Raw genomic sequence first — 72,089 nt, 5'->3', positions numbered from 1 at the left:
CAGTTCTCCTGTCCATTGCGTTTGGCCTTCCTGACTTTCAGAATCTGTGTGATGTAAACTCAGACACTAGTTCATGGAGGATGCAGGCCTGAGCAAGTGGAATGGAGAATACAACTCATGAGTATGGATTTTACCTAAAAAGTTTGTACCAGTGTTTCTTGAAGCTTTTCAGCCTCTCTACACAAGTACAAACATTTGGCCTGTTTAGCCCGCAGGAAGAAAGCATACCATGAATAATGGAAACATTGCTTTTCCTGCTTTTTTTTTTTTAAGAATTCCAAGGAACTCCATAAAACAGCTTGCTTCCTCCCAAGAAAAGAGGACAGATACATTTATTTTGACAGACTATCTCTTCTCCAAATACTTGCCATAAATTACTCACGGTTTCCCTAATGCAACCCTAAATTCCACAAACCAGGGAAGGGAGTTTTATTTGCTTTCCCTCATGCAATTTCATCCTCAGCACCAGGTCCCCAAAGTGGCAGTGGTAAAGCAGGTCTTCCATGACCACCCTGGATTTCAATGAACCTGTATAAATTATTGCTCAGGCTCCAGAATTCCATGGATCAGAATTCAAAATTTATGTCTGTGAAGTTACTCAATTTTTTTGTTTTGTTTTGTTTTATGGGTAAGGGATGTTTTACTGTGATGGAAGAATTACACAGTAGAGTAAATTCAGTATTAAAAGATACAGCAGTTGTAATTTTGAATGTTTGAATTCTTTTTTGATGAGGATGCCTCTCTTAAACATTTTTAGATGTAAATTATTTAAAAAGCTATGCCTTTCCCTCTTTGTACCAACCACTGTGTTTTGTTTTTGAAACTTTTACTTAGCTTGCTTTATATCTACTTGAAATCCTGCATTATGGAGTTAGGCTGACAAGACCTATTCCAACCATGTTTTGTGGATCCTTGACACTACCTGTCTTCTTGGTCCTCAGAGATGCTTGTACTGGGTAGCTGAGACACTCAGAGCTCCATCAGTAGACTGACTTAGTAGGAGGAAGCCTAACAAACACCATTGATACTAACTCCAGATCTCTACTTCAGTGAATAAATGGAGATTCCTGTAACTATAAATGCAGCAGTGAGCAAGAAGTCACAGTTTCTAACCCAGCTGAAGTCTTTAGTTTGGGTATGAAAGGATGTACATGCATAAATAGTTAATCTGCATTTGGGCAAGTATCCATACAAATGTCAGGACACTTTCAGATGAAGTAATGATCATCAAGGCTATTTCAGGCAGGGTACAGAAATGCCAGGATACCTTCAAAGAAAGTAACATCCAGCAAACTTGCAATGTCAAAGACAGTCTGCTCAATAAACAGCAAATACAGTCAATAGCTTTAAGTTAGGTTTGGCAGAGCCTGCAAAAAGGAGAATTCTCTGCTAGTGAGACTATAGCAGGGCAAGATGACCGGCTGGAAGTGCAAAATTAGAGAAGAAAAGTGCAGTGAACTCTTAGTTTGCTTTCTGTTTCTTCAACAGAGTACCTGAAAATCAATAATTTACAAGGAAACATAGATCATTCAGTTCATCATTATGATGGCTGGGGAGTTCAAGATTAGGCAGTCACAGCTGGTGAGAGTCTTATTGCTGGCGGGGCCTGGGCAGAGACCATAGGTGGCACACAGCATTGCAAGGTCAGAAAAGACATACCAGAGACCAAAGTGGCTCCTACAGTAGTCACTCTTGAGATAATTCATTTACCCACGAATCCATTAACCAATGCATCAAGCCATTGTGGAGGTACAACCCTCATGTTTTAATCACCTCTTAAAAGTTGCACTTCTAAATACCTCACAATGGGATTTTGGTGGGTACACACAAATCATGGCAGGTGAGAAGTGTGGGTGGGGGCATGGACAGAAGCCAGGTCATGCGGACCATGTTAAAGAATTAGCACCTTTTCATAGGAACGAAGGAATATTCTTGAAAGGAATTACAAAGAGGAGCAACTTGGCCAAAAAGAAGTTGAAAAGTGCAGTCCAAAATGAGAAATTCAGGGAAGAGAAATGTTGGATGATCTTGGGAATATGAAGGAGGTAGCCCACAATGTAACAATACCATGTGCTTAAGACTAGGAAACTGGAAATAAAGACTTTAAAAATAGATAACCTAATAAGGCAATATGAATTAGAAGACCAAAGAAATTTATAATCCAGGTAAATTGAATGTAGAGATTGTCCATCAAAAATGGAGTAGACAGACTTAATAACACACCCCAGGAAAAGATTCTCTCTTGAATGTCACCACCAAATACTTGTCTATCAGTAGAGCCTAATTCAAGTGCTAAATTCTATTAATCTAGAGTGTGTGAAATGTATCATTTCACCAGTCCTTCAGGGCATTTGGAGAGGGCAAAGTTAATTTCCTAATGTCCCACTGCCCTGAGTAGTAGAAACAAGAGTAAAATCCAATGCACCTGGTGGCAGAGCCCGTGTTTAAGCATTATGTGATGACAACACGTTGGACCAGATGAAGGGATAGCCCTGAATGTCTAGCAGATGCAGGACACCATCAGGATGTGGTCTGACAAGCCAGGTCATGCCCGTACAAACTGGATTGAGTCCTACAGTTTATTCATCACATTTCTCTTATAATCTAGCATTTGATGTATTTTGATAGTTTTCAAGCAACATTCTCCATTCATCTAATGTTTGTATCCCTGGATTTTCCAACCCGAATTTCTTTCTTCATTCATTTTGTCTTAGCTATGCAAAATCCAAAAAAGCAGCACAGTGTATTTTATTTTATCATGCTGTTAAAGATATGATTTAAATTTATAAACACATACACATACTTCTTGCCGTATACATTCATTCCCAAGGTCTCCATTCTTGGAAATGTTCACAAACAGCTGAATATGTGGTTAAAGACTTGATGATTTCTTAGAATGAACAAGGCTAGAATCTCAAAAATTCTCTTCTTTGAAAGAAGAGTAGCATATAATTCCATGAATGTATTATACATAATTGAGCTGTATTTATCCAAAATGTTACAGATACTGAGTTTTTAAATATTTCATTATAAATTTAAACTTTGCACCTATACATACAGTGAAAATGGAAAGCTAAGTCAGATTAAAGCTAACTCAGTCCTTGCTTCATGTTTTTCACATGAAGAAAGGGAAGCAGCAATTTTAATATAGACAGCATAAGGAAAAATAGGAAAACATGATGGTGGCTTTTCCAGGGTTCTTCTCTCACTAATCTATCCTCTTGATGTTCTTCTAGACAGTTTTAAATACTCTTATGATGACAAAAAAATAGTATGTAGACATCAAACAAAAAATACATCCATAGGGGTTGATGTTGTGGCACATCTGATTAAGCCACAGGCTGTTGCACCTATATTACATGGAGCGCAAATTTCATGTTCTGACTGCTTTACTTCTTATCCAGCTGCCTTTTTAAAGGTTTTTTTTTTAAAGCAGAATTACTGAAAGAGAAAGAGAGAGAGGGAGAAATCTTCCAACTGTTCATTCCCCTAGTGATGCCACAGTCCTCTGCCTAGCCTACTGTTCCTCTAAATCCCTACTAATGCTTGTGAAAAGCAACAGAGGATGATCAAAAGGTGCGAGGCCCCTATACACATATAAAAGACCAGGTTGAGTTTCCTGGATTCCTGGCTTCATCCTGATCCAGCCTGGACCACTGTAGCCCTGTGGGAATTGAACCAACAGATGGAAGATCTCTCTCCGCATATCCTTCCCACTCTCTGTCTGTAACTCTTTCAATAAATAAACAAAACCTTTAAGGAAACTAATACATTATCTTGTGAACATCACCTCTTACACAACATATAACAAAGGAAGTTATTCACAGAGATGTCTTAGAAAAGTTCATAGAAATCAATGGAATCAAAAGTTAAATTTATTTCAGTGCAAAATATTTTTATTAGCAATGGCATAGATTTCCACGTAACACATTTTCTGTGAACTTGCTGGAGACCCTTTATACATACTTGATGGATGAGTAAGTGAATGAACTCAGAAAATAATTTTAAGGACTTGAGATGTATTTTCTGCCAAGAAGTTGGATTGTCATTTGAAAGGGTGGATTTGCACAGACTAGTATTGTTCAAACCATAATAAAATACCTACTTCAGTAAAGATGATAGCTGAATGTAAGTGAGAATGTAGACATATGAACAACAATGGAAACATGGAATGAATTCGATGGCTGTCAACAAAGCTTTTCCTGATTGCTCTGTAACTACCCTGGTGTTTGGCTACATGCAACTGTGGAACATAAAATAATCTCTTTCATCTAAACATCTTGAAGTAAATATTTTTAAAATTCAAATTTGTAAGGTAGCTTTACTTTTGTTTATTTTTTTCAAAATCAATACAGTCATTTGCAAAGAAGTGACCTTTAAATCCCTGGAATGCACACAGGTATAAAATCCACTTTAAATATTATGTTTCTGTTTACTTTCACTATTTCTAAAAGAGACATGTTCCTCTCAAAATATTTTGCTGGAAGTAATAAACTTTGAACGTGTTTCAATATTTTACATATTCCATAGCTGTTTGGAAGTATCTATGATACCAGCTGGTTCCTTTCAACGACACTGGAGTGGACAGAAGTTATATTACATTGTCTCCCAAGTGCTCTGGCTGGCCATGACCTCAGTGAAGACGCAAAACCTCCGTCACACTATGGCGGACCTTTTCCACCAGATGTTTCTCTGGACAATCATTGGAATGCTCCTAAAATCTGCAGTGTTGAAGTTTAGTTTGCATGTGGTGAGATTAAAAGTCAACGTCTTTGGGGGCTGTACTTAACTCATAAGGGCACAGCTATCATGAATGGCTTAATGCCTTATGTCAGCGTGGAAAAAGCTACAGTAGGCACTTTGCTTTCTGCCAGGACACGGTTTTTATCAACCCTGGAATACACAGCAACGAATCATCTTGGAAGGAGAGTCTTAACCTTCCCAGACACCAAACCTGCTTACATCTTAATCTTGGACTTCCCATCAGCTAGATTTGTGAGAAATAAATTTGTGTTCCTTAAAAATTATCTTATTGAAATTTTTTTTTGTTTTAACGGCACCAACTCAATGTAGCACAATTCCTACAGCTATAATATTTAGGCAGAACACACAGACCTTCATTTCCACACTTTCAAACTGAAAAAAAAAATCCTTTCACATTCCATGCCTGTCTGTTCTTAATTTTATTGCTAAAGGTAAGGCTTGTCTCTTTCCTTCTGGAGAAAATTCCAAGGAAGCCACCAAAGTTGTCTTATTTTTCTGTATCTGTAGCATGGAGGCATAAAAATGTTCATTGTTTTTTAACCTTTTAAAATACATTTATACAATAAAGAGTTGCGCAATATCCAGAAAATTGTGAACAAGGAAGCATGTGTTACTGATTTAAAATTGCACATTCCCTTCTTTCTCTTTTACAGTAGCTAATCAGTTCCTGGAAAACTATCAATTAACCATTTGATTTAATAATTTGAAAGCAGATGAAATAAAGCAATGGAATTCAAGGGAACTTGAAAATGCAGGGTGTGGTTCACATGAATTATGTGGATTCCAGTATTTGGTAGAAGAGCATTACTCAAGTGCAGCTAATTAAACATGTCTCTTACCTCTGAATGTCATGCTTTCTTTGGATCCATTTGTGTGTTTAAGTCATGGACTTTTGAGAAACTGCAGAGGAGACATTTTGATGAAAAAATGAGATGTTTAAATTATATATCCATCTTGGTTGTATGATTTGCCTCATTTGACATTTCTAAATGTCTTCTAAATGATATTTTTAAATATATGTTGTTCCAGGATTAGTGATTAGAGAAACTGTTCTGTTACTCTGCTCTACAAACTCCAAAACTTTTCAGGTAAGATCCTAGCTTTCCAATGGGTTTCACATTTTCTTTACAGTCAAACATTCTCTGGAATAGAGTATGTGAAAACAAAAATGGACATAACATGCTTTCTTCAAGCCCACATGTAACAAATAAAGATATCAAATGAACTGACATTTCTGCATTACAGCTTAAAATAACATCCTGTGTGACTTCTATATGCTGTGCTGTTAGCTCAATTTCAGTTTTTCTAAACACTGACTTTGTTTTCAAAGAATAATGTTCAGTTCCTGTACTGAGTGTGCGGAGACTGGTTCGAAAGCTAGGGGGAAAGTTAAGAATGTGTGGCTTTTGGCTTTAGAGTTAGTCATGCTTTAGTGATCTACTGCATTAAACTGTTTCTTATTAATAGATCATGCATACCCACCATTCACCCTCGCCTCCTTCGCACACACAAATCTGACACATTCTCATAATCAATAGCAAATGTTCACTCTGATAGCTTCCTTTTTTTTCACTTTAGCCCACCCTGACTTTCATTGCAGCAGAATGAAACCAGGAGAATTTAATGTTTGGAGTAGTGCTTAAAAAAGAAATGAGTGTATTCTGAAAGCACAGTTGATACTTATGAAATCACATAGCATTTATTGAGTTTACACTTCAAATAAAATTGAAATTTGTGCCAAATAAACAGAAAGGAACTATACAAAACACAGAAGATAATTAGAGAAATTATGACAAAATATGTAATTTTTTCCTCTTGAATTTTTTCTTTAGGAAGAGTTTTGAAAATATATGTTTTATAAACAAATACTTTCAAAAAGAGTTTTCCAAAGTCTGTTTTTCCTTTTCTATCATTGTGATTATAACAGCTCTCTACAAATATTTAATTCATATTTAGTCTATGACATAGAATATAACACAATATAAAACGTAACATTTTATTAGCCTATAACTGAGTAGTTATGTACTCATCATTTTCTCATCTTTTAAGCAAAATTTTTACTATTTTTCAAATTTCTTTGAAAAGAGACAGAAACAGACACAGGAAAAATACTTCTATCCACTCACTTTCCAAATTTCTGCAACAGTCAGGGCTGGGTAGCAGAAGCCAGGAGCCTGCAATTCAATCTAGGCCTCCCTTGTGGGTGGCAAGGACATGAGTACTAAAGTCATTACCTGCTGCCTCCCAGGACACACATTAAACTGCATCAGAAGCATGGGAGACTCAAACCCTCAGCCTCCTACAGGGGATACAAGCGACGTAACTGAGTTTAATAGCTACTCATGGAGTATATAGGATATGTCAGGCTAATGTTAGTTAAAATATGACTTTAGCCCTCAAAATAGTCAGGCCAGTGGAAGAGATAAATGCGTACAAATATTTACAATACAACTCTAAATGTAGAAATATTTTATAGAGGAGGGAATGCAATGAATTTTGAGGAGCCAAAACCACCATCAGACACAAAGGGTGCTTTGATATGAGATGAATAAAAGGTAAGAATTCTCCAGGGAAATAAAGGGGAAAGCATTCAAAACATAGTTAACAATATGCTTAAAATACGTAAGTGATTTAGCTGGAGTGTAACGTAAAATGAGTTACATATGCAAAGTTGGAAAAGAACATGTTCCATCCTGTGTGAAAGTGCTCTTTTGATAACACCTATGAATGTACTCATTTTTGCTTTAAAATTTGCATATAAAATTACTATCTATGTTAATATGGTAAATTGTCAACATTTTGAATAGAAAAGCAAGCACTTAAGACACTGCTTGGGACACCTGCATTCCATATCTGAACACTTGACCTGAGTCCCAGCTACTCTACCTCAAGTACAACTTCAGCTGATGTGCACTAGCGAAGGCATCAGTTAATGGATCAAGTCCTTGGGTCCCTGCTACCCATGTGGGAGACAGGGGTTGAATCCTGGGCTCTTGCCTTTAACTTGGACCAGCCCTGTCTGCATTTAGGGTGGTGAAAATGTTGATGGAACATCTCTCTCTCTCTCTCTCTCTCTCTGATTTTCTTTAGAAATGAAAATAAATAAAATTAAAGAAGAAATCTGAGTGTAGCTTTAGATGTGACATTAAAATTTGTATTCTTATAAACACTACACATTGTTTCTCACCAAGTAACTGAATTTTAACTCACAAAATGTGACGGATAAGGTAATAGGTTGTAACTTTTCTCAATTTTTTCAAGGATGATTTGCTTTTTGCATAGATTGTTTAGAAAAATGTTGCAGTGCACCTAAATATGTAAAGAGATTAATTATGTTTAATTATTAATATCTAACTATACTACAGTGTGGTAAGAAAATACTGCCTTATGATCGTGAGTTTTAATATTTTTGGCACTTGCTAAATCACTCAACGTAAGTTCAACTTTTGTAAACGGTACATTGGTAAACATTGTGTAAACAATACATTAGTAAACATGCATAAAATGTGTGTTTACTAATTGTTGAATACAGGAAGAGAACACGTGCTTATTAGTTCAAGCTGTTTAATACAGTTTTGAAGTAATCTTTACTTTGTTCTCTTTTTTCTCTAATACTGTAGACTTCTTTAAAAATTTACACTATGACAATGCGTGTTTTTGGGCACTTTGTCATTAGGTCTTCATGATTCTTATCATTATGTATTCATAGACTTTGTTATTAGGTAAGCACAAGTTTCGACTACTCATTTAGTTCTGATGAAGGTATCATTTTATTTTCTTGATTTCTAACAATAATTTTGCTGTAATATTTATTCAAACTAAAAACTATGTCCAAATTTGAAATTTGTCCATTAGCATCTTCTGCCACCTCTACAGATGAAATAGATCCGGAGTTTAAGTTCTTTCCATTTCTATTTTTACCAACACGTCCAAGTCATAGATATTTTTTCTTTTATATCTTTATCATTCAGACATTCTCTTTTATGCCATTTATCATTTCATTCTAAGGAATGTGACATTCTGAGTAGTCTATAATTACTCCTTGTGACATCTGCTGTTTTGTAATGTTCATTTCTTGTGTTCATTATAGTTTTAGATGTGACCTCACATTCTGTGGGACTTTGTCACAGCATGTACCATCTGGGTTGAGAGTATATTCCCCAAGGGAAGTTTTGCTTTTCTGTAGCCAGGTGCTCTAAATATACAAGTAATTTGGGGCCACTTACTATTTTAATTTCAACCTTGTTCAGGAAATTAAAATACCTAGCCCACTTGTGGATAACTCATAGATAAGTATCATCAAGAGAGATTTCTTTTTCCCTTCCAGAGTCTAGGTTCTGATGATCAGCTTCTTGTTGCTGTCTACCTTTGTAGATGAGTTTTTTTTTTTCTATACTATAGTTTTTCAAATTGTGTTATGCTCTCAGAATCCCCAGATGTTTCAGCAAATTTTCCCACTCTGTTTTCATGGGAGAGAGGAAAAGAGATCCCACTCTCATGTCATGCAGCCATGAAAGGCTTAAAATAGAAAACCTGGTTTTAGTCCCAAAGCATACAATAGATGGGCAGCTGAGTATAAGTCATGGACTAGAACACTTTATACAGGCAGCCAGGCATTTGGCATTTACTTGAGTAGTCTGTGGCTTGGTGTTTTTTGTGTCCAAAGGCCCAGTTATACATGGGATATTATTTCACAAAGAGTTCAACATAGTCCAGGCACTCATAAACTAACAACAAATGTTAGAGACAATCAATGGAGTACCATGCATTCTTTGAAAATGAAGTTTATGCCCCCCACCAGAGAGGGATAGTCCTAGCCTCATCCCTCCTTGACCCGCTCTAGCCTTACCAGAAGCCCACATGGGTCTGCAATACCCACCACCCTGCCCTCTTATGAACACTATTTTATTTCTCTTCATACAGACATTAACTCACACTGCATCAAATGTGTTTTTATCTGTTTTCTCTCCACTCATTGCTCATTAAAATATAAACATCATTAGTGCAGAATTAACTCTATATCCCCAGCATTTATAACATAGCCTGGACCATAACATAAAATGCATATAAGTTCAAGGAATGGATGCATAAGTAACTGAATAAACAAAACAGATTTCTGACCAATCAGTTCATAGAGAGTAATGTAAAGGAAAAGATGTCTAATAACCACAAAGGTATAAGAAAAGAACAATAAATATAAATGCTATTTATGTATGTAAAAAGAGTTGAACTTGCTCATATCCAAGGAATTAACACTAAAAATAACAACCATTTATTACCTCACAAATAGACACATAGTAAAACATCAAATAAAGCCCAGCTTCGACAATGGGTAGAAAAATACTTAGCCATTATCGCGTAGAGCTGGTGGAAGTGATCATTGTCTCCATTCCTTTGATGGTAAGTCTGGCAAAGTGAGCTGCAGTCAAAAACGTGCCTGCCATTCTACTTTTACCAACAATGGAGTAACTGGCACTGAGGTGTCTGTCCTCAGGAGAGTAAACAGATATTCTACAGGACACATGCAAGCATTTTCTGATACCAGACAGGAGATAGCACGGGAAACTTGAGACAAGACAAATGCAGGGAAGTGTAAAAAGAAAAGTAATGTGAAAAAGCAAGGCTTTCAACCTGACAGTACTTTTCAACTTCTGGTGCAGGGAGCCCATGGTGAAATTTTGGGTAGATCTGCAATATCAGAATTTGTAGGAGGTTCAAATGATGGGAATTTGTAGGGTAGAGCATTGGAAAGGAGAGAGAACACAGAAAAAGCACTTGCGATGTCTAAATCTGTATCTGCTTGGGTCTTTGACTAGGTGTAAAGCTAGCCAAAGGAGAGATTCCGGAGAAACTGCACAAGAGATTCAGGAATTACAGCGCTGAGAGATTTCAGAAATTCACATTTGGATGAGCTACGGGGAAGGCCCTGTGGTATACCCAGGGCATGCAGCAGACAGTGGCAGTGTCATTTTTTTTGATTGTTTGTTTTTGTACAAAGAATGAACTCACCCCTGACTATTTTTCAATAACTTGAGAGAATCGATTTGATCTGCATATTATTTATCTGACCTCCTCCTGAACAAAATAGGTATTCTTTAGAGAAAGGCATGAAATACTAGATAAAGCTGCCATTAAAATAAAGACCATTTCTCAAAGCATGTAATGATTCAGTGCAATGAAGGTTGATTTTTTTTTAACCAACCAAAATAAACAAAACAAAAAGCATCTTTCTTGTCACTGGTCCTACAAATACGCGGTTTGCTTCAGAATACTCTGTTCTCTTCTCCTTGTTGCATCCTGCTTTCTTTTAGGTCTCAGTTTAAACATGATAATATATTTCAGACCTGGGTATGGTTTGAGGATATCCTCCAAAAATTCATATGTTGAAATTTAATCCCCATTGGGAAGTAATAATAAGATGGGAAAACTGAATATAGTATTTACAGGTTGAACTTTGGTGGGGGGATGATAAGGATTAATTAATGTCATCAGAGTACAGCCCCAATGAATGAATGAATCCCAGTGACTTTATTAAAAGATGGAAAGAGACCAGAAGAGAGACACACAAAGTGCTCCATGTTTCTTGCCATGAGTTAATTACAACTGTTTTCTCAACTGTGCATTATCCCTGTTTCCTTATAACTGAATTTTCAAATCAATTGACCCTAGAAAGCCTATTCTCTTTCATGAATGAATTATACTATGAGCATGTTTGGACTCAACATTTTAATACAATAGCTAATATAAAGTCTTTTACTGTCATAAAATTCATGTACTGGAGTTAACTGGGAAGTACATACGTACATATATGTTGTGAGGTTTGAGAACAAAAAGTAATAGCACATCACAATCTATTTCTATTGTATGTGAAATAAGACATATATGAACATTTTTATCAGTTGTATCATCAAGAAAAGTCATTATCCTGATGTTATTAGCAGAAAAGGCGTTGATAGTAGAACTTTGCATGGTGTCAGAGATCTTGCCCTGAGGGTGTGCCCAAAGCAATGATACCAGCCGCATTGGAAATAATGAAGGTTGTAGGGATGTTGGGGAAAGAGAAAAGTGATAATGATAATGATAATGATAATGACACAGACAGTAGTAATAAGGATAAAAAGAAAAATGTAAGCTGTCCTATGAGTCAGATTAGCATTCAATGCTGATTTACCAGAAGCTTTCATCTTGGAGAAGACAAGTTTTCAGTCATTTGTAAAATTGGGATCTTTCTGGGCCCGGTATGGTAGCTCAGTAGCTAAAGTCCTCTACTTACAAATGCCCCGGGATCCCATATGGGCACCAGTTCTAATCCCGGTGGCCCTGCTTCCCATCCAGCTCCCTGCTTGTGACCCGGGAAAGCAGTAGAGGACGGCCCAAAGCCTTGGGACCCTGCACCCGCGTGGGAGACCTGGAAGAGGCTCCAGGTTCCTGGCTTCAGATCGGTACAGCTCTGGCCATTGCAGCTGCTTGGGGAGTGAATCATCGGATGGAAGATCTTCCTCTCTGTCTCTCCTCTCTCTGTACATCTGTCTTTGCAATAAAAATAAATAAATCTTTTTTAAAAAATTGGGATTGTTCTGATTGCTATAAACTTGAAGTATAAATAAGTTATATGGTTTAATAATTACTCAGGTATATGGTAGGTGAGTAACAAGTGCATTCAGAAGAGCTGCTTATTCTTTTTCATTCCTATCCTCTTAATTTGTACAAGTGCTCATTGAAGTTCAAACATTTTTGACAGCTTAATTTTTCTCAGTTTAAGTATTTCTTGAGCCAATTATTTCATACCTCTTTTCAATATCATTCTTCTAAGGATATTCCATATTTATACACAACCTGTGCTACATGAAGCTGCTTTTTAAAAATTACACTTTATAACTAAAAATCAGTCTCCCTCATCCTTTGAAGCATTGTATTTGAGCCCCTTGAATTGCAAGTAGAAACAGCTTGAATCAAAGTCATTTAGCAACACACACATATGCACAAGCAAGCAAGCACAATAAATGTATCATTTAACCAGAAAGTCAAGAAATAATCCAACTATATTCAACATTTTAATGCCTTCAAAAACTTCAATTAACTGTTATCAACAACAGGAATGCTTCGTGTAGAAAAAAATGACTCCCAATTAACTGAGGCTTATCTTTGGAAAAATTAATAATTTCTTAAATTTTCACTTTCAACTTCTTCCATAGCAGCTAAATTTTAAATCTATCCTGTGGTTATCCAAGAACTGACTAATGTCACAAACTTTTCCTGCATCTGGATATAATCATGAAAGCACTAGTTGAAACAATAGTAGCATCTATTGTCTATGTATGCCTTTGAAGTGACAGAATGTGCCCCCTTTGTCCTCCTCTTCCTTTCCACCATTCCATAATGCAGGCATAGGATGGAAATTGCAGTAATCATCTTGGAACATGAAACAAACGCTCACACTTTACTACTGCATGATATCCAGAAATAAGGAACTCGAAGTCGTAATGAATTGATTGAAGTTTAAGATAAGCCTAACTCATCTTTGACATGTTATCCAAATCAGTCTAACAAATGAAATGTCCTGCAAGTATTATCAAATAGAACAGAAGTTTCCTCCTAGCTCCAAACTGAGGAACTCAGTGAATAATATTGATTACTGTGCCTTATATTACTGTCTTACTTGTGAATCATCCAATATTAGCAAGAGAATGAAAAAATACCATTTAGGCCACACACACTGATGTATCTAAATGAATGCAATATTACAATTGGTAGCCCACCACAAACATACAGGACGCAAGAGCAGTCATTATGTAAGGAAGAATGAACAGCAAAATAAGAGCTATTTCTCTGAGATTAGAATATGCAAGTGATAAACTCATCATTATAAAGTAGATTTTGAAAAATTTGAAAACATATGAAAGAAGACACAACAACTGAACTTTTGTAATTGTTAAAATTGCCTACTTCCCAACTAGTAATCAAAATCAAGAATAAAAGAAATCTCAAACTATGCATCACCTCAAAATAAATGATGCCCTCTCTCTTTGAAATTGTCCTTCTTGGTAAGAATGAGGCAAAATTTCTGCTCAGTGGCTTATCAATTTTCTCCACGACTTTGATTCTTTTCCATACAGCTGGTCCTGCTTTAGCAGGAGATTTTAAAGATCACAAACTTTGAATTGGAGATGAAGATTCTAAATCCTTCCTGCTCCACGACTTAGTTTGGTTCCCTTGATGATGATAAGCATAAGTACCTTATGCACAGAAGAAGGGATTTGTGCTCAGCCCACATAAAAGTTATCTAAGGGTCTCCACGCTCTTTCAAACTGCCCCAATTGGTGTCATGCCATGAAAGACCTGCATTCATCCTAATATCACATGCTGGACTTGGCATAAAAGAGATATTTTTCCATAGTCCTTCTTTGTAGATATAAGTTTAGTTCTGCAACTCACTCTCTGTTTCTTCCTATCTTTGACTTATTACTCTCATTCATTTCCTCTTGATATCTAAACTCATAAAACTCTCCTGCCTGGAAATTTTTAAGGGTATCTTTTTTTTTCTTTTCTTCTCTTCTGCTTTTTTTTTTTTCTGTTCACTGATGGATTCATCACAGTACATGGATTACCAACTGAGGATTGCTAGCTTTCAGACCTTGGACAAGTAATTTACCCCTATTTAATTCTCTCCATTTCAGGCAATACAGTGCTGCTTCTTAGGGACTTAGCCCATATTACATCAGAAAGTTAGAAAGTATATGGAGTGGTAAATGTGAAATAGCTGTGTTATTCAAAATTCATTTGGCTTCTGGTTTATTTACCCAATGCTTCCCCTTCTTCAAAAAACATCAGAGACACTTAATGACTAAGAAGCTTTTCAGTTCTTCACTTAAATTTCTCAAAAGTCTTCTTAAGAACAGGAAATAACTGCTTTGCCACAAGTAAATGAGACTAAATAGGAAAGAGTTTGAACTTGATTCCAACCTTTCAACCTACATCTTCTGAGTGGGTTCTATACTTAACAAAATATTAGCTGAGTTCTATTTATCGCATGCTGTTTGGACATAGTGACCTGATACTAGATAACATGTTCATTTTCACTTTCTCCTTCATCTTAAAGACTTTCTCACAGAAAAGCCAACTTTCTGTCCACATTGACAATATTCTTTAGAGATTCCCTGGTCAACTGTCCCTTGGGCTCATGAGTTTGAAAGCACTCCACATTGTAGCGTGTTATAGTATTTTGCCCACACGGGTGGAACGGGCCTCAGTGCTTGGACCACCATCTGCTGTTTCCTAAGGTCCATTAGCAGTGAGTTAAATCAGAAGCAGAGCATCCTAGACAAACTGACCATGCACATGGAATGCAGGCACCACTGGCAGTGGCTTTATTCCTAAGATCATAGTGCTAACTCTCAAAAATGTGTTTTTGAAAGAACAAGAGTGGGCAATTTGTAGTGATCCACCTGCTGTGAGAAATGGGAGTTTGTAGAAAGAACTAAAAGCACCAATTTTTGAAAAGATTAAATTAGGAGAGAAGGTAATAATTTTAACATAGAAGTAAGAGCCTCCTTAAAAGTAGAGTCTGTACACTGTATTTTAAGTTCTGATTTTATAAATTTCTAGGTGCCTGCATTATATAAAACCTTTATTCAATATACAGGAAATACAATGTCTGTTCATTTATTATGATTTAACCAAATGGAATTGAGAAATGCTACTCTTAACATCATCAATGATCAGGAACAACTCCTCACATAATTCAGTATTAATAAGGAATATTTACTGCCATCACTCTCTCTTATCCTGAGGTTTCTGATTTGCATTAAAATTTAAAGCAATGTTTAAAAGACCGTGAGTGCAGATGGAAGATCTGTGTCTTCCTTCTTTGTATAAATCTACCTTTCCGATAAAAACATCTTTTTTAAAAAGACCATGGATATAGGATATATTTTAAACTCAAACGTGTCCAATTTATCCTACACTTATTATTCAGTGCTACCAGAAAAATCTAATCTTCTTTCTTCGCTAAAAGATTAAAAATAGTGAATTAACTTCTGTTGCATAAAATTAAAATTATTAACATCAATTTTTGCTCACTGCTAATGGAAATGAAAAATGGTTCAACACTTTGAAAATAGTTTGGCAATTTCACACAAAAATAGACATAATTTTGGCATATCATTTAATCTCTTAAGTACTTACCCAATTTTTATTCCACACAAAAATGCATGTGAATATTTATAGTGATTTTATAAATGACAAAATAAATAAATAAATAATAAAATTTCTAAGAGTCCATTCTGATAAAATAACCATCCAATAAAGAATAAACTGAAGAGAAGAAAAATAGAATACAAATGAATTCGAAGTAATTCATACAGACTCTGTTCCTCAAATTTAGGTCATTCGTGTGATTTTTTTTTCAAAGAATACAGTATAGAAAACTGATGGATAGGGAGAAGTAGGAAAATGCTGCAAATATCTACCTCATTAAAATGCTAACAAGTAATGTTAATAGTCATAAGCTATATTGATTGAATGTGTCTATCAGGTGAAATCATGGAAGTGGCAATTTACACCTCTAGCCACCTTCTTAGAAAACAACAACAAAAACCCTCTAACACCAGTCTAAGTCATAAAAGAAACATCAGGATAAATTGCAATTCAGTGACATCTTACAAAATATCTTATTAGTGCTCCTCATGCTGCCAAGGTCATGAAAGTCTCAGAAACTCTCTCAGCCAAGAGAGTCTGAGAGGACACCATGAAATGCAATGTGAAATGTTTATCCTAGATGAGACCCTGGAGCAACAACGAAATAAAAAGGAAGACATGAATTAAAAAATAATTAAATGTGTGTGGATTGGGGCTTTAATGACAACATGTCAAAATTATTTTATTTATTATAATTAATCATACTAACATAAGAATTTTCATTGTGAATAATCCTGAGACTCATAGGACCAGTTAGTGTTTCTAGTATGTTTAGCCCTTATGTTGTTAACAAACACTAGGAAACAGAGATCTAGTTTAACAACTACAAGTAACAAACTATATCGAGTATTTATTCAGATGTTACCTGAATTTGCAAAACAAAATTAGAGGAAACGAATAAGGCAAGGAATCATTCAGTTGACAGGCCTGAAAAGTAGTTCGATGTTAACAATTTTAATTTTATGCAACAGATGTTAACTCACTACTTTTAATCTTTTAGCAAAGAAAGACAAAGATTAGATTTTTTTAATAATTTGGATTATATTAAAAATGTGAAGATCATTAATGTAAGAAAAATAGCATCACATATCTTTGAACCAACATGTACTAACTGTACATGCATTCAATAACATTTATAGTTGATTATTGATAAGATTAGGGTATTTTCAATATTCTTAAATTCTTCGCTACAATAACACACATTGATACAAAGTTAATGATGAAAAGGCAGATCATAATTGACTATTCTGTTCATTATTATCATGAATTACAATGAAATCATGTTGGTATCATTTTCAAAAGACAAAGAAATGTACACAAAGGGAAGCTGATCAAGGTAGGGGCAGGTGCTTTTGAAATTCATTAGCTCTATTTGTGACAGGCTTTGAAGACAGATATGACAGGCATGATTATGACTTTCCTTTGAGGTCCGTGTACAATGGCAGATTAGTAACCTGAGAAGTTTTCTATATTTATCTCCAAAACAGAGATCCATTTTCAAATCAGCCAACACAAAGCATCGTTTCTTTTTATGTGATTGCAACACCCAGTGATAGGATAAGACCATCTGGACAGAATGACCTGGGTCTGCGGACTGCTGGAGAGATGCCTGCAAAAAACGCTTGTAACCACTCTGGGACAGCTAAGGGACAAAGGCAAATTTCCTGGAATGGCCAGTTTGTTGTTTACAGTGACTTTTCTCACATTCAACTATTGCCCTGTTAAGGGAAAAGGTGCTTATTTGCTTGCATGAGTCAATGGAGATCAAAGGAAAACAAAGCAGTGATCTTAGTTTCCATTTGGCTATGTTTTATAGGAAAAGGATTTTCATGAGTGGGTTGCCTGAAAGGCATGTGTGGATGCTCTGAGTCCCACTCCATGGAAGTAAACTTCCTGTCCCTTAGAGTGCAGGCCACCCAGCCTGTATCAGTTTGGAAACAGGAACAAACTGGAATATGTAGTCAGGGAAAGCCACTAGTAACTTCTAGAATGCTACTCTAATGCCATTGCCCAGGAAACTTTCTTCTTCTCAAGAAACAGAACAAAATGATATTTTCTCACTTTCTATTCTGTATTTATCAGGAAATGCTTGTTGCATGATCACTATTTGCACTTCTCTGGTGCCAGGGCACATGGAAGTCATTTTTTTTATCTGTTGGGAAAAGAAGGCAGAGCTGGGTAGTACAAACAGGTTTCTCTGTTGTGCCCAGTGAGATTTGCTTCGAATTTTCAGGTATCAGATTTCCTGGGCTATATAAGAAAAGGGCAGCCTATTCTCATTACTGTGGGATAAATGCAGGTCAAATGAAGCTATTGAGAACCACCGAGTAATATTTAACACATGGGCAAGAAAAGTTTACTACAATTTCTTTGTTTTTCTTACATATATTTTTTTTTTCCTTTTCCATTCTTCTGAAGCAATTACTTGTGTTTTGTATAGTTGAGGCCATAAAGCAGAAGCTACTTAAAGTGAATGTTTTCCTCTCTCAGAAAAATTAAATTAATGGAATAGGATGTATCAGTTTGTCTAGAGAGAAGTGAATGGCTGTGTAGATAAGAATCAAGGGATAAAATGCCCAGAAAGTAGCAGGAGATTTGACTCTTAAGTAAAACCCAATGCAGTTCTCACGTGAAATGGCCAAACTGCAATTGGACCAAGAACCAAATTTAGGAATCATGGTTCCAAAGATCCACTTCTATTTCTAACTAAGTTAAAAGGCTGTGAAGCTCTTACAGCTTGAGGGAATTTTCACTAGTGATCAGCAGGTTCTTCATCCTTCCCTTCTGCTCTGGAAGACTTTTGGATCAACCTTGAGGAGGAGGCAACATGCAGCGAAAAAAAGCTAACCCCCGTTGATCGTTCAGATTGAAGCTCTTTCAAATCACGGTCAACTTTTAGTTTGAAAGAAAAGCAAGTGTTCGTTTCACAGTCAAATTTGTAATTACAACTTCATATTTATTACTCACATCCTCTCAGAATTAATTCTCAAAGCAACCCATTCCCTAAGACTGTTACGGCCTTTTACCACCCAAATGATTACGAAATATTTATATGTGTTTTTTATGTTGGTCTCAGAGTTCACCTAATCATAACCTTTGGCCCATATCATACTATTGTCATCAGTACAAACTGGCTTTCTTGGATGTAGTTAGAAATGTTTAAATTATCTTTTCAAAAACCACACATGAACCTGGCATTTAAAATTAAAACTCAGACCATGAAATACACCCAATTACCTCCCCCACATAGGGTTCTCCAATTTCCATTCTAGTTTACCACCGCTTCAAATCCTTCTCACTCATTCCTTCATTCTTTTCATATATGGTATTGTTACTTACAACTATATTCTTATATGTTATTTTTATCACTTTTGACATTATAAAAAGGGATCCATGAAATGTATAAGTTTTAACACTGGGTTTTAAACTTAAAATTATATCTACATGTTTCTTCCATATTACAGGGTGGGACTGTACTGCAATCTATTTATTTGACAGTTATACAATATTCTATTGTGTGAATTTACCATCATTATTCATCCCCTCCCCAAAGGGCATTTGAGTTGCTTCCAGTTTTCATAACGTAAATAGTGTTGTTAGGAATATATTTATAAATGCTGTAAGTCCTCTATTGAACATTGGACTCTGCCATTTTCTTTCTCCAGTGTTTTGGGCTCCAGACCATGCACTGACCTACTTTCAGTGGAGCAATTCTAATACAGGCACCTTGGCTGAAATTCAGGGGAGTTCCATAGAGTCCACAGAGGACCCACTCTATGGAGAGACCATATGGAAAACTAATATTATTGCTGTATGACAGGAAAAGGAAGACATATCCAAATCGACAGAAAACAATAGTGAATATGAGAAAAAATAAACAAAATCAGTTCTCACCAAGACGTCTGTGAGTATTCATTGAAGTGAGGCATAGGTTTGACCCATGGTCAAGTTAAAGGTCTCACAGCCGCTTTGTGACTCATGGGACTCAATAAATGGAAAGTGGAGCAATCATAGAAAATATGCATGAGGGTTATCCCAGATGGAAAAACCTGGAAAGAAACCCTCAGGCAGCCTCTGCATACTTGAGCAAGTATGCCCCTAAACCACACTTTGGTTGGCTATATTCAACATCAGGATTTCAAGTATTCCCAAGAAAGTAAAAGTGGAAGAAGAGAAGTGTAAACCAACTTGGAATTTACAGGATTCTAACTTTTTATTGTTATTCAACATCCCTATTTTCCCAATATCAAGTTCTACCCTTAGGTATAAACCCAAAGATACCCAATGAGATGATATTATCTTTTCAATCTCAATTCACAGTGTCAATTATTCTACTTTTATAGGCTTACTTCTGTTTCCTGAAGTTTTCATGATTAGTCAAGTCTTCTTTGTTTATGAGGTTACTACTGTCCAATATATCCTTTCCATCTCACCAGGTAACTTTTAAATGGTCTCCAAGAGGTACCTCCAGAGTCACTCCAATCCAGTATAACTTGATTTTATGTAGTTCTTCATTTTCCTTCTAGATGCTCTTTCCCTATCTTTTCTCCTTCTTCATCTTCCCATCCATATACATCTAGATGTACAATACAGACAATCCCACCACAGATACACATCTAACTTGAATCTGATCTAACCCACTTCCATCTCATAGGTTTTAAACTCTTACGGTGAATAGTACCATGTCATCCAGTGAACACTGAACCTCATTATAGATGTTGCAAATGGCATACCATACTCAGCATAACCTTTTGGGACACTCCTCTCCAAGATGCTGAGGACAATATGGGTGAATAGCTTACATATGCAACCTTCTTAGGAAAAATCCCCTTGGCTATCAGTAGCCAACTAGCCAATAGTCACCAAGCAAGAATTTATAAATATTGGCTGTGCTTGCCAATAATTGATTAAAAAGGGGATACAAAAGCATGTCCCTTTTTTCCGTAGGGCAAACACTGCCATTAGATGTACACATTAGTATTTAGTGGATCAAGAAAACCCATGACTGAAACTTATAAGCAATAGTTATATGATATATGCCTATATATGTATATGTATCTAAAATATAAAATCAGATATTTGAATATATGTCTTCAGTCTTTTCCTCTAACAACAAAACACAGGGTGGCTAATTTGCACGTTGATTTTCACCTTCCTCCTAGGATTGTTAGGTGTTTTTGGTATGCGCTTAGTCAGGCAGCTAGTTCAGGGTCATGAGTTTGATGGTCACACTTCCCGCACCCATGTAATCTTTCTGGCCTCCTGTCAGTCAAATGATGAATACCTCCAATTGACTACCTCCAGTGAATACTTCCTGTTACTTGGGACATGAGGTGGTTTGGTGTCACATAGCCATTCCTCCTTCAGGCCCCTTAAAAGCCCATGCTAAGGAGGGGCTTCCTCTCTTTCCCTCTATGGACAGATGTGGGGGGTGCAAGGGAGAAACCTTTCTCTTCCTTTTTCTTTCTGGCCCTCTCTCCCTCAACATGACCCATATGTTTCTGTACTATTCACCTTCTGAATAAACCTTATCACTTTCTTAAGCCATTTTGGTGCTTGTGCTTAAAAAGCTTTTTAAGTAAAAGGCAAGAACCTAGGAAATAAATACAAGTCCCTAACCTAGACCATAACATGTTAAAAGGGATATTGGGGATGTTATCCACCTCACAAGAAGGTATCAGTAAATAATTAAATAATTTTTAATCCTCAACAGCATATGAGGTATCTTCGAAGAGTTTATTGAAATGCAGATTATAGAAACCTACACATGGCTTTTAAAAAATTATTTCTGCTGAAACAAACTTACTTTTTTTTCATTTTTTTGTCCATTTTACTTTTATTTATTTTTTAAATAATCTTACTTAGTTACTTAGCTACAAAGGGTCAAGGGCTACAGGAAAGTGGGTAATACCATTGGTTTCACAATAATATCATCATCATTTTTCCCCCCTGTACCTGGGGTCAGGGGAGAAACAAAGGGAGAAGCCCCACTTAGCCTCCCACCCATCCCAGGTCCCTGATGTGAGGCATGCTCCCAGGGTCCTGCTCAAGCAGTTTTGATAGTTCAACATTTCTGAATTGCTGCCAATCTCGCCATTCCAATCGCGATGAAATCTATTCAGAATCCACTGGCTGACATAGTCTCTTCATGGTTGGGGTTCTGAGATCAGCAGTTCAGTTGGAGGGATCTCCAAAGAAGCTCCATCTGAGATGATCCCAGACTTGATTCTTGTGTGTGCTTGCCAGCACACGGTCTGACACAGCACAATCCGTCGCCCCAATCAGCTTATGCACACGCTGGTCGTTGCAATTGCTGGTCAGTTCTGTTTCCAGCCCTGTCTTCCACTTGAACCATGGGTGTTGTAGTCCAGCCCGATCGTGTCCACTTCATACTCAGCCCTCACGCAAAACAGTGGGAGCTGCAGTCTAGTTGGGGTGACTCCCTATAACCCCCACCAGGCCTGCCCCTACCCTGGTTCCCATGCTTGCCAGTATGTACCATAGGCTTGTTCAGTCTGTCCCACATCCCAATTAGCTCTCATATATGTCAAGGGGCACTGAAGCCTAGTTCATCCCATCCAACCCTATTATCCAACCCACACACATACTGGCAGGTGGCTTTCAAATTTACTTTTAATTCCATGATGTTTTTGGAATACCATCAAGTGGTATTAAGGAATACAACAGGTAAAGGTGATTCTATGTCTGTTAGCCTATCCACTCAAGATGTGGAAGCGTTGAATGGAACCAAACTTCTATTAATTAGAGCTACTGCAGGTTGTCTGTTTCACCTTATGCGAAAATGTAAGGTTGAATTTGTAGACTCATAAACTACAAAGAGTATCCTTATTGTGATTAATGATGTATGTACTAATAGATTCATATACTCAACATAACACATTAATTGGACATTTTGTCTGGGGAAAAAAGTCTGCAAAGACAATGTTTGAGTGAAGTTTGGAAGAGGTGTGTTTTCACTCTTAATAAGGGAGCTGCCTACTATTTCCCAATGGCACAGACTGAAGGACATTGGGTTTTCATTTGCAAAGCCATTCCCCTTGATCAAAAGAAGAAGGTACTTGGCAAAGAGAAAAGCCAGAGAGATCTGCTACTGTTTCCTCATCTGCAAAACCTAAAAAAACACAACACAACACAACACAACACAACACAACACAACAAAATCAAACCCTGTAAACCTGAAGTCTACTTCCAAAATTCTGTCATTCAAAAGTAAAATTTTCTCCAACATCTAAAAAGTAAAAATAAATCTCCGTGTTCATTAAATTTACCTAAAATAAACTTTCTCCAGGCTTATGCCTATTTCCCCAGCAACCCCTGAAGAGAATGTGCTGACAGCCAGGCTTGGGAGTGGGGCAGCCAGAGACTAGGGGGAGCAACTCAGGAAAGAAATGGTTCCAAAGGAAAGTTATTCTCACCTTCTGGTGTTTGTGTTACCTTAGATCGACAGCAATAAAGCTCAAGTATCAGGAAGCAGAACCCAATTCTCTGACTTGAGTAGGATGGAGGTTATTTCGAATGACTGGAAATTGATGTCTATTAAGCTACTGTAACTTAAAAACATTGTCATTTCAAAGAACAGAACAAGCACAGGAAGTGGACCACACAAGTATGCCTAAAAAAAGAGAAAAACATCAATTTAGTCCTTGCCAGTACATACAAAAAAATCGCCTAGAAAAGGTCAATTTGATTTAGAAGAGATTTATTCAGATTTTCCCTTTTTTAAATTCTTAAGCTCTGTTTAACTTTGCATGGCTCAGTGGAGAACAAAGAAAAATAGCATATTTCATTTTATTTTCCCAGGATGTGAAATGCTTTAGTAAAAAAACTGTTTCCAATGAATTTAATCAAGTATCTGAATGATTGCCCATACTGAAACCATGAATCTCAATTTAAATTGGTAAAATATTTTGATACACCATGAATAATGATCTTCTAAGCCAAATTATGATTTATCATCACAGACTTTTGGCAACATCCTTTTTAAAACGCAAGGGAAAAAAAGATTTCAATTTGTGAGATATTCACTTTCTTTACTTCATTAGCAACCTGATCACTTCACTAATCAGCATCAATTCAGATAGAAAGTTGATGCCTGTGAGAGTTCACACAGACGAGGCCATTTTAAATAAAATCAACTGTGTAAGGAATAGATTTGACTAGATGGATTAATTACTGTGGGCAAACAGGTAGAGATAACAATGTAAAAACCAAGTATCTGTGGTAAAATAAAAAACAACAGGAGTGCTTAAAAGAAATTTATTTTTATTTGAAGGGCAGAGCTGTAGAGGAACAGAAATTCATACATGCACACACACACACACACAGAGGGGGAGAGAATCTTCCATCCACTGGTTCACTCCCCAAGTGGTCACTAAGGCTCGAGCTTGGAGTCAGGACCACTTGCACCTCTCTCTTATGGGTGCAAGAGCTCAAGGACTTGTGCCACCCTCTGTTGCTTTTCCAGGCCAAGCAGGGCCCAGGACTGGAAGTAGAGCAGCGAACCAGCACCCATATGGGATGTCGCCACCAAAGGTGGAGCCTTAACCTCCTTTGCCAGTGGTCTGGCACCAGCAGAAAGCTTTATTGAATTTTTTTTCCTTTAAAATATCTCTTGATCATGCATTTTTTTTGTTTGTTTGTCTGTTTGCTTATCAAGAAACAGTGATTTTGTGACCATCTAAATTTCTGTTCTTGTTTTCAGAGATCAGTTGCTCAGGGGTCCTAGTCTTCATATAAGAAATAATTCAGATGTGGGACAAACAGAACAGTGGTAAACAAGGAGCAATGTTTATGGAGTACAGTTAAAGAAACTGCTGAATATACACCCAACATGCCAGGTCAGTCTCTCAGGAAAGGGCTCATTCAGACTGGTGTTTCTCTTGATACAAGTGTGGGTACCCCTTTTCTTCTCCCCTCTTACCTCTATGTGAAATTGTGGGTAGGAATTTCCAGATGTACAGTTCGTGAGAATCCTCCCTGGATGTCATCTGAACTCCCCTAACACACCTAATAGTTTGCCTGGCTCAGACAGGGCACCGTCCCATGAGCAGCCGGCAGGGAGAGGGCTGAACTTCATCTTACAGGGCTGGAGAACAAGAGTTGTGACTCAGGTTTAATTGCTGGTTTGCTTCCAGCACTTGTGTCCACATTCCCTTGAGCAAATATTCATTTTCTTGAAAAAATTCTTCATTTTCACTAGCCCTTCTCTCACATGAAAGTCATGTTTACCTAGCTACCTTAACATTCTTCTTATCGCTGCAAAGGTAAGCCCCTGAAATCAACAGTTCCTAGCCATATTGTTTGAATCCAGTTTGGATTCTGTTCAAACCTTACATGCCTGAAAGAAGGTAATTTGAGAGCCTCTATTTCACTCTTCTGCAATGTGTCTGGCCAGAGGCCACCTCAGCCACAGCTTGTTTGTTTCCAGTGATGGAAGAATCACCACCTGAGCAGATAAACCTTACCAGCAATGCTGCTTACTCAAGTTCCTTAATAAATAAAATGCTAGTTTTTGACTTGACTCCTGACCCCACTTACTGTTGACTGTGTCTTGCTCCTCCTTCTCCCACACCTTCCTACAGGATGAAAATCTGTTCTCACTTCTTGCCCTGCTTCAGTGTCTCCTTCCTTTCTTCATTGTTAGTGCCCAGTCTGCGGAAGTTAATGACCATTGCAGGTGTATGTACAGTGGTACTTCAAACAGGACTTGAAAGTGAAATTGAAAGGAAAGCTCACTTAGGTTTGAAAAGCCAAAGATCTATGTATACAGGGACATCTTCAAGAAATTCATCAAGAATGAAAATTAGGAAACAGTTATGCATGATTTTCAAAATTATTTCTGCCACAGATAACTTATCTTTTGATTCTACTTCCCAGGAACTTGCTTAATTAACTTTATATAGATAGATAGATAGATAGATCTATATATATATATATAAAATGAAAAAACGAAATGGAAAAGAAAGAAATGACATTTAAATATAGGTATTTTTAATTTGCAGAAATTTATAAAGAAAAATATATGTAGTATCCACAACTTCCCACTGTGGTAAAACCAAGAATATTTCACAATGGAATATTTTTGGAAGGCAACTGAGCAAAGCAGGATATGTAATGTATCCTTCTTTGACTAAAATATAACACTTCAATAAATTTTTCTCAAATACAAATGTCTGAAAAAATATTGCATTAAAAAATAGTTTGATAGCTTTTGTTGGAATAACAACTCTCCCCTTCCCAGCCCAGCCAGCAGCAACAACAACAAGAACAACAAAAACCCACAATAGCCAGCTTCAGGGGACTGAGTAAATTAGGTTTGGGAAACCCATGTTAATGGAAATGATCAGACTTCAAAAAGTTTGTGCAAAGGAAATTAAAAGATAAGTTTATTTTGGTGCAAGTTGCTTATAGTTTTTTTGTTTGTTTGTTTTAAGATTTATTTTTATTACAAAGTCAGATTTACAGAGAGGAGGAGAGACAGAGAGGAAGATCTTCCATCCGATGATTCACTCCCCAAGTAAGTGCAACGGCCGGTGCTATGCCGATCTGAAGCCAGGAACCAGGAACCTCTTCCAGGTCTCCCACACAGGGGCAGGATCCCAAAGCTTTGGGCTGTCCTTGACTGCTTTCCCAGGCCACAAGCAGGGAGCTGGATGGGAAGTGGAGCAGCCGGGATTAGAACCAGTGCCCATATGGGATCCTGGTGTGTTCAAGGCGAGGACTTTAGCTGCTAGGCCATGCCGCCAGGCCCCAGGTTGGTTATGTTTTTGCCCACACACAGTATGCAGTCTTTTTGCAAATGGCCTCTTCATTTGACACTTAACTTTCTTCACTTGAAAGAATTGGGTATTCTTCAGAAAAATGTGAGACTCTCCAGGCCTGCTGAAGTCTTGGCCACACCTACAGGTGGGCAGCACCAGCATTGCCCACCCATTTCCTAACTGATTAAGAGACCACCATGGGGACCATCTTACCAGTAGGTTCCCGCCCAACAAGGAGGCGTCAAGGAATGCTTAAAATCCCAAGACCCTCCCTGGAATCTTTAGTATCTCTCTCCCCCTCCTCTTTCGAGAGGCACCCCACCTCCTGGCTTCCTTTCTGGAAGTGTTTTCCCCATCCCACGCCCTTCCCTGCTCACCTGGTCCCTTCGCAAATAAACTTTTCTGTCTGCAGCAGATTCCCGGCTTTTTATGGCTATGCTAAGCTGAGGAAAGAACCCACCGGGCATTTGTATTTTTGTGTCCATTTTGCAGATCATTTGTTAAAATGTTGAAACAGATTTATCAGACCTGATCCCTGTGAACCCTACTGATTGCCCTTCCCAACACCAACACAAAAGTGTCCATTTATCACAACACTTTATATCCTATTTCCAAGTAAATTTCCTGTTTGAGAGAAAATACTTGCCCCAGTTCCAAATGGACAAAAGTTTTTCCCAATGAAGCTTGATAAAGAAGGTTGCAAAAGACTTTTGAAAATGTACACATTATATTTCCAATTTCTTGGTCCAGTCTTGGGTGCCCCTCTTTATAAGGCAATATGTGATGTAATGATATTATTTGCCTTTATAGAATTAACATCGCTTTCCAGGGGAGTAGCAGAACATAACTCTTTCAGCCTCTTCTGGATCTCTTTTTTGTAGTGAGATGCTAAACTGAAAATCAGTGAGTCTTTAAAATGTTGATATTTGCGCCGTAGTTTTCCTTAGTTTGTTCTCTCCGATATTTGAACAAAAGTGTCTTCAAAACTATCCATATTTACTATGGGTATCTCAGCCTTTTCATCTGGTTTTTCAACGTGTTATAGAAGTTTAAGTAAGCTTAACAATAAGACTGTTATTCATCAATCTTTTTCAATAGATATTTTATATATCTCTTGTTATTTTTAAACTTTTAATTGACATGCGTTTGTGGGAGACAGTCAAAATTTCAATCCATATACAGAGAATAAACTAATCAAACCAAACAACTAGCTTTTCTACTTACTAATTTTTTACATTATAGTTGGAATCCATCAATTCTAGCTTTTGATACAAAGTATAATATATCATTAAGAGGAATATTCATTCCACTGTGCAATGGAACACTGGAACTTATTACGTCAATCTGACTTTTTCTTGGTACCAATTACCCAACCTCCTTTATTCCCCCATTTACCACCTTCCCCAGCAACTGGTAATCACTGTTCTATTAACTTTTTAAAACTTGCACATATGAAATATTCTGTATTTGTCTTTTTTGTGTCTAGATTATTTACTTAACATGGTATCCAGTTCTATCCAGTTTTACATTTGCAGCAAAATACGTATTTGCTGAAAATAAAACATGTACCAGACACTGTAATTTTTACCGCAAATACTTTTGTGAGCAAAACAGAGGCCATCTTTCCATTATTCTATGATTAAATATATATATAGTCTGATGGACAAATGAGAAATTTACTACTTACTTGTAGAAGTACATAAACTTCTGACTGGTGAATGGTGGAAAGGAAAAACAAATAAAGAAGCTAGGAGGGAATGAAACTCCTCTGAGAGCAGCACTGAGTTTGGAAGGATGTGGATCAGTGTCAATGGCTGAATAGCATAAAGGGTGTTCTTGTCAATTTAATTCAGACTCCAAGTACATTTGTCAGCTTTCTTCTGGAAAAGAATCAGTCTGCTTTGGTGTCAACTTGCTCCTTACCCAAAACCAGGTGTCTCCAGAGCATGGTTAGTCCCCTGAAAAACCTCCTTTCTCCTTAACTCTTTCGATTTATTTTATCGAATACCAGCAGCTCCAAGGTTATCAAATGAGTTTGGTAACACATCCCTCTGTCTCTTACAGAAAACAAGTTTAATTTTTATATTTCCACCCTGAACAATACTAAAGAAAGCCATTCATAATGATAACTCAGCAGAAAGACATGTTTTTCTTTTGTTTTGGTTTGGTTTTTTCTCTGTTGGGAATGTTGGATTCCCAATATTTGGCTTACTGCTACTAATTTTGCCCTTATAAAATCTTGATATGGAAATCTTTCCCTAATATTTTGTGTAGTGAACTCTCAGCAAACAATATATTCATCTATCTTATGACAGCTATATAAAAATAATCTCTAAAGTAATGTTTAATTCTTCAACTTATGTAGAGAGTAACAAAACTGCCTCTATTTTAGAGTAAGAATACTTATTTTTCTGACATATTTTCTACACTTAAAATTTCATGCACCTTTCTAGATGATCAATAATGTTATTGGATATGCCAGACATTTAGGATAGCAATAAACTCAGAAGAGCAAACAAATGAAATTCCCATATCCTGACTGTGCCAACATGTAAATACTCTTAAGAGTATTTACACAAAAATGCCCTCCATAATGTTTTCTTTTTTCATCTATCCTATGTGCCATAATTGCCAAGTCATTTTTGCTCATCTTGACCCATCATCTTGGTTTGTGTGTTCCTTTTTGTCTTTCAGCCATCAGCTTCATAGACTTTGACCTTCATGTTCATACTGTTGCAGCACCCCCCTCCTGCCTTCTTTGTTTTCCCTTTCTAGTCATGTGACAGTACTTATAGATTGATCTTTCCAAAACAGCACTTTCTTCAGTCACTCATTATTGCCTCCAAGACAAATTTATTACAAATTTGTTTTCTGGTTCTGCGAGGCCTGCTATATTTTACCTCTCATTAATCTTTCATGGTTTCTCCTCTATTATTCTTTAAAATTTACTGAGTTCCCATTCTGTTATACCGTTTCTAACCACTTAATATTTATGAATGAGTGAATGAATATTTGATTTTCCTTACATATTTCATCCGTTTTACGAGCCATATGATTCTTTTTTTTTTTCAAGATTTATTCATTTTATTACAGCCAAATATATACAGAGGAGAGACAGAGAGGAAGATCTTCCGTCCGATGATTCACTCCCCAAGTGAGCCGCAACGGGCCGGTGCGCGCCGATCCGAAGCCGGGAACCAGGAACCTCTTCCAGGTCTCCCACGCGGGTGCAGTGTCCCAAAGCATTGGGCCGTCCTCAACTGCTTTCCCAGGCCACAAGCAGGGAGCTGGATGGGAAGTGGAGCTGCCGGGATTAGAACCGGCGCCCACATGGGATCCCGGGGCTTTCAAGGCGAGGACTTCAGCCGCTAGGCCACGCCGCCGGGCCCACGAGCCATATGATTCTATTGCTTCCCTACATCCAAGTCCTAAGATTCTGGTAGTCTTAATTTTGTAAAATTATCAGAATTATTAATTTGCAGGTCATATTTTTAGGAACTCTCAGGCTTCAATCCTTCTTCCAAAAGTAATATTCCAAATAAAAAGTAAAAAATAAAAGACATGAGTGTTAGCTGTTGAATTTCTTTAGCTTAGCATAATGCAAAAAAAAAATATGGATGTTAAAACAGTCAACTAAAAATGTAAGAGAACTCTTACATTTTTTGTAACATCACTGATGACCTATATGTATGTCTCCTTAAAAATCTATGCTTTGCTCCCCTCTGCTCAGAAATTTTGGCCAAAAATATATAGAGAAAAAATTGTCCAAAATTACTTACATGACAATGTAAATGATCTGACAGAACTTGTGGGCACTGTTGCCTCCAAACAAAATTGTGGAGGAATATAAGTAGAATGACTTCAAAGGAATCTTTAGATGTGTGAAGAAATGTATATTCTACTCTTTTCCCCAACCCCCAAGGAAATAGTTCCCAGCCAAATTGTCTTTTGTGGGTAGACTGGGGGGCATGTACTTTAGGGTCATACATTTTAAATTTGCTTGGATTTTAAGTGATCCATTCAAGTGCTGCTGTGCCTCATTTTACAAAGCCAGTTATATCCTGTGTTTCTCATTGGCCCTAGAAGGAAATACTTTACCTTCTGACCTTTTCCTCCCCTAGAGACTTCGATGTTTGAGTGGTCACTCACTCTAGATGCGATGCAAATTGTTCCCCTTTCTGTCACAATTTAGAGAAACTTAACTTTGAAAAATTAATTTACCTATTTCAAAAGCTGAATAACAGAGATTGACAAAGAGACAGAGAAAATGAGTGAATGTCTGTCCTCTGGTTCATTCCCCAAATGGATAGGCCATGCTGAACCCAGGAACAAGAGACTTAATCCTGATTTCCCATGAGGTTACAGATGCCCAAGTGTTTGAACCATCTTCCATTCCTTTCCCAAGCACATTAGCAACAAACTAGTTCACAAGTGGAGCAGCTATAATTTGAACAGGAGCTTGTGTCAACTGACACAAATGGTTGTAAAATCCAAGTTCAAGTCATTGGCACTTTGAAGCAAGCACCTCATTGCCCATACTCTTTTTCACTATTACTTTTATCCTACTGATAGATTTTCATGGTACCATGATATCATTCCAAAATTACTCTAAATGATAGTGAAGTTAGCACTTTATCTTCCCTCCTAAATTGCTGCCAAATTCACATGATCTGATTCTGCTTCCTAAATTCAGTTGTACAATCAACGTTAATTAATACTATCCTGTAAGGAACAACAACATGAAGTTACAAAGATGTATTCACTGTTCAGAAAGTTCAGACCTATTCCAGGGCAGGTACACAAGTACAATACTCTAGGGTGAGCACGATCATGGGTATCTAAGCGGCAGAGTGCACAGAGAAAAAAATGGTTAATTAACCTTAATTTGAAAGATCAGGTAGTTTTTTAAAACAATTTTAAACATTTTAAGCAATGAAAGCCAGTGAACATTTCAGAAAAAGTCATAACAAAATTAAAATTATCAGGTGGGAAGATGGAAAAAAGAGTCTTACGTAGGTGTAGGTATCCAGGCTAATCGTTAAATGCTTATGTCACACATCATCCTCGACTTCAGATTTGCATTAATGTGGGTCAGAGAGCAGATGGTGACAAGTCAAATGGCTGGGTTCCACGTGAGCGATCTGGATTGAATTCCAACTCCTGGTTTGAACCCTTGCCCAGTCTTTATCATTGTGGAATTTGGGGATTTAATGGATTAAGTTTCTATCTATTTTTCTCACTATTTCCATCTATTTGCCTCTGAAGCAATGAATTAAAATAGATCCACTAGAGGGAATATCATGTATGAAATTGCAAAAATTTAGAACAGCATGGACTGATGCTTACTGTGAAACGAACTTGGGTAGCAAGAAAGAATGGTATGGTATATAGTAAAGTCAAAGCCTAGAACCACATCACACAAGACCAGATTCACACTACTACAGAATTCAACGGTTAGTTTTTTTTTTTTAAAGATTTATTTTATTTTTATTACAAAGTCAGATATACTGAGAGGAGGAGAGATAGAGAGGAAGTGGAGCTGCCGGGATTAGAACCAGCGGCCATATGGGATCAAGGCGAGGACCTTAGCCACTAGGCCACACTGCCGAGCCCAATGGTTAGGTTTTGATGTTAAACAGAGAGTTGCGTTTGGAGGATATTGAGTCTAGAGGATGAGACACCAATTAGAGGGCTCTCACAGTAATTTAGGAAATATGTTGTAAGTGTAGCAACACAACTTTTACAGAGCCAAAACAAAGGAAAAAGTGCAATCCATTTAAATGTGGCAATAAAGGTACTTGAAGGCAGAGTGTACAGAAAGTATCGGATAACATAACTGGGATAGATCTCAGCATTTCTGTTGGGTAATTGGCAATGGAAAAGAAGCCTTTTAGGAGTTTGCATTCACCTTTGGTGTGCTCATGTTGCTCCTCTAAATGGCTCACTTTTAAAGCCATGCTGGGTGTGGAGGTAGGAATACTAAGAAGGAATAGAGAAAATGTGTTCACCTAATCCCCCATGCATTTGTTCTGATGCCAGCAGTCATGGTTTGGAATGATACATTTTAAAATTCTAAATATAAACATTTAACTTTAAAAGGAACAACAGTTGTTTTCATAATCTTGGCCACACTTCTTTCTGGTTTCCAAATGGAAGCCATTCCAATCAATTGTCCTTCTGGTAGAGACAGAATGTGGAAACCAACATTGAAAAGTTGTTCACAAACTGCTTTTTAATTCATACAACAAATGTTCATCAACTGATACCATTTTCTCAGTTCCACAGAAGCCCAGACAAGCTCACAGACTTTTTCCTGGGTACCCTGCTGGAATGCAGTAAAGACTACATGTACATCTATATTTCTTTCAATTTCAAATCCATGCTTATTCCATTATATGATGCTGCATGTGAACTAAGAGATACAAATAATTCAGAAAGGTCAGGAAAATAGAATTCAAAGACTATTTTGGCACAATTTTTTTTTTTTAATTTGCGTGTACTTTTTGAGAGTGCGCATTTTCTGCTTTTAGGAAATCTCATAATCTTAGCTCCAAGGTCATGCCTAGAAAAATAGCTAATTATGAGAAAACTAAAGAATCTAGTACCTTAAAATATCATGTCCCCCTTAAACTGCAGAACCACCTGGATAGTGCAAGATCCAGTATTGGGAGGTGGCCCATTAGGGAAAGAGTGAGCACCTCCCTCTTGGGTAGTCACTCCGACTGGTGAGCATGAAAACCAGGACTGGGCAGGCATGGGTTTAGACAGACAGTGGTTTAGACAACCCACCGGCAGTTGTATGTGGGCTGAATAGTGATGCTGGTTGGGTTGAACTAGTCTTCAATGCCCATTGATATGTATGAGAGCTGAACGGGATGTGGGACAGACTGGACCAGTCAGCTGTACATACTGGCAAGCATGGGAACGAGGGCAGGGGGCGGGCCTGGTGGGAGGTATTGCGGGTTGCTCCAACGAGGCTGTAGCTCCCACTGGTTTGTGTGAGGGTCGACTGCGTGGTGGGCAGGATCACACTGAGCTGTAACACCTATTGATTAGAAAAATACTAACCCAGCAATTGCAACACCAGTATATGCATAAGCTGATTGGGGCTATGGACTGTGCCAGACACTGTATTGGCAAGAACACGCAAGAATCAGGTCTGGGATCACACAGCAGAATCGTTGGACTCAGAAACCCCAATCTTGGAGAGAATTACAGATTTCTTGGTCCAACTGTGGATTGCATGTGTCAGTGCTGGGCCTTCTCAGTGGCTTAAATGGAGCAATGGACAGCATATCCAGGTGCACATGGAGGATATGGCAGTGTATTGGATCCTGCAGAGGACACCTGCTACCATAACTGAGGATGGAGGACAGAACAAAGTAATCAACTACCCAAACTAAGTGTTGGCAGTGAATGTCTGGGCAAATGGAGACTTGAAGTTGGATTACATCAACCAGTGGATTCTGGAGAGAGTTCATCGTGCTTGGACTGGTGAGGTTGGCAGTAATTCAGAACTGTTAAACTATCAAAACCTCTGGAGCAGCACCCTTGGAGCACATCCCATGTCAGGGACCCTGGGATGGTATCAGGAGGCTGTCCTCCATCCCAGGGTACAGAAGCAGTTGGGAGGCTGGGTATGTCTTTTCCCCTAATCTCCCTTCTTCCTCCAGATACAGGATGGAAAAAAAGAGAATGTGGAAACAATGGTCTCACCCACCTTCCTGTAGACCTTGACCCTTTGCACCCTAATCAACTAGGTAAAAATCATCAAAAATAAAAGTAAGTATCTTTAAAAAAATCATGTGCCTCAACAAATGCTGCTCTATGGAAGCATTTCTTCCAAGCGTGAAATCCAGTTTCAGAAATAATCACACATATACCACATGACAAATCCTTTTGACAATTCATTGAAATTATGTGAAAATCTACCCACTCAAGTAATAAGAAAGATGAATTGGTTTTGGAAAATTCCCTCCAAATTTACAGGGGTTTTTACATCCACCAATTGGACATTCATCTTGGTAATGCTCTTCCATTGTAGTAGAAAGTCTTACCTCTAATAGAGGTAAAGTTACTGCCGAAGGAATGTGCCACTTGGGATGCCCGCATCCTGCATCAGAGTTCCTACTTTGTGTCTTGGTTTCTTTACTTCTAATCCGAGTTCTCACTAACTCACATCCTGGAGGAAGCAAGTGTTTCCAGCAATTGGCTGCCTGCCACCTAGTTGAGGGACTAGGAGTGTTTTCCAGTATCCTGGTTTCGGATTGTCCCAGCGCTGGCAGTTGTGGGTATTAGGGAAGTGAACTAACAGGACAGGGAATCTCCCCCTCCTCTCCCTCTCTCTGTCTCTTTCTCAAATAAAATGGAAACCTGTTTTTTAAAAACATCAAAATGTCATTTAAGTCAATAGCAAATATTACTTAACTGATTTAGTGTGTGGTATACTTCCATCAACATTGTTAGTACTTTGCCCAGCAAAACACGGTGTTACCTTGCACTTATTCCTGGAAAACTTCAAGGCAGTCTTCACGTGACCATGAGAAGCATGGGGTAGTAAAAATAAATAAATAAATAAACAAACTGCTTGGAATGAAGTCTGCCTCCCCTGAATAGCTCTAACAACACCACACAACGTGTGTCACAAGTTTAAAGAGAACAGATACTCTTGACCTTGCACAGTGTACATAGTTCCTGAGCTTTGATGTTTCTGTGTCTGCTCCTTTATTTGTGCAAAATTGCCTGGTTTAAAAAAAATCTTTTATGTCCCACTACTAACCTGTCAAATATTATTTTAACTGAAAGAGTAGCTGACGCTTTGCAGTAAACCTTGAAATGTCTCCCCGTTTAAAAACAATCTGCCTTTATGCTATACATATTTAATACGGTTTTGGTTCTTTTGCTACAGGGAACATGTCACTGAGAGAAGTTGTATACATGGGTTTTTATACTGGAATGAATGTAGCCACATGAGTTTCAGCCCCTGGGATCTCTCAGACAAATTATCTCCAAGGTTTAGATTGGAAATCCAGGGCCTCTGCAAATCCATGGGGAGCCCAAGTCATATGCACATCCTTCCAAACCTGCCTTTGGCACCCAAAATTATCAGAATATCATTTTTCTCTTTATGCACTTTCATGCATTTAAAGTAATAACCCCTCCACTGCCACTCATCTCCACTATTTTTTCCTCACTGTTTGGCAAGCATTAATTGAATTTCACCCCTCCCCAGCATCCTCCCAGTTCTGCACCCCTCCGGAACAGGTTGTTTGAAGTGTTTCCCCATGGCCTCATGGTGGAGGAGGTAACAATGCACAGAAATGCTGGGTGACTTAGGGAGCTTGAAAGATCTGGACACAGAGGGAAGGAAGTGGGGGATCTGCATAAAAGAGGTTTGCTTCATGACTGAACTGAATGGAATTGTTTTGAAGGAAGTGATCCACGTTCTCTTTGACTGAGATGGGACTGTATTGAAAGGCAGAAGGTAGCAGGAGATACTATAATTGGACTCCTTGCAAGTTGTTAAAATTCTCTGCATTATCATCCATGGCATTTTCCTGCAATTGTTAATCACTGTTTCTGAGGATATTGACTTTGTATTCTTTGCCATTTCATGAAATACTTTAACTGATGGACAAACTGTCATAATTTTCAAAGTCCATCTTGTAAAATATCTGAGATATACAATAGCATTTGCTGAGCTGATGAAAAATGAAGATACTTTTCAAAGAACTCTCCTTGAAAATAATGTATGTTGACTACAACTGATCTTTGATGTTAATGTGTGTGGCAGATGAAGGCTGTGGTGAAAAGAACTCAAGGTGAGAATACAGATAACCTGGGTTCTAGCATGACTTTACTGTATTACCTTGACCCTTCATGTTCTGTCTCTCTTTTATAAAATGAGGGGAATGGGCTAAATTCCTGAGATTCCATTAATCCAGCATTAGCCTTCCAAAAGCACATCAATCAGTGCATCCATAAAGAACCAACCCCAGTGAAGAAAGCAAAGCCAGACATACAAGTACATGTGAATGATGCTGAAAAGTACTGATGTTAGTCACTGAGCTACTCACTCACTCATCCATCCATTCATTCATTCATTTTCTGGACATTTCTTTGAATATCAGTCTGTTTAGGCTCTTAATTACAAATAGTATTAGTAGCTCCCCCAAATTCATAGTACAATGAATCAGTGCTCCTCTTTATTATTTAAAGAGCTTAGAATTTATTTTTAAAGTGATTAGTTTTCTTTCTGTTTATTAACAGAGATTTTGACAAACAAAACTTAAGTAACATGAATTTCTAATTATTTGAGATGCTAGCAAAGTCCCTAAAAATCTTCATGCTAGATTGGAGAATGGGTAAATTCATCAGCAATTTTTCTAATATCAGCTAATATTTTACCTTTTACTTTTTTTCTGTCTTTCTGAAAAGTGCTGACATTCAACTATACATGTATGTACAATGTTTCCTGTGTTCCCAAAAGTCCTTTTTCCAGAGTCTATTTCCCTCAACTCTTTTATCATGCTCATCTTCACATTTTTCAATCCACAGGAATGTACTCAGGGAGCTGTAAAATCATTTTTTTCTTCTCTCGTTCCTATAGATATGTCCTATTAGTTAATTTTATGATTATTAACTTGCTATTGCTTCTTAGAGAAATGACTTGTCCTACATTATTCTTGCATTTTCCCATGGTGAATTTTTGTCACAGGAAATTGCTTAGGTTGTACTGTACATTGCCAATAAATTTGCATCTCCCTTCCTCCTTTAAAATCATTGTGATTCAATTTACGCCATATTAACTTCAGCCCTCTAAACTTAATATACTTCTCTATAATTCCACATGAACATCTATTAAACACCAAAATACTCCTTTTCTTCTAATATGAAGTAAAAAGTGGCAAAGTAGAGCTATCATAACCGCCCATCTAGGATGAGTGTGGCAGTGACTCAGGTGCCCGGAACTGAGTCCATACCCTCTTCTGATTCAACTTCTTGTAATGCATACCCGCAAAGAAGCAGAGGATGACAGCTCAAGCACTCACATGTCATGGAGTCCAGGACGCCCTGGGTCCTGAATTCATCCTCACAGCCTCACAGCCTGGGCTGTTACAGGCATTGGGAACAAAGCAGCACATGATAAATACTCTCTCTTTCTCTCTCTCTCTCTCTCTCTCTCTCTCTCTCTCTCTCTCTCTCTCTCTGACATTATTACATTCTCAGCCAGAAACTCAGAGACAAATGGTATTAGGCATTGAATGCTTTCCATAGTCGCATAGAAGCAATAATCTTTACATGAAGATGAACTACTTCATATGTAGCTTGAGGGAAGCATTGTGTATCAATGCATGATATTGGAAAACTTAATATTCACATACAAAAGAATGAATGGACCACAAAACAACATCACTATCAAAAATTACCTCACAGTATATTAAAAATTTCAATATGAGAGCTAACCCCACCAGTTTTGGAGGAAAAACATAGGGAAGAGCCCAGTGTGATAGCATAGTGGTTAAAGTCCTCGCCTACAATGCGCCAGGATCCCATATGGATGCCGGTTCGTATCCCAGCAGCTCCACTTCCCATCCAGCTCCCTGCTTGTGGCCTGGAAAAGCAGTCAAGGGCAAATCAAAGCCTTGGGACCCTGCACCTGTGTGGGAGACCCGGAAGAGGCTCCTGGCTCCTGGCTTCAGATTGGCACAGCTCCAGCTGATGTAGCCACTTGGGGAGTGAATCAACGAATGGAAGATCTTCCTCTCTGTCGTTTCTCCTCTTTGTAAATCTACCTTAAAAAGGGGGAACATTTAAAAGATTTCTAGCAAATCTTGTGCATATAAAAGTGCACATAAAAGTGGTCAACTATAGTCATCTCACAATGTTTCATTTGTAAACTACATTCAAAACTTTTTTCAGATGCTTTGAGTCAACTGAGCTTAAAATGCTTGTATCTTTGATAGCATTCCAAGGAGCCTAAAGGTGGAATTTATTATTATACTCACAAAAAGATCTCCATAACCACCATTTCACACTCTCCCTACCATGTACCCAAGGAGAAAACAAAAGATGCTTAAATAATGATTAGTGGATTGTGAGTATGAGGGGTTCATTTTAATGTTTTGTCTGCTTTTGTTTGTGTTTGAGAATTTTAATCACAATTTGTTGCAAAGCCAGGAAACACTTCGGTTGTAATAAAAAAAACTATCACTACAATCAGAACTCTAGATTGATGGCATAATTTTTGTATTTCTAGTCTTACTCATTGTATTATAGTCATCTCGCTATAAAAATTGCATCAAATGTCTAATAACGAATCCGTATTCAAAAAATACATATTTACCACTTTTCAATTGTTTACAATTCTTAAATATTTATGTGTTTTTGATTTATTTGAAAAGCAAAGTGAGAGAGGGGCAGGGAGGGAAAGATAGAGAGAGAGAGAGAGAGAGAATGTTCTACCTGCTGGTTCACTCTCCTTGGGCAGGGCCAGGAGCCAAGCACTCTATTCAAGTCTCTCATATGCATGGTTTGGGCCCAAGGATGATCATTCATGGCTTTCCCAAGTGCCTTAGTAGGCAGTTGTCAGATCAGTAGTGGACAGCCAGGACTTGAACAAGTACTCTGTTTAGGGACTCCTGAGTCACAAGTGATGGCTTACCATTACACCATGACACTGGCCCCAACATTTCATCTTTACAATTTCTTCAAATTTGTAATATTGAATGGAAAGATTTTCTTATTAGAGTCAGAGTGGAAATTAAATTCTAGTCAGAGTGCTGTAGCATTCAAAACAGAACTGGGCCCTTTTGATTGTCCCCAGTTTTTGCTTCCACCAATTCAAAGCTGTTTCACTTACCCTGAGAGGGCAAATTTCTGTGATCTGCTTCATTTAAAAGTCAGAACATTTAGCATGGGCCCAGAAAAACATCTTCATTAGCAACAGCTTTAGAAAATAAGATATCCATGATCACATATGACTTGAAATCTATATATAGTATAAATAGTCAAGAAGATTTGTTTAATAATGCTTCTAAAAGGAATAAAAACACTTATTTCCCCTAGAAAAATGTCCTTTACCACTATAGGGGAAATATTTTTATGTTCCTGGGCAAACACCACAAAGAATCAGGACTTTTCCAATGGATTTGCAGGAAGTGGTGCTCTTAATAACATCCAAGAAATGTTGTTGGTAGGCAATAGCCAATGCCGTATGGTTCTTGAAAATGGCCTTCCAATTCATGCAAGAAATTTGAGTCAAAATTGAGTATCTTGTGGGTCCTCATTCAACTGTAGCAAAAGCAAGGCAAATATGGCAAACCTCTGATCAAAAGGGACAATAATACTTTATGACATTTCTCTTTGAAGCTTTCAAGGCCCCTGATAAATAATATGTCATGAGCGATTCCATAGACATGAGACAGATAAGAGGGAAATACCTTTCTCCTTAGTGCATGGGCATAAAATCTGAAAAGATAAAAATAGAAATGGCCCTAATCCAGGCGATTCTTAAATAAAAGGGTACCATATAACTAAGAGATTGCAGCCAACCACAGCAATGTGGTAAATTTAGTGGGGGTAGGGGAGGACCTGCTTATTTTCTTGTTTACTTTGATAATTTTGACAAAAAACCAAATGATTTCACTGAATTTCCATTTTTCCAATAGCTTACTTCTTCAGTTCAGCCTCCAAACTGCCTTCCAAGGTTTCCAAAACACAATCTCGTCCTTTCATTATCTTAATTAAAATCTTTAGCAGACTCACATAGTCTGCAGTGGGTTAATTTAAGGACCCTCTGGGTGGCAGACCTCAATTTATGCCATTCCTTACTCACTGATTCAGCAAATCTCTTCCTACAACATTCTTACACTCTGATTATCCCAAGATACTTAATATAGCTGCACACGGTGATGAACTTCAATGTTCTCATGTCTTACACAGTTTTACTAGTAGAGATGCTTTAGAATTTCTTCCATGATCCTCCTATAACATTTTGTTCATTTCACCAATAGAATATTTATTCCAATTAGTTGAATACATGTTTCTTTCACTGAATGTCAGAGACCATACCTGTTCATACATGTAATTCACACGCTGAGAATGTTGCCTAAAATATGGAAAGAAAACTGATCAGTTGCTGAATTTAAATATGTTAGTATTATTTATAAAACCCACAGATTTTTTTTAATGCTAAGATTTTGAGAGACAACTGAGTATGTTTCTACAATAGAAGGTATGAACATTTATGGAATATGAAAGCCTTGAGCTGATTACAATAATAAGATAAAGGAAACACAAGTAATATCATTAATTTAGTTCTACATGAGAAATAACATGTTGAAATTTGACTTATATAGTAGACTGTGGCTTTACTACTATTCCATATTAACTAGTAAGAAGTGTTTGATACTCATCTGAGGTTTACGTCATCCTTTCTAAATCAAATCTGTAGCAAATGAAATGTTTTCCCAGCTTTGGCATTTATGCTGAAGTTCACAGCTCCAAATAATAAGAACACACAACTAGCAATATAGAAGATATGTGATATACGTGCCTCCAACAGGGGAATTGGAGATTGAAACAGGAATAACCTTCCTCACTACAATTTCTCTGAGGCATAGAAATGTGTGTGAGAGCCCAAGATACAAATTAGGTTACCCTAATGTTGGAAAGAAACCATGATCAGGCAAAAACCATGTTCGATTTCAAATGATTGCATTTAAAATTCCACCTAAAGTTATGCCAGTTCACATGTAGCCATCATATATCATGCTGTCCAAACTGCAGCAAATGGACTAATGTGACCTTCCTCTCACATGCTTAAGAAACTGTTAACCAAGATATTTGAATTTTTTGAACTCCATAGATGGACACATTGTTGAGAATTTCTGGCTTTAATCATATGCTTTAACTATCGTGGTATCAATAGGGGAGGCTCATATTTGAATCTACAACATTCCAGCTCATTTCATTGCAAAAGCAGACAATGTACCATTATATGCATAGGGTGGTTGCCCAGCTTATCTTGAGACATAAACCACAGCATTGCCTTAGATGAATATGATGCAAAGTGAGTGATGTGTTGTTATATTTAATATAGGCTGAATCATGGAAGTTATTAAGTTCTTGATCAAATCTCATTCAGATGCCATTACCATGGGTCACTTACCAACTGCAATGTTTACTCAAGTATGCTTCAGATTTAATTCAAGGAAGAAAGAAGTAAATGGCATGTAGGATTATGCAGGAAATTTATATTTCTGAGATACAATTAAAAGAAATTATTGAAGAGGCAATCTCGGAGAAAGGAGTGCTTCTTGGATCTTTCCAACTGTCCCTCTGAAAAATATGTCACATGTGTTTTTCTCTACACCTAGAAATTCCACTGAAGAGGTAGGCAGAATGGAGTAAAGACATCTCAATGAGGAAATCACATTTCACTTAGTGAATCTGCTAACTTTGCAGACTTAATGGGACCTTCGAAACTTTTGTAGCTTATTTTATATTTGATAAAGCAGAAATATAGGCTATGCCATTTATTTTTTTATTTGTTTGTTTGTTTATTACTTTTGGTAAAAACATTAAGCGAGATTCTTTTGAAAGAGCCTTAATCACAAACACACATGTCTTTAGAATCATGTGAAACAATCTTGTATTTCAGGTATTACATCACTAATCCTTTTGATAAATTAACTACTCAAGCCAACTCAGGGGAAAAGGAGACATTTAAAATTTTTCTAATGTGAAAATAGGTTGTATACAAGTTATTACACTAAGGTAATGGTACACATTCAATATACATAAGGAACACAAGAAGGTACAATTGCAGCCAAAGAACAGAACACATTTTGTGTCCTTTATAGCTTATCTATCAAGGAAAACAACACCACTTCAATTCTTCTATCTTCCTGCTTACTTTGAAAATAAATTCAGGTATCTTGGTATTGATACAATTATTCTCATGATTTTTTTTCTTGCATCATGTTCCTAAAAGGGACTAAAATATAGCTCCTCACTATAAAATTATTTTGGTGTAATTCGCATGTATCTCAAGCTCCCATGGCATTTGGTTGTCATTAAATGGCTACAGTGGAGTGGAAAATAAGAAAAGAGAAATATTCCAGTTGTTAGGCACACTCACTCAGAATTCTTCAACTCCTTTACAACCAATATTTCTTTATCCCATTAGAAGATCAATATGTTCCTTACAACAGAGATATCCAGATTATACTTTCTTTTTTTATTATTATTTTTTTAATTATTATTTTCAATTCATTAATTACATTGTATTATGTAACACAGTTTCATAGGTACTTGGATTCTCCCCACCCCTTCCCAAACCCTCCAGATTATACTTTCTTAATCTGAGACTGGCTGAGCAACATTGTAGGTTCAGCCTCCATTTGAGTTCCCAGCTTCCTGTATCAGAAGCAGTTTGAGTCCAGCCGCTCCACTTCTGATGCAACTCTCTACTGATGTGCCTGGGAAAGTACTGAAAGATGGTTTAAGAACTTGGGCCTTGCTACCCACGTGAGAGTCCAACACAGAGTTCCTGGTTCCTGACTAGTCAGGCAGATAGCTGCCTGTGCAGCCCTTTGAGAAGTGAACCAGCAGGTGCAAGATATTTCCCACTGTCTCTTCTTCTGTTTTTGTAAATCTGCCTTTCAAATAAAATATATAAATGTTTTAAAAATAGGTAAATAAAATATAATCTGTAGAATTCTATTTTTTCAAGAATTGAAATTTAATCTGCAATGAAAATATGATGATTCACATCACTTCTGCGATGAGATTTTTTGTTTCAAATTTCATCTAAATTTACCCATTGATGAACTATAAAATATATTTTTGGATCAATACTTTAAATACAAAATAATAGATCTGAGGCAAATGTATTCTACTAAGAACCAATGTTAAAATTTGATTTAACCTTAAGTTACTCAAGTCCATTTGTAACAAAGTCATTCCAAAACAACACTTTTGATTGACTTCTAATCAGTTTTTTTCTCTGAGCAAAAAACCATTAACCGATATTGGTTAATTGACATGTCTAAATAAAGGTTGGTGCTCTATAAATTTTATCTCAGAGAAGAAGGGCTGGGAGAAATTATCTATCAACTATTATAACAACTATACAGAACATAAACCCTTTGCATATTCTAATAATGTTTATTTTCTATTCACATGTTTCATAAGTTTGACTAGTCAAAAATGTTTGTCCATGGGCCTGACGTGGTAGCCTAGAAGCTAAAGTACTCGCCTTGCAAGTACCAGGATTCCATATGGGCACTGGTTTGTGTTCTGGTGGCCCCGCTTCCCATCCAGCTCCCTGCTTGTAGACTGGGAAATCAGTCAAGAAAGGCCAAAAACCTTGGGACCCTGCATCCACATGGGAGACCCAGAAGAAGAGCCTGGCTCCTGGCTTTGGATTGGGTCAGTTTCAGCCATTGTGGCGATTTAGAGAGTTAATCATCGAACAGAAGATCTTCTCCTCTGTCTCTCATCCTCTCTGTATATCTGACTTTCCAGTAAAAATAAATAAGTCTTAAAAAAAAGTTTATCCAATGTTGAGAGTAGAATATTCCTTCTATACTCATGATATGACTAAATGATACCAATTATCATGGTTCACAAGGGGAAATTGGTTCTGTTCACCAACTATTATCAGAAATAATTATTTAAAATAACTTACAGTCAAAATAGTTATTTGGGCCAGCCCACCGTCAAAATTAAATTGATTGTATCAAGACCATCAACAAGTTATTTCATAGACTTGGTTAGGCAAGTGTTTACTTATAACTAATTCATCTTTGCAGATTTACCCAGAAATCTAGTTTCTGAAAATTAGATGTTCTATCAGTGCTTTCCTTATTTTTGGTAACGTACGCTTTAAAAAATACTGTATGTTTAATCTCCCTGATCTTTCTGTATGCCAAATAACTTGGAAGCCTTAAAAACTAATTTATTCATATGCTAAAGAGATTGCGAAGTTGTTTCTTTAGTAAATTTCTAGCCTTGCACGTTCTAAGGGCCCACTTCAATGTGAAGATTGGGTCACCATTTGCTGCATGAAGACTACTGACATCCAAATATTTAACCAACAAATCATGTTAAACTACCAAAAAAGCTGGATACTCAATCTATATATGAAACATTTGCAATCAGGCATTCTAAAAATGCTAGTAAAATGGACTACTGTCATTATTTATTCTAGTAAAATGTCATTATCATGTCTTCCAGAATTTTCCTGTACTAAGACAAAGGCTTTTTCAAGACCAAGATGTCTGCACTTCATCTTATGAAGAATTACAATATTGTGCCTTTAAATGATTTGTGAAAACTGTTCATAGCCCCTTTGTTTCAAATATAAAGCTCAGAATTATTTATTAAACCATAACAATTTAAATATTTACAATAAGCATTCCTCTATTCAAAGTTTTCCCTTAATTTGCTTTCTATGTTTTTTTCTGCCTTCATTTTTAATTTATGTATGGATTTCTGAGTCTTGTGTATATTTTGAAATATCTCACAAAACATTTTATTGAAAGAGATGAGCTATAGCTAGAAAAAAAGATAAATGGAATCAGATATTCCATTACATTAAAAAAGATTGTGAAACAGGATTTGAGTAAAGGAAATGTGACACAAGCTGATAGAAATATAACTAAGCACTTGATGAAAAAATAGAGATAGTAATTGTGAAATTGGAAGTTATAAAAATTAAGATTACACTCAGGACACTGATTGGAATAAAGGAATGCACCAGGTCGTCAAAGTCAAAATAAACAAATGGGATTACATCAGACTATGGAAGTCAGTGTGGAGGGTGATAAGAGAACTGAAAATTGATCTGTGGTATGACCCAGCTATCCCACTTCTGGGAATATATCCAAAGGAAAGGAAATCTGCATATGAGAAAGGGATCTGTGATCCTATATGTCAGCAGCACAATCTACAATAGCAAAGACATGGAAACAACCCAGATGCCCATCCAAAGAGAGAGGGATAGAGAAACTGTGATACATCCACTCCACGAAATACTGCTCAGCCATTAAAAAGAACGAAATTCTAACATTTTCAGCAAGATGGTCCCAACTGGAGATCATTATGGTCAGTGAAATAAGCCAATCCAAAAAGCAGATATCATATGTTCTCTCTGATAGAAGACAATTTTCACGCAAAACACCAGATCAATAGCTCTTTCAATACTGTTTTACTACATTTCATGGGTTTTGATGTTTTTGTTTTTATTTTCATTTTGTCAAAAAAGATTTTTTTTCTTACTAACTCTTCACTGACTCACAGGTCATATAGTAGCAATGTTTGCTTCAAGAAGGTTTTTATTTTTTTTTTAATTGTTTTAGTGACACATCGGTCATTTAGTAGCATGCTATTTAATGTCATGTTGTTGTAAATTTTCTGTTTTTCTTCCTGTTGTTGATTCTGTTTCATGGCTTTTAATTTAAGGGGATGTATAATAATTGTGTAACAGGGACTATCATATCCAGATGTGAAGATACAATGCAGTATGTATCTCTATTTCCAAATCAAAGATGGACTCCCAATGAAACTGTCAAATATATTTTGACAATAGGATGCTGGACTCTCTGCCATTGTCTATACCTATAATGTCAAGATACACTTAAAGAACAGAATGCTGAAGTTAAGACTGTTTTTATTATTAGTTTTTGTTATTTTTTGTTTTTGTTTATTAGTAGTAATAATAGAGGAAATAAGTATGGGAAGAAAGGGGATTTGAGGAGGGGAGGAAGGAAACCTCAGAGCCTATGGAACTGTATCATAAAATAATTTTTTTTTTTAGATTTGCAAAGTCAAATATACAGAGAGGAGGAGAGACAGAGAGGAAGATCTTCCATCTGATGATTCACTCCCAAAGTGACCACAACAATCAGTGCTATGCCGATCCAAAGCCAGGAGCCAGGAACTTCTTCTGGGTTACCCACGTGGGTGCAGGATCCCAAGACTTTGGGCCGTCCTCAACTGCTTTCCCAGGCCACAAGCAGGGAGCTGGATGGGAAGTGGAGCTGCCAGGATTAGAACTGGCACCCATATGGGATCCTGGAGCATTCAAGCTGAGCACTTTAGCAGCTAGACCACTGTGCCAGGCCCATAAATAAATTTTTTAAAAGAAATATAAAGCAATAGGCAGAGTCTCCAGGAGGTAAATTGAAAATTTCAATGCATCCACAGCAACAAGCCATTGATTAATGTGACTAAAAAGTGTACGCTATTCCTTTGCATTGTTCCTGTAGCATCATGGATACAACTAAATGCAGGTTCCATCACGTACAAAGCTTGATTTAATATACCTTTTATTTGCAAAGTGTTTATCAGGCCACAAAATATTTAGAATTAAATAGTGACAAAATTACTCTCATTTAATATTCTCAAATCAATAAATTCACTTAGTAGGTTAATAAACTCATATCAAATTTCCTCCATGAATGCTTTCTGTCAATAGCCCACGAGTGCTGAAATCAGCAGGAAGAAATAGGTTTGCTGATAGAAGCTGCTAAGGAAAGTATATTAATGATACTTTCATTTGTCCAAACGCATGCAATCAGTACTTCCCCTTCATTTCATTCCCAAAAAATGCAGCTGATTTTCCGCTTTCCCTGACAATAATTTACTTTTAACAATGTTTTTCTGTTAAGTTAGATTATTGACGTTCATTGTGATTTCTCAGGCAAATAGAGTTAGTATTACTTAGGAGTGATACAATGAAAATTCTGGGCTCTATCCTAAATCCATGGAATCAAAAATTCTGGACATAACACCTGCAATCTGTGTTTTGACACGTCATCTTAATTTTGGTGATTCACAGTCAATGTGAAAGGCACTGAGCTAAAGGGATAAAGGAATGTGAGATCTTGGCTCCTGCTCATTCACAAGTGTAGTGAAAATCAGTGATAAAACCACAATAGATATTAGAAGGGGGTAGAAAAGGATGCAAAAATGCAGAGAGAATAAGGGATATTCGCCTATTTTCTTCCCAGGAGACTTAAATGTGAATTTGAATGTTTATAGTCAGATATTTTGTAATTTACCAATTTACTTTATTCACATCAATACTATTTTTTTCAATCTTGTACTGAAAAAAAATTTTCAGTATGAAATCTACTGAACAAAACTGCTATTATCTGAAACTTCACATTGGACTTTAACCATTATCCTCAAGTAGCAGTATGACACACCTTCAGTTCCAAAGTCTTCTGCAAATGATCAGATTTCCCCTTCATTTCAGCTTCATACAGGGATCCATGTGAGGGCAGTGCAATTGAGTCGCCCCTAAGGTAAAGCCCAGCAGCTGTTTAAACAGCGCACATCCCTGAGTATCAGGGCAGCACAAGTCAGGAAGCAGAGAAAAATTCTGTTCCTAATTGAACCTCTGATGGGGATTGAAATAGGTGGTATTTAATTTCTTAAAGTAGAATCCGTTTGCTTATCATGAATGCTGCAGAAGCACGTTTCCAGACTGTCCCTGCGAGCACTGTCAGGATGGATAGCACTTCCTCTGCTGCTGTGACTCTCATTGTGCATGCCAGCACTGAGTCTGATGGTGTCTTCAAAAGCAGCTACTTTCACCTTGAAGTATCTATCCACTGTGAAAGCTTAACAATTACTATTTGCTTCATAATCAATGTAGATAATTTAGAGAAGATAATCAAGATAAGCCTTTAATAGCTGTAGTCATTTGACCTGGGTGGGAGCAAATTAGTTGAGAGGTTGAGCACATAAATTCCTACATTTTCAAATCTGGGATATGTTTCAGAGCGAAAACTGAGACAGTAGGTTCACACTGTACTCTCCTGGGCAAACACGAAGTGAAATCATTCTGTAATAAGGAGGCTTTTTGGCCAAGTGCAAGTACATATGAAGAATTTTTATGAGAAATTTATTTTCATTTACTGTTATCCATAAAAGCCAAATAAGAAAAAAACCCAGAAAAACATATTTGTTACGTTATATGATTTTGACAACGTTGTTATTGAGCACATTATATAATTTCTATAAACTAATAATTTTATTATCTAGTTATCTCAAACTAGTTATATTATTACAGCTTTAGTGATCTGTGATTGTTTTAAAATATTATGTGGGAGTGAAATTGAATACTCAAATACACTGTGTCAAAAAATATTTATGTGTGAGTCACTTTCCCATTCAGTTACTGTTTGTAGCTATTGCCTATAATCCCACAGAACTAGGGTCTTTTTGCTTCTTACTTGGTAAGCTTCTTACTTGCTAAAACATTAAGCCTTCTTACTGTAATGTAAATTTAAAATATACTGTTTCAGAAACTGAAAAAAGAAACAGAGAAGAGGTGTGGGTAGTAGAAATGGGGAAGAAGGAGAAGTGTGGAGATTATCATCACTTCTTATCATCGTCTTTGTGGGCTAGATTGAATCTACTAAAATGAATTAAAAATAAAAAAAATCAATAAAGTCTCCCTGAGTGAACTTTTGAAGGGATACCATTGATGGGGAAATTTAATTTGAAGAAGGGTGACGTGGTGAAGCCTGGAAACAGTATTAAGAGAAGAGAGTTCTATCTGGGGTATAGTAAATAAGATAAGTTCATAAGAACTCAGTCAAAATATTGAGAAAAACAGTTGATTATATCACCTAGGACAGATATGAAGCTTGTAGCTGAGGAAATGGGTCTTATCTCTGATATCAACTTTAATAAAAGCCAGTCAGCTAAAAAGAGAAATCTGTGTGGAAGAAGAAAGTAGGTCAAGTGAAGGAGATAGAGCAAAATAAAACAAAATCTATCAGTCCACTTACAAAGGTACAAGGTATGTTATACATTTATACAATGGAATTTAATACAGGGAATTGGTTAGTAGGTCTTCAATAGTTGCAGAAGCAGAAAAGGGATACTGAGGTTTTACATGGATTAGCAATGGCAGGAAGCAGCCACTGTCCTTAAGGCTGCAGAAACAAAGGAGACAGAGTTACCACGACCCAGAATTTGGAGGAGGGGCCTCATACAGTCCATGCTCTGTCCTTTGTGGGGAAGTTCCTTGAAGCTTGTTCTAAACTTCAGAATGGGGTGATAGAACAAGCAGGAAGGGGCTGGGAACACTTCCTAGGAGCCATAGCTCAGCACACTCACACGTTTGTCTTCATGTGTGATGGAACACTGGGTGGGGGTTAGTGGGGCACTCCTACCTCAAAGGAATCACCTTCTGGTCACCCACAGAGGGCAATGCTCACAATAACAGGGGCTGGAGACTGTTGTCAACCTTCTGCTTTGCTGTAGTAAAACCGATAGGTGCCAGACAGACAGGAAATGCTATCTCTAGGCTTGCATCTTGCACCGCCTCCTAGGAGAACCTGTCAAGAAGGCAGCTGATAAAAGAAAATGTTATTTGTGTAGAACAAAGTAGAATAGGACCTCTTGGAATTGACGGACGAGAATGAAGTAATCAGCAATAGGGTGGAAGGTGTTACAGCAAGGAAGGAACAGTGATATTCATGTAAAAAAAAAAAGGAGAAAAACTCCAGTTTGTGTTGGACATAGTTCAAAGAGATTGGAGCAGGGAAAAGCCTGTGAATTTGGTGAGAACATTTTTGATGAGATATTCTTAAATGAGTACTAGAGAAAATGTTCTTAAATGCATAAGTGTTGGAAAATGCCTCCAATGCCTTTCATTAACTATGCAAATTTTATCATCATTTTATGAAGCTGAAATAAACATTAAGCTATATCTGTAAGAAATGAGAAGTAATATTCCAAGATACCTGTACCAAAACTAAAAACAATATGTTTCAAATGAAAATATTAAGACGAACGCATAATTTTTCTTGTTGTTTTACCAGAATTATACTGGTCTACCTCCAAATAATGTATTTATAAAATCTAGAATTGTTGGACTCTCCTTTTTTATTACCACACGTACATTTTTAAAATTCTTGCTAAGTTCTCTCCTGAGTCCTTACAAAGATGAGTAGTCCATGTGAGGAAGCAGCAACTGATCCTTTGTCAGGAGACCACAGGCACAGAGAGCCCCAGCATGAAAAGTGCATGAAGAAAACTTTCGGCATCCCTCCTGCAGAGACCAGAATTCCATTGCCCTCTGGTGTCTGCCCAACTTCCCAAAGAGCTTAAACAATCTGCCTAGAAAGTACATTCCACAGTCCTCTGAAGTATTAACGTAATATTGATAAATTCTTCACATGACATCTGGAGAAAAGCCAGTCATAGATACAACAACCTAGATATCTCTCACGTCTGAAACAGGTTAAAAAAAACTCAGTGCTTACGTAAGTGGAAAGTGCATCTTGGTAACTACTAAGTATCACGGTTTCACAATAATTATTAGGAAGCTAGTTTATGCTGTTACAGATGTTAAAGTATATTTATTTACAGAAGCAGGATCATACTTTTTAGTGAACAGAAAGATCAGAGGCTGAGTGTAAGATTATCTTGACGTCACGGAAAAGTACAGAACAGGCTGAACAGTTGTTCTACTCTTTTGCTAAATCATCGTCCCCCCCCTTGCAGGAAACAAGTTACCTACGCTAAGAGCTTCTTCCTGGCCTCTTAAGTGCTGTTTTCTGACCTGTTTTGACTTGTGTTTTACCTTGATTCTAGTCATTCCCTCCACCAATCTTTATCTGTACCACTAGATGCAAGTGTGTATACATGCACACATCCAACAGTTTAGAGATTGTTAGAAAGTTTTCCACTTAACAGAGAAATAAGATCATGTGCAAATTAATCCACACTCATTTCTTAGTCATTTATATTAGTTTTAATATGTACAATATACTAAATTACTATTATTTCTGATGACTACTCAAAACATCCACACAGAGACAGGTGACTGCATCAGGTGTGTGTCAGAGAGGTGAAGAACTTGCTCAGAAGGCCCTTATCCATATAGGAGTGCCTGGGTTCAAGTCCCAGCACTTCCTGGTTCAAGAAGCTGGGTCCCTGCTACCCATACAGGAAAGCTAGATTGAGTTCTATGTCCACTGTATTCTGATTGGCCTGCCTCGTTTGATTCATGCAACTGGTATTGAATTGGGAAGTAGAAGACATGTTCTCTCAACTTCTCTCTCTCCCCCTTTGTCTAGTTCTCTTATTGCCACCCCCACTGTGTGTGTGTGTGTGTGTGTGTGTGTGTGTGTGTGTGTGAGTGTGTATTTGTCTACCTTTCAAATAACTGAAGCTAAATGATTGAAGAAATGTGCACGCACACACTGGGGCCCGCAGGAAACACTGCCCAAGTTCTACACCTGGTAAATGCCAGAATCAGAAAGTTTTAAGGTCCAAATTTTCTTCACTTAAAAAGCATTTGTACAGTTGAACCTGTGTAGATCAACGAGCACTTCTTGTCTTCTGTTATTTACAATGCTCTATGTGCTAAAGGTCATCATACATTTAGAAAAACAATGTGCCTGGATCCATTCTTTGACACCATTGTGCCACAAAGAACACAGACGCAGTCCAGCAAACTGAAAATAGTAGCTCCACAAAAAGGTCTGTGTTGAACCACCGCTGGGAGAGTTTGCAATTCTGTGATGAGTCTGGCCCACTGTCATTTTTAAAGGAAGAAAATGATTTAGCACTGCAGCCAAGAAATGGTAGCAAATGCAGGATGTGGCCACAGTAAGCTCTTTCTCAGTCTGTTCGTAAGAGGATCCCGTCTGGCTGGTACAAAGCCAGACACAGAGACCCACCGCACTTGTTGGACTAATCAGAATTAGTATTAACTTAGTGAGCAATTGGTATCTCCTGTATTTGTAAAAGCTACTTAGAGATGCAGAAATAACAAAGCAAAACTTTAAAGACTAGAACAAAGTTTCCCCACAGGAAACTTCATTCCCAATCTCTGAGAAGATCAATATTGAACTAAGGTTTGTAATCAAAGTCCTTTTTATTTAAATTGTAAATGACCTGGAAATATCTCATTGTTCTTTAATCTAGAAGCTAGCAAAAGCCTCATGGAAAATACAGTATATCAATCACTTTGATATTCTCAAAACATAAGATTATCCATACAGACATACAAACATTTTATGGATATAGTCAGATTAAATGTCTCACCCCTATAGTGGTGAGAAACTTTTTTGAAAATATATTTTATTTGTAAGATTCTTTGGGAAGATTTACTAGATTGAAAGAGTAAAAATTTTAAAAAATGCTTTTAATGAATCAAACAAAGCATTCTGGCAATATTCCCCAATATCAAAGATATTTGAAATTAGAATTGCTCTCAGTGGTTCTGCTTGTATCTACTACAGCTAGACTCTGATCCTTCTCCAACTGCCTGCCCGCATCCTGCGCTGAGACCCAATGTGTATCCTGCGTGCCGGAGGCCCTGAACTGACTCCTGCGGCAGTTGAGTCTCCACCAGGGAAGTCACAGGAAGTGGGACCTAGGCATGACACACTGTGCAAAGATGGAAAAATTATACACACACACACACAAACACACACATAGTTCGAAGGTAGGTTGAACAATAGACTGAAACACACACACACATGTATACGTGTATATATGAAACAAACTTCAAAGGGATTGCATGAGCCAAAGTACATTTCTTTAGGTAAATGTTGAACAAGGAAATAGGGCAATAATTCAGATGATACATGTACCAGGTACTGCCTATTTACAGGCTGCAAATTCACCATGATATATGTTAAACTTGTATTAGATGCTTCACATGAAATAAATCATGTTATTTATTACACAGAAAAAATTACATCACTCTCGAACAGAATGTAAGTAGTCATGTGTTTGTTACTCTGTATTTAAGTTATTATAATCTTTACCAATAGCTATAAAAAGACTCAAAAAAAATTGACATGAAGTTTTCACTTTATCAAGAGTTCTCATTCTTTTGTAGTGATGGCGAGGATATAACTGGAAAAATTGGGAAGACTGAGGTCATGTTTTCAAACACATCTTGATATGCTGTATTTGTGTGAACCGGAAAAAAGTCACATCATCTTCCAGTAAAAACATGAATATGCGACTGATTTCTTCAAAACAATATATAGCATTCTATAAATCTTACATGTTCAAATATTTATCACAAATAAATAAAAGTGAAGTTTTCACCACAATAATTTTAAAGAAACCACTAGAATATATTATAAAATGCATGATTGATATTCGTACATAATTGCTTCCTGGGAGCAGTTACAACTTTTTGTGTTCTAATGTCTTAATTTCTGTAAGAAATAGATGCTAAATTTGGTCATTTTTACCTTACAGACATTTAAAATTTTCACAGATTTTTTTTAAGCTTTTAAAGGTTATTTATTTGTTTATTTGTATGAAAGGTAGTTACAGTGGGAGAGACAGACAAACAGATGTTCCATCCACTGGTTCACTCACTAGATGACCACAACTGTCAGAGTCAACGCCAGGAGCGAGAAACTTCATCCGGGACTCCAGTGAGGATGTCTGGGGCCCAAGGACTGTGGCCGTCTTCTGCTGCTGTAACCTAGACATTAGCAGGGAACTGGATTGAAGTGGATCAGCTGTCACTCACACTGGCACCATCCGTGATGCTGGCACTGTGGCAGTGGATTAACCCATGAGCCACAGCACCAATTTCACGTTTCAGTGAAAAGCTTCTGAGTCTTGAGAGTTAAAATTTCTTCAGGAGGATGGCTAATAAATTACCATTGCAAACAATTTTGTATTGCTTTTGCACAGTGATAATAAATCCCAGAAAAAATAAGCTGTGATCTTGTACATTTTTCAGTTGATTCCATTTACAAAATTTTCATGCAGGCACAGTATCTCACTTTCATTATGTTGTTCAAACTTCATATAATCTAGCCTCTTGGTGCTTGAAGTATACCTTTTGAAAGAAGAGCATCTCAGAGACTTCTGAACAATTGCATCTTTTATAATGTTTATCCTTCTGCTTTAATTTTACTTTTTACTCCTTAAACAATATGTAATATTATTTGGCATCCAGCATTTAAATGTAAGTGGTTCACCACATCATAAAATTTTGCTATGCTTTCTGTCAAAGTAAGAAAATTTCCCAATTTCAGTGTTCATATCTTTGTATGATTCTCTAATTTCCAAAAAATTGTTTAGCAAAAATTAGGTCATGAATATTATGCATTAACAGCATCCCAATATTCTTCTCATTTTACATATGCTATCAGTAATCTAGTATCAGTAATGAATTTTTAAATTGTATTTAAATTTTGAATGCTATGGTGAGAATGCATCTCACTTTCTCCTACATTTAAAAAGAAAGTGTGCATAGAGATACCCATTTTTGCCATCATTCTCATTCAGTAGTTTTTCTCTAATTTCCAAAATGCTTATGCCATAGATTAAAAAAAATTTTTTTTGAGGTGTAGAAATAACAGAGATCTGATGATTTATTTTCTCATTTGGAAGATTTCTTAATGAAATAAGCTTAAACTCTTCCTATGCATGTTCCATTTTGGATAGAAAAAATTCTCACTTAAGATAAATAATTTCCATCAGCAGAGACTACTTTTTATTTAAATTAGCTGATCAAATATTTGGAACAGCATAGCATGTATTTCAATTCACAGTTAATGAGAGATTATTTTCTTCTGGATTAAGGTATGATATTCATTAGTAGTGGCTGACTTAGACACAGGAGATAACTGTACGTCCTGCTCCATCAGGGACACATTTCTGTTCTATGCTCTTAGGGCTAGAGTTGGTAGGTGTTTCCTTTTTTGTTAATATCCTCTTTTCAATTTACTTAATTTGCTCAAAGACTCAACGAATTTACCTTCATTTTTTTCTCCAATGGATTCATATTTTCATCACAATAATTTACAAAGAATATTTCTGCGAAGTATCAAAGGAAATAGGATCAAAGTTCAGATTTTTTTTCATTTTTATTATATTTTTGACAATCTTTACATAGTTAATTAGGGTAAAAAGGTTCAAGGGCTATAGAAAAGTGGGTAAGACTATTATTTCCACATTGTTTCATTCATGTATCTGAGGTAAAGGGGGATGTTAAGGGAAAAGCCCCACCCAGTTTCCCACCCACCACAGGTCCCGAATGTAGGGTATGCTCCGGGATTCTTGCTCAAGTTCAGATTTTAGTCTTAAACCCTGCAAATAAGTTAAATAATGTGTGCCATAATCATCTAATTTTAAGATAACTAATTTTTCCAGAGTGATAAATGCTATCCAAATCATTTGATTGCCATAATATAACTTACATAGATTCTGTAATGGAAATCTGTTAATTTTTTTTTTTTGCTTTATTAGTAAAAGAATTTTACTAATCCATAGCTTAGTGAAAATAATTATGGATTAAAATTTGGAGCTTAAAACATCCAAAATTGAAAATAATATGAGTTATTAACCGTTGATCACTCTTTGTGGGACTTCAATTATACATAAAAAGAAGATAAAAATTGTGAATGACTTGGAAAATGAGAAAAAGTAGATCGTTTTTCTCTTAATGTGACAGTACCTAATTTTAATATGGATGCATGACTTTGAATATATCTGATCAAACTCTTAACAATAATGTACTTGTACAGAAAGAATGATTCAAATAGTTCCCTAATAAAGGGGCAATAAACTTTAATTCTTCAGTTCAGTTTTTTAAACCCACTGGTTCTCTTATTAACTAGTAAGTTAAATTTTAAAGATTGGCCATTTTAAGCAATAATTTTTTCTCTTTACACATTTATCTGTAAAATATGTGTGTTCCATGAACTTTTTCTAATTATTACTTAAAATTTTTATTAACATACTGAAGTTGAATAGCATGCTACTAGATATAATAGTCTCCATTACACAGTTACTATACTTTGCCTTAAATGAAAAACCACAGACCAAAGTCAAAAAGAAGAAGAAAAACGGATCACAACACTATGAAGCTACATAACACGCTATTGAGTGACTAATGTGTCACTGAAGAAATGAAAGAGAAAATCAAGAACCTTCTTGAAGAAAATGATGCTACTGTATGATCTATGAGTCATTGAAGAACTTAATCAGAAGAAAGTGTTTTGAAGAGGTGAAATTAACAAAAAAATCAAAATCCATGAGACATAGTTTCTGTTGATCTTTTTTGGTGAAACATGTCTCATGGAGGCAACAATAGATGAGTTTTGTGTTTTAATCCAGTCTACTAAGCATGTTATTTAACTTCATGGTATTATAAATTTCTATTTTCTTCTTGCTGTTCATTTTGTGTTGTGGCTTTTCATTTAAGGGGCTGTTCACTAACTGGGTAATGGAGACTATCATATCCAGATGTAAGGATACAATGCAGTATGCATCTCTACTTCCAGACAAAGATGGACTCCCAATGAAACTGTTTACTATATCTTGACAATAGGATGCTGGACACGCTGCCATTGTCCAGGCCTGCTATGACTGTGTATGAAGAACTATACCACAGTAATAAAATAGGGGAACCCAGTGAGGGAGGAGGAAATTAGGGATGGGATAAGGGAATTCCCAAGGCCTATGGAACTGTATCATAAAAGGATAATAATAAAAAGAAGTAAAATTTAAAAAAAATTGTTAACATCCAACACACATTGTCACAAGTGCACTGTAATGTTCCAACACATATGCAGACACTTCTAAAATATCCTCATAAATGTTTTGAATGTGACCCACTCTTCTTTATTCTCTCTTTGTGTTTCCATTTTTCTCTTTACGCTTTAGCTTGTGTGTTTTCACTGCATGCACACACATATATATATGTGTACTATCTTCTCTTTTAAACACTCTGTCATTGAACAAATAGGACATGTTTAGTATATTGGATACAATCTGCAATTCTTAATGTCCATTTAAATGGTTTAACAGATCTGAAATCTCTACTGAGATTTTTCATCCTTTTAATCACCTGTATATCTTTTCCTCTATAATTTATCTCATGTTTTAATGTCTTAATGAAATTTAGCTTTCTCAGCTAGTAAGCACTGTTTACAATACCTATCAGAGACTCAAGCAGTGGAGCACTAGCAAGGAACCCACCTGCCAGGATCTCCTCTCTCAGAAGCTTCACTGTCGGAAGTCAGGTGGCAGGCCGACTTGAGTGATACAGCCACAATTCCAAAGTTTAAGGGTTGATTTAGTACTTAGCAGCCCCTGGGCCCTATGTAGCATGCTTTTGAGATACATTTAGAGAGGTCAGGGAGTGCAGACAGAGAGGAAGGACTCATGAATCACTTCCCCTACTGGGTCCAGGGCACCTGTTAAGGGTTTCCTTTTAGGAGTTGCATGCAACTGGTGATTTTAAAACAAGTAGTCATCAGTTCCGAAGGATCATGTCACCCTAAGTTCATGGGTAAATGTCTGAATTGTATTCATACAAAGTTTTTAGAAAGCTGGGAAATCTAACATGATAGAGAGGAAAGACACTGCCGTTTTCATCTCTGTCCACCAGCTGGAGCCACTCAGGTGGATACAAAATTGTTAACTGTGTCCAGGGTTTGGAGCCTACTCCACGGGGTGAGAAAATTAAACTTCCATTAAAAATGATGCTAAGGTAACCTACAACTATAAACACTCACTACCACGAATTATTCTTCTCTAGTTTTTGTAACAGGCAACTGAATCTACTTCTATGGAATGTTTTATATCTCGATTTTAAGCAACTATTTCCTGCTTCCACTATATGTCTAGTAATTTTTTTTTAACATCAGAGCTTGCAGATGGTTCAATGTAGAGGCTGTGTATTATAATATCTTCATTGAAGGAGTGTTCACTTTTGCTCTGGAAAGCAGCTAAATTACTGACAAATTACTTAGTCCCTGGAGAGGTTTCTTTGTAGGCTTTGACAGGTTGGTTTCACTCACACAGAGCACATGTTACTCATAGGCTGCATCTATATAATTGCCTTCCTGCAGAAGAGCTGAATGCTAAGCCTGCTTGGCACTTCCAAGAACTGTGCAGCTTGCAAATTGCTGCCCAGGTTTTCAGCTTTTAGTCAACACCTCTTTTTTAATCCTCACAGTTCCATCCTGACACATGCATCGTAAGAGCTATTCAAAGATTGCTGAGGAAATCTTATGCCCAGATTTATACAGCTTGGCCTCTAGCTCACTTGTGGGCCAGCACATCATGATTGCAGCCACCTGAACTAAATTCTGATCTAAATTTTTATCTTTGTTTCTGTTCCTCAATAAGCCACTGTGTTCTGTCCTGTAATATGGATAATTCTCTTGGGGAGAAATGTAGGGTAACTGTACAGCTGACTTCCAATTTTTCTTTTTTTAAATAAATACAGCCCTGCTTTAAGCTGTTATCCAATTCCTTTGAATAGTTGGCTGTGTGAGAATTTTCTATTATGAGTGCATTTCCTAAGCCAGATATCCCTTCTAATATTTATTATATCCATATCTGGTCATACCTGATGAATGGTTGGTGAGAGTGGTGGAAAGCAGGTATGTACATTTAAATAAACAGACCATACCCTCAGCACTGTGAAGATATTACTCCATTGTCTTCTGCTATTTATTAATATTTTGGAGAAATATTTTGCCATTGTGTTTACTAGTCACTTATGGCACATGGTTTTGCCTTACTAGTAGCCAACAAGAATTTTCTCTTACTCTCCTTGCAAAAGTTCTGTAGTTTCTGTTATTAAAAGACATATTTGCTTCTATTTTTAGTTACAGATGTCACAAATTTTCCATCAGATGATTCAACAATTCTTTTTTTTTTATTGGAAAGTTAGATATACAGAGAGGAGAGACAGAGAGGAAGATCTTCTGTTCATTAATTCACTCCCTAAGTGGCCTCAATGGCTGGAGCTGCACCAATCTGAAGCCAAGAGCCAGGAGCCTCTTCCAGGTCTCCCACGCGGGTACAGGGTCCCAAGGCTTTGAGTCGTCCTCGACTGCTTTCCCAGGCCCCAACCAGGAAAAGCAGGACCACCGGGTTTAGAACCGGTGCCTATATGGAATCCCAGCAAGTGCAAGGCGAGGACTTTAGCTGATAGGCTACTGCACTGGGCCCTGCAATTCTTAAATTAGCTGTGAAATTTCATTTATTTCAAATTTATGTATTATCTTCAACATCATATTCAGTTGTTTTGTAATTTGCTCATGTAGATCTATGCTTTTCTTATGGACTTTATTGAATTCCACTTTTCTTCTGTAGCCTACTTGACAGTCACTTAAAGGAATAAAAATGCTAATATTGCCTTCTAGTTTTATTTCAACATGACTTTAGAATAAAAGCCATTATTTCAAGACTTACATGGCATAAAGACAAATACAATTGAGAACCAATGACTCTTCAGAGAGTTAAGGACACAACGCAAATCACTAATCTTAGTCTAGGTAGACAGGCAAATACAGGGAAACAGCTTTGAGATTAGCTTGACTATATCAGACATCATTAGACCGTTACCCTAGGAGGAAAAAGAATGATAATCTGATAATTTTCCTGGCGTGTAGATGATGTCAAAAATGTAAAACTCCTGCAGAATACCCCCTGGCTGTACTCCTGGGAAGGAAAAGCATACTTCCTTGGGTTTTACCTCAGATGGTTAATGTTCTCATAGTAAGGATCCAAGAAAAATCACTTCTTACTTTTAGTAGAATGAGAAAGAAAGTAAACAGCTTAGAATATTCTAGATGAAAAAAAAATTCTCAGATGAAAATATTCTCAGATGAAATAAATAAAACAGGACACACAAAAAAGGACAAAGATATATTTTCAACTCATTTTACAGTCACAAGCTTAACCCTGTACTAAGTAAGGAATTCAACAAGTGGTAAGTAGAAAAACTGCTGTTTTTCAGGAGAATAGACAAGGACTATAAACAATAACCAATTCTCAAAATGTTTATTTCACTCATGTACATTACTATTCATGTACTCTGCATGAAAGTTACCACAAATCAGGAAAAGCGCGTGATATTTGTCTTTTGGGGGACTGGCTTAGTTCACCAAACATGGTGGTTTCCAATTACATCCATTTCATCTATTTTGTTGGGAAAGAGAAGTTTTCTCTTTTTTTATGTCTGAATAGTACTTCGTGTGTGTATGTGTGTGTGTTTAAGTGTGTAAGTGTGTGTGTGTGTGTGTGTGTGTGTGAGAGAGAGAGAGAGAGAAGGAGAATGTATGTAATTTCCTTATCCAGTCTCTGGCTGATGGGCATCTGACTTGATTTCATATATTAGATCTTGTGAGTTGAGCTGCTATAAACCTGAGGATACAGACAACTCTTCCAACTGCTGATTTCATTTCCTTTTGGTAAATTCCCAGGAATAGAATGGCTGGGTTAAACAGGATCTCTGAGGCTTCTGCATAGCATCTTCCATAATGGTTGTATCAGTTTATATTCATACCAACAGTGGATTAGAGTACCCCTTTCCCCATGACCTCATCAGTATTTGTTTTTGTACAGTAAACACTCAAGAAAGAGGCAGCAAAAAGAATTGGATAAAATGTTTGCAAACTATCATCCGGTAAAAGGTTAATATCTAGAATATATAAGGAGCTCAAGAAACAACACCAAATAAGCAATGCACTTAAGAAATGGGCTAAAGATTGGAACAGGCATTTTTAAACGGTAAAATAAAAACAGCTAACAGATGCATAAAAATATGGTTAGAAATAGCAGAATGATGGACTTATGACTGTGAAGGACTACTACCGAAATAATATGGGGAATTGAGGTGTGGAAGGGATTTGGAGAAGGAGAAGAAAATCCATGAGCCTATGGAATTATGTCTTATAATGATAATATCAGAAGAAAAAAAGAGAGAGAAAGATACTCAAGATCACTAGACATCAGGAAAATGCAGCTAAATGCAAAATGACGTTTTATTTCAGCTCAGTTACAACAGCTATCACCCCAAATCATGCTGTTTTTAGACATTTTTATTTGCTTATTTTCATTCTATTTGAAAAAAAGTAATATCTATTTACTAGAATGGTTCTGAATTTTAAAAACAAAGATATTATGTATGAAAGTACATGTGACTACAAACATGACATTCATTAATAGTAAAATAGCAGCTATCTCTTTGGCCTATGAATGACAACATAAAGTAATGGCATTAGCCTACATTTCCAGTGAATTTCGAAAGAGGTCAAAGTTATTTCTGAGAAATGTGTCAAAAGCAATTATGTATTGTATAACATCAATGGTTCCGTTGACATGGAAATGTATTGGTATTCATTGTTCCCTATATGATGTTGTGGTAAAAAGAAACTGACAAATCTCAGGTAAATTACAAGCTTTATTTCTGTGAGTTATTTGTAACCATGCCTCATGATATTTCTTATATATGACCCCACACAGAAAGAGTAGCTCTAATGTGGGAAATGTTCTCCAGGAAGAGGAAAAGGAATAACAATGGTAGCACCAGGCAAGAGCTCTGAAATTTGCTCAGTGTAATGCATCCCATTTGCTAAAGCAAGTCACACAGCCAACACTGATGTCATTTGCTTGGAAAGAGTATTTCTTCCAGGGGGAGGTTTAGCTGGGAAGGACCTTATAGACATGATGTATTTTAAACAAACAATGCTTGGTCTGTCTATAACACAATGGATACACTATAAATAGACTCAATTATGCCCCCAAAAAAGAGCTTACTATTTTCCTATGCATTCAATTTTATGAATGCTTGAAAAAAAGAAGTGGAAAATATCTAAACAAAGATTTGAGCCATATAGAAACCTATATGAATAGTGTAACTTACATACTTGAGTATTGGTATCACTTGAATGGACAAAGCTGAAGCAAAGACAGATAGACTTCAAAAAATACTGTTTATAAGGGAAGACAGACATTGGCACACTGGTTCACTCTCCAAATACCTGAAAGCTGGACCAGACCAGGCTAATGCCAGGAGTTCAGAACTCACTTTCTCACTTGTTTTTGTTGTATGTTTTCACATGTCATTTTCTCAACCTGAAATAACCTGCTTCCTCATTTAAATTGAAGTCAATCCTAGTGATCTTTGAGGATTCAATTAAAAAATCACTTTCTCCTAAGAGCTTTTACAGACCATTCTCCTTTCCCTCACCTGACAGTCCACTTCCAGTTTCCAACTCACTCACTGACAAGCAAACCCAACCTTAAAACACCAAAGTTAACAAGCAGCAAAACACAAAAAAACTGACTTGACTGTATCATCCTCCAATTCCAAGACAATCCAATGTGAGCTCATGTACGCATGCACACAAACACGTTTGTGCATAAACGCGACACTGGCACTCATGTTAGAGGCAAGGGCAGGAGCAAGGCCCAGCAGGAAAACAGTCTGTCTTTCCAACACTGATTAGTATCTCATGACCATGCGTACACACACACACACACACACACACACACGTGCACACACATATTCTTACTTTAGAGATAAACTTAGGACCACAGAAAGAAGATTATGTTATTTGGATTTCCCTAAGTTACTTTCCAGTTTATTTGTGGACTGTCTTTTGGAATCGATTTTACTTCTCCAACTAATACACTATGCTTTAATTAATCATTACATATTTAATTAATCAACATATTTTGCTATTGGATCTAGAAATTTTACAAATACCACATCAATTTCTTTGGGATATTAGATATCACTACCATCTTTCTGAGAAAAGCTCACATGAATTCGTTAGGACTGCCAAGGCTACCCAAGCCTCATTCTGAATGTAATTACTATTCGCTAAATCATTTAAATCATTTCTTTGTCACACAAAGAAAGAAACTGCTGATATAATGCACCCTTCTAATAACCATATTATTTTAAGCTAGACTATATTTAACAAAACTATTTATAATAATTCATTTAGCTTAAAGTTTTACCCAAATGAACTCCTATTTCATGAAAATGTCTTCTGATCACTTGAGAACCAGATGTTAAAATTGCATTCATCATTAAAAGGAAAGAGTGCTTAAACAATAGAGAAAATGTTTTTTAACCCCTGAGACAGCTTGCACAGATTCAAGTTCAATGAACAGTGCATGTTCCGAGGCACACAGAATTGGCCCAAAGCCACACTGTATTTCCCACACTTGGTGGGACCAGCCGACTTACAGCTCTGGTAACAGAGAAAGTGGTTCTCTGAAACACACCTGTATCAGAATCAGCAGCCTCTGGACACACGGGTTCCACCCAGCAATGCATGTGAGAGCTGGCAGGCTTCCCAGCACACCCTGCCATTTTTGTGGTCTGCAGTCAGGCTGGCATCTCAACTGAAAAGTTTAACAAGCACAGGAAAGAGGATCTCAGCATTTGGAAACACTTACTTGGTTTTTCTTTGTGGAGCAACGCACTCTAAGACTCCAAGAGACAGAGGAATGTGCCCTGTTTTTAGATAGCAGAGTGTCACGACAGCCAAATAACACGAAATGGAAAAAAAGATTGAGGCCTTGAAGACAGTTAAGCTTGAAACGTCTGCCAAGTAGAAATGAATTTGGTCACCCTCTGGTAGTTTCCATTTTGTTTTGAAGCTGCATGAAACTTTTTTGATTAAGGAAGAGTCTATTGAAGTGAGCAGAAAATTGAGTGTTTCAGTAGAGAAGGCGCTACCTAAAAGAACGGGAAATAACTTTGTTCTCTGTAAATCATTAGCTACATATCACTACATAATCGAAGGTCAATTGAAATGCTGTCAGTGCATAATTTATTTTTCTGCTTTTTAAACAAAATTTTACTGGAAATGTCAATTTACAGAAAGAAGGAAAGGCAGAGAGAAAGCTATTCCATCTGCTGGTTCGTTCCCTAAGTGGCCACATCAGCTGGAGCTGAGCCAATTGGAAGCCAGGAACCAGGATCTTCTTCCTGATCTCCGAAACAGGTACAGGTTCCCAAGACGTTGGGCCACCCTCTACTGTCTTCCCAGGCCCTAAGCAGAGAGATGCAATGGAAGTGGAGAAGCCATCTGGAAAGTCAGCAATTGAAGGAGGAAGATTAGCAAGTTGAGCTATTGTGCTGGGCCCTGACTTTTATATTTTGAACTGAGTTTTCTATATGATCATTAAAATACAGATTGGGATGATGAACAATGACATTGAACGGAACAATCTCACTCACTGTGCTTCCCCCAGTTTGCCATCCTTCAATCAGCAGTAATTGGGGTTATTCACAGCAGCAAAAAAAAAAAAAAAAAAAACATGTTAAATACCAACATTGGTCATGTGCTGATTAGAATAATCTTCCTAACTTTTAATCTTTTGAAGGGTCAAGAAGAAAAACAATCCCAATGTTTAATGGGCAATTTGAATAATCTAAAATCAGCTGACATGAAAATAACTTTAATTGCATTTGGAAGGAATTTTCACCTATGGTGGTATTTATAAGTCATTTGCAGATTCATTTGAAGCATATCCTCTAATTATTTTATAGAATGAAAATAAGCTTGGAAGTGTTTTAAAGAGGATATTGAAATTTTATAGAATCCTACGATTTTAGCATTTTACTATTATTTAGTCTTCTACATGGTCTTGTAATTTTGCTTTACCATTCACTTTTCTTCTACCCTGAAAGCAGAATCAGGTAAATGGAAATACTGAAGAGTGATGGTCCTAGACAGACTTAGGTTTGAAATATAAATGATAATGGTAAGATACGGTGTGTCCAGAAGGACAGCAATTTAAGACCATGTTGACATTCAATCCATACAGCACTGAATAAAATTTAAATGTGACCTCACTCAAAAGGAAAGAACACAATCTGGGGCCCATTTTTCCTTTAAACTGATTTGTATCTTCTCACTGAACTACTTTGGAAGACATAATCAGCTTTGCTAATAAGGTAACCGAGTTCCAGGAACATTAAAAGTCATATAGCTATTAGCAGATCAGGATCAAGTTTCCTGTGCTTCTAGTGATATATGCTTTAATTACTCCATATTTTTCTTGTTGAAAGAACCATAGAGTGATAACTTAAGCCAGCATAATTATGAAGAAAGTTGTATTGCCAGAATGCAAATTAAGAATACTCTTTTCAGTAACAATGAATGTCTAGAATGTTCTTCCAGAGAAACATCAAAATGCAACAATGAGGACTTTTGGTGCAATTATTTTCTTAACATTTGATTTGACTAAAGCAAGCTGTAACTGGGGGAGAACTTCTCTGGGTCCTCCTAATTCGTACATATGAGTATAGGAAAATAGAAGATGCAACACCAGGTACTTAAGAAGTGAAATGATTTTTGCAGAAAAAGTGTGAAATGACACCAACTTCTTATGCCAGCCATTCCTTGTTCTCTTACTTTCATCCTAATTATCTTCTCTGACAGCAGCTGCCATGAAGATCACCCTTTTGGGGACCAGGATATGATAGCTCTGATGCTGAAGCTCTGGTCTAGGACAGATCCAAACAGGAAGGAGGTGGTGCAGCGACCCCTGCTACTTGGCCCTGTCAGAAGGTGCACCTCCTTACGCTCTGTCCAGGCTCTCTCTCCAGGGCATCATCTCCTCCCCGGCAATCTCATCAAAATGCTGAATATCAATGCGTTCATTTTCTCTTCACAACTTCTTATAAGAAAGCAAGCCTCATAGCTATCTGTAACTTGGATAGTTGCACTATAGGACTACTATGAAGGAAAACAGGCTTGCCACTACTGATCTTCTTGATCGGTAAAGCAGCACTCCGATTATTTTCCCAATGCATAACATTCTAAGCCAAAACCACATTCAGTTGAACTCTAACCGCAGCAATATTCTTGAGAAACTATTTTCCATGTGAACCTACATAAGAGAAAGAAATCATTTACTTAATGAGGCTATTCATGCAAAATTTGTCTCCCAGCTGCTGGAGAGATAAAGGGGTGGGGGTGGGGGAATCCCAAAGGCCTCTAAATATTAAAGCAATGAAAAGTCTCTCTTAGATAACTAGCTTCAAAAAAGCAATCATTTCTTGCCAAAAGCCAATTACTTCTCTAAAATTCATCCCAACAGTAAAATTCAGAGATATTCACAGTATCTTAAAGACAAGTTTTGTGTCTTTGCAGGGCAAGGGAATTTTGTGGTAGTTTATACCAGTAATGTCACTAATATTCCCAGAATGACTTTTTAAACTTTTAAACTATTGGTGTATTAGGGTGTTTCTAATGTTTTGCTATTACAAAAAATGTTGCAATGTTCTCCTTTGCAACACACATTTTTATTTTTAAAATTGTTCATTAATATTACAGTTCATAGATAAAAATCTGATAAAGTAACCATGATCAACTTTCTTCCCTGTAAGGGATGTGATTTAGAGATGGTCAAAAAGAAGTTCACGTGATATTTAGAATGCAGAAGTGAAGCTTTTAATAATGTTACGTTCTAAAGATCCTGGTGAACTCTGGGAGTTTCTTCTACTAGCTCATTTACTAGCTCATGCACTGTGAAAAGGTATGCGTTCCCACCAGATCACCTTGAACATCTCTGAATCCTGAGCCAGACACTTCCCGCTCCATGAAAAATGGAGCTGACTTCTACAAAATACCCACATCATCATGGTTGGAGTCAAAAGTCAGTTTGCCCTCATGTGACGAGCATATCTTCATATGTTCTAGTTGGTCTCTATTCTTTTCTGCTTCCCATGTTTTCCTTAGAACTGACCAGTGCTAACTTCAGATCACCACCTGCTGGAAAGGCAGAAACATCCTAGGCACCAGCTGCCCAAAAGCACAAAGCCTGTTTCGTATAACAAATCCTTTATTACATACCACCTGTGGTGGATACTTGCCATATTGACTGGTACAGAGTCCTAACCACGGAGTAGGACTGGATCCTAACCAAGGAACTGGTGCCAATTTTCTGACTAGATTTAATAAGTGGTATTGACCAGTGATTATTATTTGTTTATTGTTCCACCTTTTAAAATGAGAATTCCTCTTGTGGTTGTTGTTTGGCTGTTGTACCATGGGTATGTGGCAGTAGATAAGTTAGTTTTTTAGATCACAGAAGTTCCTGTTATGAAGAACCATATTGGAGGAATGTCGGAAGAAACTCTTGCTTGGATGGTGAGGCCCTGGACCTCTGAGTGAGGGAGGATGCTGCTGACATTCATAAGTCTGAATCTGCATCTTGGCCAGGTAGTGTGAGGACATTGCACATGGAAGAAAGATTCAATACATGGCAGACTATACAGCAGAATACCAGACTCTAAATACTATCCTTCATTGAACCACACCTGTAAATAGCCATGGCCTTGTATAACACACCCCTATGAATCTTGCTAGTCCTATAGCTCACTTTTTTTTAATTGCTTTATTTTGATAATCTTTACATAGTTGATTAGGGCACAAAGGGTCAAGGGCTACAGGAAAGTGGGTAAGACGATTGTTTCTACATTATTGCATTTTCTTTTTTTCTGTATCTGGGGTAAAGGGGGAGATAAAGGGAGAAGCCCCACCCAGCCCCCCACCCATCCCAGGTCCGCAATGTGGGGCATGTTCCTAGGGCACTGTTCAAGTGGTCTTCATAATTCAGCAGTTCTGAATTGCTGCCAGTCTTGCCATTCCAAGTGCAATGAAATCACTGCAGAATCCACTGGTTGACATATAGTCCAACTTACAGTCTCCATTTGCCCAAATTTCCACTACCAATACCTGGCTGGGGTAGTTGATTGATTTGTTCTGTCCTTCATCCTCTGTTGTGGTACCAGGTATCTTCTGTAGGTTTTGATGGACTGGCATATCCTCAGCTGACATTTTTAAATCAAAATGAAACTAAACTTATTTAAGTTTATAAACAAAATAGTCATAACTTACCATATGAAAGGGAAATGTCCCATTTCTATGTCTTACTCTTTAAAAATTAAGAAAAGATGCTTATATATATACTTTAAAAGTGAATCTACATAGCGTCTTATGCACAATTTAATCTCACATGCATCAAAGATCCAAATATAAAATCTGAAACTACACAATGTTTGCATTAAGCACATTAGAAAAAATCATAGTAAAATATTGGGTGAAGATGTCTAAGAAAAGACACAGAAAAGAAGAAGAAACAAAGGTTTACTTTTGAACTTCACAACATTAAAAACCTTTGCTTTTCAGAGGATACCATTAGGAGTTGGCACTGCGGCAAAGCAGGTTAAGTCTTTATCTACACTGCCAGCATTCAGTTACAGTCCTAGCTGGATACAGTCATCTAGTCCTAGCTTCTCAACTTCAGATTCAGTTTCCTGTTAATGTGTCTGTAAAAGAATGAAAAATGGACCAAGTGCTTGAGCTTCTGCATCCATGAGAGAGATCCAGACAACCAGGTCGACTTCTCTCTCATCTGGCCTTTGCGGTCATTTGGGGAGTAAGGCAGTGGGTCAAAAACCTCTTTCTGCCTCTGCTTCTCCCTCTCTATATATCACCCTTTCAAATATATAACCAAATCTTCAGTGAAAAAATACATTGTTTTTTTTTTTTAAAGATGTTTTATTACTATTGGAAAGCCGGATATACAGAGAGGAGGAAAGACAGAGAGGAAGATCTTCCATCCGATGTTTCACTCCCCAAGTGAGCCGCAATGGGCTGGTGCGTGCCGATCCGAAGCCGGGAACCAGGAACCTCTTCCAGGTCTCCCACACGGGTGCAGGGTCCCAAAGCCTTGGGCCATCCTCCACTGCTTTCCCAGGCCACAAGCAGGGAGCTGGATGGGAAGTGGAGCTGCCGGGATTAGAACCGGCACCCATATGGGATCCCGGGGTGGGTTGAAGGCGAGGACTTTAGCTGCTAGGCCATGCCGCCGGGCCCGCTCATACATTGTTATGTAAACAGAAAGGCATGCCTTAAATTAAGATAAAGTGGTTGCAAAACATTTTTGATAAGGGACTTTTATCAAGAACACATAGGACTACTACACCTCAATAGAAAGAAAGCAATCCAAATTTGAAAATGGGCAAGCACTTTTAACAGACACTTCACCAAAGAAAGATGGAAAATAGGCACTTGAAAGCATGCTCAAAGTTAAGTTATTAGGGAAATACCAATTATAATGAAAATTAGACTCCACTACTGGCCAGATAGGTTGAGATTTCAAGAGATACGCCATATCAAGTATTGATTTAGATGTGGAGAAGATACCCAAAATGGTAAAGCCACTTTGCAAAAACTCTTTGATAGTTTCTTACGAAGTTAAATGTACTTGATTTCAAATATGATCCAAGAGCATCGTTCCTACACATTCACCTTCTCCGCATTCACCAAAAAGTAAAAAATAAAAACATATGTCTTTGCACAGAGACCTTCACACAGAGATGTGTCACTCTGCGCAGGCTGTCACACCAATACCAGACTGTGGACTGAATTTAATTCTTAGACTTCTAAAAGAGATGGGGAAGTTCAAGACCAAGAGACAGGCAAGAGGTTTCATCCGGAGGCCCCTTGCTTGGTTTGTAGTCATTGTGTTTTCCTGTGTGAGAATGCTATTGGAACATGGATCCTCTAGGAGATGATTAAGTTAAATGAGATCATGGGGGTAGTTCCATCATGACAGGATTGATATCTTTATAAGAAGGAACACCCAATATTTTGGTTTCTGTCTCATCTCATGAACACACAACAACACTTTCTTTGTACCTCACATGTGAATTTTAGTAGCACACAAATACTCAGCCTGCAACAGGTGTGCAGAAATGCTATTCAAAACAGCCAGAAAGGAAACATAATTCCAATGTCGAGAACTGGAGGATGAGTCATAAATGTGGCATATCCATACAGTGGAATACTGCTCAGAAATCAAAGAGAAATCATTAATGCACACAAAAGCTTAGGTCAATTTTAAAAGATTCAAAAGATAGCATATTACGTAATTCTATACAGAGAACATCCTAGAAAAGAAAACAGAATATTTAGTCATTAGATTAGTGCCTGATAGAAGATAGATATGGAAGAAGATGATAAACCACAAAGAGCCACAAAGAAAGCCTTGGGATCATAAAACTATCCTCTTTTTTGGTTTGGTGTTGATAGAATTCATGATTATATATGTTTGTCAAAAAACAGCAAACTTTGCCTGTTCAGCCTTGAAGCTTTTAACTGGAAGGAAACACGAAGAGCAGTATAATAAGTAAACATCCTGAATCTATGCCAGAAAAGCTGCAATTAAAACTCAACTACAGGTCACTTTCCCATCAAAATAAAAGAATTAGAAGTCATCTACTCCTGGACACAGGTGATGCAAACGTGCCCAGCAGGGAGAAGATGGGGAAGGAAAAGAAAGTGGATAATGGCTCCATTTTGGATGCCACCCAAGATGACTGAAATCTAGGGGAAAAGATCATCTTTGGAGAAAAGCAACTCTAGATTCAAACCCTGTTCCTTTCTCTTATACGTTGTGTTGAGTAAATTCTCCAAACTCTGAATCTCAGTCTCCGCATTTGTTATGCAGAAGTAACACATAATGTCAGCGGTGCCTACAATGCACACAATACGTTGCTTTGTACACAACAAGTGTCTAACAAATGTTCGTCCTTCATGCCTTTCGGACCCAAGCTGATCCTAGAAAACCAGCTCAGTAGGATGCAACCACAAAACCAAATAGGCTCTATCAAGTGAGTATAAACTAGAATCCAAGTCACAAATTCCCACTTTCAGGCAATATATAAAATTAGTGAAAGCAAGGAATTAAAAAATCCAGGCTCCGTTCCTGCCACAGTATGCATAAAACAAATATTCAACCAGGAAGTGATTTGACTTAAAACAACTAATGTCTAACAACGGAATGATGAGCCTCCATGCCAGAAAGGCTTCAAAGGGAGTCAGGTTGTGAGCAAATGGAAGGACGTCAAATGCCAAGCTTCTTAACCATTGCTTCTTATAACACTTTAAAAAGCAGAAGGTTGAAAAACCTGGAGTCTTCTGAGATACCCCTAAAAGTAGAATTTGCGAGTTTCTAAAACAGTTGGTATGCAGCCAGGAAAAGGATAGAACTACTAACTACTAACTAATATCGTAGAACATAATCATCAGTTAATTTCAAATAACTTTAAACAGAGCCTGAGCATAACAAACAATTCCTAATGGATCCAGCACCACACTGCCACAATCAATGGCGCAAAAACCCTTTCAATCTCTGGACTCCAAGAGCCCCAAGGCCTGTGGCTGTGCTCTTTCTGGGAATGGGCAGCACTGACCTCTAGTGGCAAGCACGATGATCACAGCTCTATCTTTCTTGGATAACCCAAGGAGAGCTTTCTCAAGAAAAAGGTTGGGGAGAGGAGGTGGCCTCCAGATAGCTTCCTATTTACACACACACACACGCACACACTCACACACACACACGCACACACACACACACACACACACACACACACACACCACTTTTTTTTAAAGGTCATTCCTAGCTTTTAATATAGATGTGAAAGTGTGTTTTATAATTGTAAGAAACAGCATAATGACCGCTGACAGAATTTAGGGTTGTGACCTCGAATAC

General features: G+C 37.2%; 1 long non-coding RNA gene across 1 annotated transcript; it reads right to left on the bottom strand.

Moving 5' to 3' along the window:
- Positions 1-20,443: 20,443 nt before the first annotated feature.
- Positions 20,444-54,585, bottom strand: LOC131480764 (uncharacterized). Its single transcript, XR_009245795.1, has 4 exons — positions 54,411-54,585; positions 25,519-25,686; positions 23,416-23,593; positions 20,444-20,536 (listed from the first exon to the last, which is right to left on the bottom strand). It is a non-coding gene; the product is annotated as an uncharacterized LOC131480764 (long non-coding RNA).
- Positions 54,586-72,089: the final 17,504 nt, after the last annotated feature.

This window comes from Ochotona princeps, chromosome 7 (genome assembly GCF_030435755.1).
Source record: "Ochotona princeps isolate mOchPri1 chromosome 7, mOchPri1.hap1, whole genome shotgun sequence".
NCBI classification, from domain to species: Eukaryota; Metazoa; Chordata; class Mammalia; order Lagomorpha; family Ochotonidae; genus Ochotona; species Ochotona princeps.
This window is presented reverse-complemented; position numbering and strand designations above follow the sequence as displayed.